Below are 72,089 nucleotides of genomic sequence, written 5' to 3' on the forward strand. Positions count from 1 at the left end.
TAAATTCATGGATGCCATTCTTGATGTTTAAGTGCCTCAAATCAATTAAATTCCTAGAGTTTACGGCCGTAAACTCTAAGGTGAACGACCTTAGGCCGTAAACTCCCTTATGGAGTGTTCTAGAGCCTTAAAACTACTTCAAGTATTATTCCAACAAAGCTAGGAGTGTTCTAGAAGCAAGATAGCACCACAAAACACCCAAAACCACCCTTTTAGGAGTTCATGGCCATAAACCTATGAGTTTACGGCCGTAAACTACAAGGTGTGGGGTTTGTTGGGTAGTGAACTCCTATACAAGGCCCTTTGATGTTTCAAATCCTTTTGCCTTGTCCCGTAGCAACTTAGATGCAACCATTTGGACTAAACACTCATAAAAGTGTTTAAATGTTTCCTATGTGTCTTAACTTATTTATTTAAGTTATTATTTGTCTAATTAGTTATATATATGCTTATTATATGATAACTAGGCTCGTGCATGTAAACCAGTCTCCGTTTGTCACCTAACACGGTAGCCGACACTGCAATTCAAACGACTCACCACAAGTGAGTTCATACCCCTTGAATCAACCTTTGAACTGATTTTAAATGTTTTATAACACTTTATGGGGGGGGAATACAAGTCAAATACTTATAAGTTATTGCTTCAATCACATGTGATTGCATTTAATCACATGTGATTAATAACTAGGAAAACAACGATTTTTACCACTGTTCAAACTGTTTTTCAAACTACTTCACTTTGAAATGTTTTAAAAACTGTTTTACTATCCAAACTTACTTATAGACTGTGATTTAAACAAATGCTTCTTATACTTGAACTGTTTTATTTTACTTATGCCTTTAAATTGTTTTATAGATCGACATCAAGTCGATCTCCTCTTGATACAATATTTATGCTTCAAATGTTTTATGAAAACTTACTTATGTTTTATATATTCAATTGCATGCCCATATATGTATAGATGTATAAATAATGTTTAAAGGACTTAGGAAGGCCATCCGCCGTATTTCCTTTTCGCGCCTTGAGATGTGGTCTGGTGGGATTTCGGGTGACCATCCGAAGGTCGTTTCAATATTACTTATACATCATATATACATATATAGACATAAAAGTACTTCCGTATTCATACTCATCAGTACCTCATTAGTTAGTTACCGTCTGGGTAACGCAAGACAATACATATACAGATATACTAGAAACAATACATATACAAATATACTAGAAACAATACATATATAGATATACTAGAAACAATACATATACAGATATACTAGAAACAATACATATACAGATATACGAGAAACAATACATATACAGATATACGAGAAACAATACATATACAGATATACGAGAAACAATACATATACATAAATACATAATAATTGTGATCCACTGTATCGGGCATGCCTTAAATGTCATGGCCCGAGTTGTAGCCAGAATTCTCTTGGAGGGAGAGCGTGAGTTTGCGTATAGATCTATACTGGATTGACTATCCTACACCTTGCTGCTAGCTACAGCCGGACCTGCAGGTCTGCGGGTGCCAAACGTCATTTCTTTTATTACGACCATTCATTATGTCGTTGTTACCAGTCGATAGCATGGTGCAATTTATCACATTATGCCTTAATATAAATCCGGTTTAAGGTAGTAGTATTTAGTACAGCAGTAGTCTTATTATACAAAGCTACAGTACTACAATGATTTACCCATTACATATTTTAGTGATAATCTCACTTAAGCGTTAGTGTACAACTATATTTTTAACAAATGATAGTGATACTTGGGTGATTACACACTTTTACAACAGACAAGTTTACAAAACAGTTTAGCCTTGGTAGAAGGTTACTTTTATAGAAAATATAGGATTTTCTGAGTGATTCAAACTTTTACAAACACTTTCAAACATTTACTTACATTTTTACAACTTATACATTGAGACAGGTTCAAACGTTTTTACAAGAAACATTGACACTAAAATACTTATGAACTCACCAGCTTAATGCTGATAAACTCTTTCAAAATAACTTGTATTCTCAGGTCATCAGTAGACAGGTACCGAGGCCAGCTTTTGAGAAGATGGAGTGCATTAAAGACTCATCTCATATTGTTTTGTTATACATTATTTTTGGTGTCTATAACTGTACAGAACACACTTGTATTAAAATTATATATTTAATGCAATGGATGATGTTGTTTGCTTATTTACATTTACTGTGTTGTGATACTATACATGACGTCCTCCGCCCCAGAACGTTTCCGCCGTTCTTGGTTTTGGGGTGTGACAATTGCATTCGTCAGTTAATTTTGACTATGAATTGCAGACATATTAGAAGTTTGGGCTGCGATTTTGTGTAGAAACTACTATAAATTGACCCTAAGTTACATGCAAAACGTTATTAAATTAACCAATATAGTTGTTCAAATATTGTTTTTTAGATTCTACCATCTTTGTTTCAATCCAAATGACTTCTATATCATGGAGCAATGAAGAGTTCTTGGTTCTTACACATGCTTATATTCATGTGTACGAGACAAGCAAGTTGAACGATCCAATGTTTTGGAGCCGTTTAACAAATATTTTCAATGCTGAAAACCGAATGGCTACAAGAAACGATCGTGACGAACTAGACATCTTAGCAAGATGGTATGAAATGAAAACCGAAGTTCTATTATTCAACGATCTTTATACCAAAATTGACGACACCTGTTTAAATGCTACTGAGGATGTCATCTTGGAAGCTGCTAAGGAGGAATACAAGTCATTAAGTAACGGGTTGGAATTCCAGTTTGAAGCCCCTTGGAATATTTTGAAATATATCCCGTTTGTTTAAAATCTATTTTAGTTTATTATTTGAGTACTAGGTTATTTTCATGTACTAGGTTATTTTCATGTATTTCTTATGTATTTCGTATGTATTTCGTTTGTTTAAAATCTATTTTAGTTTATTATGTGAGTACTAGGTTATTTTCATGTATTTCGTATGTAATTCGTATGTATTTCATATGTTTAAAATATATTTTAGTTTAGTATGTGAGAAACTCGTATGATTAAGTTGAGTTAATATATTTTAGTTTATTATGTGAGAAACTCGTATGATTAACTTGAGTTAATAAATGGCCATTGCATTAGTTATCAAAATATATTAGAATACATTAGTAACAAGATTCAATGAACCATTAAAACATCACAACAATTACATGAAAAAAACGACATAATACGAACAAAGCATTAACGTAAAACACAAGTCCATGGCTTATTCTTAACACAAATTAGAGCGGTCTACTTGAAATATTGTTTATCTCTAACAACCTTCCAAACTTCCTCATATTCGAAGTCTCTGCCTTCATGCTCAAAGATGTAAAACTCTGTAACAACTTCCAAGAACTCTTCTTCGTCACGACAACGAACATTGTTACGTTTCGCATAACTACATGCTCGATTGAACCATGTCACTTCCTCCTTTACATCCGTCCACTTAGTAACAACATCTGATTTTTCTCTTTATTGCCCTTCTCCCATCTCATGGTTAAACAAAGATGTGATGCGACTCCATTCATCACCAATTAGGCAATGCGGGGGAGCAAGTAACGGTTCACCATCCTTAACACTTAGCCAACACCGTGTTAGAACTAAAACCTCGTTTGTCGTCCATGGCCTTTCAGAATTGGAACCAGGTACTTCATTCGAAGAACTTGCTGCATTCGACGACATTTCTAATAATGGGAATTCGTTTCGTTTAGGTGATTTGGGTGTTTGGTTTATAGATCTTAAACATCTATTTATATAAATAAATAGACTATGAAATAATACTTTGACTACGAAATGGTTATATTTGGACTACGAATTTCAGCTTTATGCAGTGTTTTGTCATGTCAAACTGTCATTTATCTCTTGTCACTTAAGGGACCCACTAGGATGTGCAGGTTACTACAGTGACTTGTCATTACTGTCTAGTCATTTCAAAGTTGGACTTCTCATTACTGTCTAGTATGTATAAATACCACTTATTGCTCCAGTTTAATACAATATCGATTTTATTATGAGTTCCTCACACAAATTCGAAATTTGCTCATGCAACGAAGTAGATTGTTACTACTGTGATTCGGTAGACCCTTTTTTTACACCCTCTTCAGCCGGGTCATATATGTCACATGAAAATTTTGAAGAATTAAAGAAGGCTGAAGCACAACAAGAAGAGGACACAGAGTCATCCTGACTTCTCACTCAACTTGCTAATGATATAGGTTCGGAATGCAAACAAGCTGAAGAATGGATTGACCTCAATAAAAACAAAATCAAAGAGCATATAGATTGGATAAAAAAGAGTAAGAAGGCAATCAAAACGACTGAAAAACGGCTTGTTGAGAAGGATGAGCAGTTGATACACATTATGGTAAAAAAGGATCGTTTCGAAGACAAAATGAGAATTAGGGATGACTATATAACAATGGAGAAAGAGAAGTACCCGTTGCAGTTCCCTGAGTTTAAAAATTAGTTATAAAGTTGTTGTAATATTATCATGAAACAGATTAGGTTGCCAAAGGATCGTTTGTTGTTTTTTTTAAATAACATCTTGTAACTGTTAAAATAAATCTGCAAACTATATTTTATAATATAAAAGCTTCATTCATTGTTATAATCAACAAACTTAACTAAAATATGAAAGCATAGCAATGTCTTGTAAGAGTTAATAAAAATATTACAATACGTAATAAGCTAACAACTCGTCATTACTCTTAATTTCAAGGTTGTTTTATATCAAAATCAGCGTTATGGGTTTGTGAGCAACCCGCTGAACCACCAATATTATATGCCATTTCTGCAGTAGAAATTATGTGACCTGCTCTGCTACTAGACGCCCTTCCAGTACAATTATTTCTCGTGTGTCCTAGTTGACCACATGTAGAACACTCTTTTATAATTGGACCCTCGCCTTGGGATGGAATGCGGTCTGTGTTTCTTGGCCTGCCTGGCTGACGTTTATCCATTATAGGTGGCTTAACAATCATCAAATCATCGGGGATCTCCCATTCGGATGGCTTCGGCAGAGGGTTTATTGATTCCTCATATGTTTTCCTCAGTGTTTCGGTAAGGTAAGCATTTAATGCAAACCTCGAGCAGTCTTGGTAATTGTTCACTGTTAAACATCTTATGACATGACCACAAGGTATCCCATCAAGTTGCCAATGCTTACATGTACATGTCATATGTTGAAAATCAACAATCACATTTTGTGCCCCCTTTTTGACCTCGCATTTCGTCTTTGAGATCATGCGAACATCCCATTTGGTAAAAGTTTTCTTGTTTTCTTTTACAACTTCATCCGCCCAAGGGGTAAGTGTTGTTGTTGCTTCCGCTAAAAAAACAGCCAAAATGAAGAAGTTAAAATCAATAACATCGAAACTAATAAAACATTAATATTACAAATTTACGTAATACCTGCAAAGTTACGTCTTTGAAACCACCATTGTTGCATTGTAGCACGAAAAAAATCAATCAACATAAGTATTGGCACCTTACGTGCGTGTCTAGATAATGCATTTATAGACTCCGCACTGTTGGACGACATAAGATTGTATCGGTTCCCTTTAAAATGTGCCCTTGACCAGGTTTCTGGATTTATACTTTTTAAGTACTCCCATACTGGTTCTTTTGTCTTTTTCATAACATCCATGGCAGCATCAAAAGCATCAACTGTGTACGCCCTACACGCCTCCCAAAAAATTCCTTTAACCGTCTTACTCTTGCCGAATCTAGATACTATGTTGAAATACAAATGGACACCACATATTCCATGATGAGCGTGAGGAAAAATGTTGGCAACGGATGTTGCTATAGATGGAGACCTATCAGATATAATTGTAAGCTCCTGCATATTTCCTATGCAATCACGTAGTTTTTGAAAAAACCATGTCCAAGAATCAGTACACTCATTTTTGCATATACCATATGCAACCGGTAATATTTGATTTTGTCCGTCCTTAGTAACTGCAAGTAGCATGGTACCTTTGAACTCGCCCTTTAGGTGAGCTCCATCTACTACTAGGGTCGGCTTACAAAAATTGACAAAAGCTCGTACCTACAATACATTGTATATCTATTCAAATACACCAAAATAAATATTAAAAAAAATTAGGACATGATAATACTAACCGAGAAACCGAGTGCGACGTACAAAAACTCAAACCGATCATCAGCATCTGTTTTAATATGTGTGACAGTACCCGGATTATGTTTGGCCAAGTTGTGACAATACGCCGGAAGTTTGGTAAAAGAATCCTCTTTCGTACCCCTTAACGACAACAATGCATATTGTTTCGCACGCCATGCCTGATGGTATGAGATATTGATATTCAATTGAGCATTCATATCATTAACAATTTCTTTTCCCCGATAAACTCTACTATAGTCTTCAGCCAAAACATCGGCAACATATTCACCCAAAACATATTTGTTTGCTTGTCGATGATTAGGTTGCAACAATGTTGAAGAACATGTGTGTACATCAACAAATTTATTCACTTGGAAAAGTCCATCAGTATTTTTAATTGCTTTTGCTCTTAGTAACCAAGAACAATTTTTCGAAACACACACAACTTCATACCTTGATTTGGTGGATCTACTTGTCCTCGTCTGGAAACCTTCTCGAAGACATTTTTTTACCAATACACCGCTTTAAAAGTTCTTTGTTTCTAAATATACTCTCACATTGAATCTTTTGAAGATTAATGTCTACCATCTGTGTTGGGATATCTTCATTATTATCAACTGGCCATGCTGGTACAGGGGGCATACCGTGAAAAAGGTTATCGGGATACTTAGCTTTAACTTCATCACCCAACTCATCTCTATCGGAATTACTTTGTAGCTCGGTTATATCTAAACATACATCACCAACATCAACATAATGCCCGTAACATGATTTTTTTCATTTTTTTGAGTTGAATTTTTTTTTTCTTTTTAGTTTTATCTACCACACGCCTATTCATAAATTTAACTTCTTGTTCGGCAACATCATCACAACGACCACCCACATGATTAAGATATGTACCAACATCATCATCACCAACATACTTGTAATTCTCGGGATCCACATAGTGAATAGGTGAATAACTAACATTAACATTTTCAGCAACACTGTGAAACTGAGGTACACTAGGAGTATTGAAAGTACCTATCGGATCGTTGCTCCCTTTAAAACTGCATAAATTACCAACAACTTGGTTTCCAATTTCACCGCCCCCATTAACCTCCTCAACTTCATCAACCACCACAAACACTTTCACAGCCCTTCCTCCACTACATTTGATTACGTTTATCAACATTCTAACATCCACGTCTTCAACTATAGCTATATAATAATTTAATTCAGGATGGTGGAAACGAAGACTAATTCTATATTTGTCTAACAAACCAATTTTGCTTCTTACCAAAGATACAAAATCACTATAACTAATATACTCAGAAAATATCAAAGCAAGTTCAGAAATACCTCCCTGTGGACATATGTATTCCAGAATAGTTCCATTAACTTGCCATCTCCCACCGGTTACAAGACAAACCAAATATTCAATCATTTTTTGAGCAAATTGTAGAGAGTATTTCACAAACAAATAACAACCAAAATGATATTTTTTCTACAAAAGTTTTTATATAGCAAAGTCCATTTCGTAGTCAAACCAATTCATTTCATAGTCAAACTTAAAAAAAAAAAAAAAAAATTGCATCATTTCGCAGATAGGCTCAGAGGATTTCGCAGATGGACCTATTCCATCTGCGAAATTACCCCTATTTATACAGAAAAAATTAAAAAAAAAAAAAATTCTCATCTGCGAAAGTACAAGTACCTAAAGCACAACTGTGCTTTAGGTAGTTGTACTTTCGCAGATGAGAAGCCCATTTCGCAGATGGGACCTTCTCATCTGCGAAATGGGTGGCTATTTTTGTAATCTCGATTTTTTTTTGGCTATTTTTGTAATGCAATTAGTGTAATTGGCTATTTTTGTCATTTTCTCTTTAAAATATTATATTATACAAATATATATTAAGATAGCATCCTATATGAGTTATTTAAGGTTTAAGGTTTTTTTTTATATATGGTGGTGTATGTATGTGTTTGGTTGTTAACACACATGCATAAAACGATTGTAACATCCCGCGAATTATCTACCTATAGGGTATTGTTAGGGTATAGATTGACGCATAAAATTGAAAATTGCGAAGGAAAATAAAGTATTGTTGATAACATCATAATAATCTTATTATATATATATATATATATATATATATATATATATATATATATATATATATATATATATATATATATATCCTCCTTAATAAATGAAGGTTTTTTTTTGCCACATATCAATCTTTTATTAATTTTGATACTTGTCATTTTATGGTATTTTTCAAATAAATATTATTCACTTGTCAATTTTTGGTTTGTTTTAATTTTTAAAATTAAAGTCATATACTTATATATGTAAAGTATTAAATATGATATATATGAAATTAAATTGCAATAAATATGTATCTTCTTTATTTTAAAGTTATTCATTAAAAAAAAAATTTATGTTTACACTTTAATGTTTAATCTTTTTTTTTTTAAATCAACCTGTGTAATACACGGGTTTCACACCTAGTATATATATATATATATATATATATATATATATATATATATATATATATATATATATATTGATTTCATAGTTCGATTTACTATTATATTGAAATCCATAAATAGAATTTTTTTTGGGGGCTTAAAAATGAATATATTCTAGGCCTAAACAACTAAGGCTATCCGGTATGGAGGTAATGTCACGCGTAGGGATGGGATTTAGAACCGGAAAACCGGACCGGAACCGGAACCGTTAGAACCGAAATATATAGAATCGGGTCCGGTTCCGGGTTTAAAAATTGGCTTTATTCAGGTTCCGGGTAATCCGGGTTTGGTCCATCGGGTCCGGGTAAACCGGGTCTAAAAATCAGAACCGGAACCACTTTTAGGGCCGGAACCGGTTTTTATGAAACGTTTACAAGATGCATATCTTATTCGTTTCAACTCCAATTGACATACGGTTTTTTCCAACATGTAGTTTTGATATTGTACATGATTCTAGACTATAAATTTGTCGCTTTTAGTTTTATATTCATTGACTTATAGTCCTCAAAAATCGAGATATCAAAGCTGGAAGTTTTTAGTTTTTTAGTTTTTTTGTATTCGGTGAAAGATTTAAAACATGCATATCTAATTCGTTTGAAGTCGGATTGACATGTGTTTTTTTCCAACTTCTAGTTTATAGTTTATACATGAGTTTACACTATAATTTTGTCATTTTTGGTTTAACATTCAATGATTTACAGTCCTCCGAAGTTGGGATATCAAAACTGAAAATTTTCAACTTTTCAGCTATTTGTTTTTGTACTTTGTATTATGTGAAAATATTAACACAAGCATATCTCATTCGTTTGAAGTCGGATTGACATGCGGGTTTTTCCAGAGTGTATTTTAGAGTTTGTACATGATTTTATACTCTAATTTTGTTAATTGTGGTTTCGTATTCAATAAGTTACAGTCCCCCAAAGTCGGGATATCAATATGAAAATTTTCAAACTTTAACCCACTAAGTAGTAAGTAATTACCAAAAAATTCCGGTTTTTTCGGGTTTTCCGGTTCTAAACCCACTTTATCCGGTTCCAACCTACCCACTTTGATGTTTCCGGGTTTTCCGGTTCTAGACCCACTTTACCCGGAACCATACCCGAAACCGAATCGGAACCGGTTCCTATATACCGGTCCGGTTTCTGGTTCTATAAAATCTCGTTAACCGGTTCTGGGTTTTCCAGGTCCGGGTCCATCCGGTCCGGGTTTGGACCCACTTTCATCCCTAGTCACGCGTCTTGGGCTGAGGTTACATGCCTCCCCACACGTAAACACCTCCCCACGCCTAAACAGCTAAGGCTACCCAGTATGGGGGTAAACCTACAGGTCTTGAGGCAATCATACTCCATAGCCACATAGTTATTTGTTCAAAATTTCAATTAAAATTTGGACGGTATCAATTTACAATAACAATTGGTTATTATGAAAGAAACCAAGAATAAGTTAAGAAGGAGGGTGGTTACAATATTATGATATTCAAGAATTATGTGTTATTTTGAATAAAGTATCAAAATGACAAAATGCACAATCATTTATGTATTAATATTAAAAAAAAAAAAAACCTTATATTTTGTTTATATTTAGAAAAACTGTTGCATTTTTAATTACCATTTTACATTAACCCAAATATTTGGTTTTTCTAAGAAATTATTGGTTGTTTTGTGACATGACATTTATCTTTTTCTTTTTGAGTTTAATACATATAAAACAAAAATAAATGATGTTGCCTCTTTTTCTAAGGTAAAACGTGAAAATATACCATTTACTCGGGCAAAAAATAAGTGATTTCGTTTATTTTTTCAATGTCAACCTAAAAACAAACAAGATCAATGTCATGCCACAAAACAACCAGTGACTTCTTATAAAAATAAATATTTAGGTAAATCTGAAAGGTAAACGAAAATATAAGGGCACGTTGGTTGGCAGGAAATGAATGTAATTCGAAGGAAAATGATTAAAATTCCCTCGAATTCATGTGTTTTGTTGGATTTAGAGGGGGAAATGGATTCCTAAATGAAATAAACCTTCCACCATACAGAGGAAAGTGGACTCCTCCCAAAGTTGGATGGAAAACATTCATTTTCATCAAAAAAAGTGACAGATTACAAAAATACGTCTTGTACTTATCAGAAAATGTAACATCCGAATTTTGAGACACTTTGAAACTATTTTATTTTATGTTGAGGGCTACCACGACGTGGTGAAGGACCACAATGACGTGACAAGTCAAGATTAAACATGTGTTTCATTTTAGCCGCCATGGCGTGGCAACATGAGGACACGACGTGGCAGCAACCTTATGGTAAAAACCCTAATTTTCCGAGTTTGCTCCATATTTAAAGGAATGAGGAGGTTAGTGTTTGCCCATCCTCAGCCTCCATCAACATCCCCAAGCCTTGAAGAAACCCTAATCTTTTCCCTCCATTTTTGAAGATCTTTTTGGTGCTCTTGGAAGCTTTTGAAAGAAGAAGGAGAATTATTGAGCTAAGATCCAACAAACAAGTTTCCATTCTTTACCTTAGCACTCTTCTAGACCTCTGTGAGTGTCCTAAACTCGAATTTTACCATGTTAATGTCACACCCCCAAACCAGAACGGCGGAAACATCTGGGGGCAGATGACTTCATATACAATATCATAACAATTGAATAATAGAGATCAAAACCTCACAACCATTACATTGAATATTAAATAAGTTTACATTTTTGTTCACAAAAGCATTCTTTACATGGTATCAAAAGTATATGACAAAAATAAATAATAAGATGTGATTGCGTCCCATCCACCAAAAACTTCTGTGGTTACCTGTTTACTGGTTTCCTGAGAATACACGTGATTTTGAAAAATGTTAACAATTAAGTTGGTGAGTTCATAAGCATTTTGTATGAGAAGGTTTTGTAATTGTTTCTTGTAAATGATAATGTATACTTCCAGAAAATCCGATATTTTCTTTGTAACAACCCGACACCTAAGATGTTAGCTACAGTTAGACCGGCGGGTCTAGGGTGACAAATGTCCTAAACAGTTCCGATGTCCGAAGCGCGTCATTCAGGAAACTAGTCGCATTAGTATGGTTATAATAACTCACATAGAGTATCGAGAAACATTTGATTTACGGGTCAACATATCTCCAATAGTTTTATTTAAATAAAACTGCGTTACACAATTTTTCAGTACAATACAATTTATAGATATGGAAACATGCATTCAAATGGTTTTATATACGAATGAAGCTACTTATTACTACTTTCGAGTACAACAATACTTATACATTTTTGGTCTTAAGGTTTTAAGACTACAACAATCTAATATAGATCTATACACAAGTGTCACGCTCTTCCTACAAGAGACTCTGGTTATAATGCAGGTCTTAGTATGTGTACTCTAGTGGGTACGGTGAATCCTAATGTCTCACAACCATTATCAATCGATTTATGTGAACTGAAAATTCCATTTTTCTTGTAAATGAAATAATTATACCTTTAAATATTTATTTGTCCCTTTTGAAAAGATAGTGTAGTTTTGTGACTCCCAAACTATACCAATTATAGTTTATCATGTTTGGTTGTCTAGAACATTTATATAATCCTTTATATAAATACATAGTAATCATGTTGTTTAGTTTCATATGTAAGATCAAACCTTATAATTTTAGGTTAAAACCCACAAAATAGTGGAATAAATAGAATGCACTCCTTTTTGTTGGAAAAACTATATTTTTGTTAAAAAGCTTTCAAAATCCTATAGTTTTGTAAATCATAACTTTTCTCAAGATTTTTATAACATAGATATCGTTTTGTTTTTGTTAGTTTTACACTTGAAAACTAATACAACACAAATATTTGTACAAAACTAGTAGTAAACACATCTTATGCAAATAAAGGCTTATACTTTAACATAAAGATGAAACATGCAAGTATTTGTGCGATAAACAATTTTTGACTTGTATCCCCCCCCCTAAAACATGAAAATCTCGAAAATGTTGGGGGTATGAACTCACCTTGAGTGGATTTTGTGGGTTGTTTGAGAAGATGGTGTGAAGATTTCCAAGCCTAAATACTTGAATGGATTGATGAACTTCCTTGGAAATGTGATTATCCTAAGGGTTTTACTACATAATAATATGTGTAAATAGGATGAAACTTACATAAAAATGTATGAACACACTAGATTAATGAGAAAATCTTACCAAAATTCTAAGGACCAACTTGGAGATTTTTGAACTTGGAAGATCTTGGCTTTCTTTTTGAGAGAGTTTGGAGTGATCGCAAAGAGAAATAAAAAAATGGGGTTCTTGGATTGTTTACTACCATGAATAAAAAAAGAGGTTGAAGTGATATTTGCTTGGTAAACTGGTGGTTAATAGCTTGGGTATATGATGGATATTGAAATGCATGGGAAACTGATGGGGTATCTTATCACAAAGTCAATTATTCTTATCTGTTTCCTTCCCTAATCTGAATTCACTTTTGGAAGACTCAAACGGTGATTTCGGCCATGGCAAGACCGAAATCACTTTGTACTCTAGGTGATTTCGGCCTTAATCCCTCCACTATGTTGATTTCGGTCTTAGTGGCTTGGTCCTTAGGTGTTTTCGGCCTTAGTGGGGGTTCTATGGGGGGAGATTTCGACCTAGGGTGTTCTAGGTGGGAGATTTCAGCCTAGGCATGAGTTATTGGCCCACTATAACCGAAATCCTATGATCTTGGGTCCCTAAAACCGAAATCTCAAGGTCATGACATAATTCATGCATCAAATTCTATTATATTGACTTAATTGGCTTGACTTTTTGTTTCAACCCGAAATTTCCATTCTGAACAAACCATTTGAAGCCAATAGAAGTAGAACGGTTACAGTGAAAACTCAGATTTCGAGTATAAGGTTGGCAGTTTTCAGGATTTTACACTTAAGGAGATATTAGGAGAGTGGATGCACTAGGATTTTGTGCAACACTGTTATTCCAATACTCCAGGACATTAGAATTTGTTTCTGGAATAAAAATATTTCTGCCAAAATATCTCAGGACTATAAATAGAATTCTGAACCAAATTGGTTCATTAATTGAATTCCAATTAGAGAAAAGCCAAAATTCTCTCTCACGGATCTTCGGGTTTTTATCCCAAATTGTGAGTAACTCTTTCTAGTAGTGTTAGAAAGTTTTAAATGTGTTCATAACATAGATTACATAGCTAAATCATTCGATTTAGGAGTTTACTCCCCAAGGTGTTCTTGGGCGGTAAACTCCCGAAACCAAGCCTAGATTGTCCCCCGTGATTTGTAATGTAACATCCCCCTCTGGCACGTATCACAATATTGTCCGCTTTGGGCCACTCGGCACGAGGACTTCCCAAGGGGTCACCCATCCTGGTACTACTCCCGCCCAAGCACGCTTAACTGCAGAGTTCTTATGGGATCTGCTGCCCTCACGGCTTTAAAACGCGTTGTGTTAGGGAATGTATCCACACCCTTTATAAGGAATGCTTAATTCTCCTTCCCAGCCGATGTGGGATCAGATCTAACCCACTTTCACCCCCCATTATAGGGTTCGACGTCCCCGTCGAACACATCGACCCGTGCCCTAGCTCTGATACCATTTGTAACACCCCCCTCTGGCACGTATCACAATATTGTCCGCTTTGGGCCACTCGGCACGAGGACTTCCCAGGGGGTCACCCATCCTGGTACTACTCCCGCCCGAGCACGCTTAACTGCAGAGTTCTTATGGGATCTGCTACCCTCACGGCTTTAAAACGCGTTGTGATAGGGAAGGTATCCCCACCCCTTTATAAGGAAATGTTTCGTTCTCCTTCCAAGCCGATGTGGGATCAGATCTAACCCACTTTCACCCCCGATTATAGGGTTTGACGTCCCCGTCGAACACATCGACCTGTGCCCTGGCTCTGATACCATTTGTAACATCCCCCTCTGGCACGTATCACAATATTGTCCGCTTTGGGCCACTCGGCACGAGGACTTCCCAGGGGGTCACCCATCCTGGTACTACTCCCGCCCGAGCACGCTTAACTGCAGAGTTCTTATGGGATCTGCTACCCTCACGGCTTTAAAACGCGTTGTGTTAGGGAAGGTATCCACACCCTTTATAAGGAATGCTTAGTTCTCCTTCCCAGCAGATCCCATAAGAACTCTGCAGTTAAGCGTGCTCGGGCGGGAGTAGTACCAGGATGGGTGACCCCCTGGGCGAGTGGCCCAAAGCGGACAATATTGTGATATGTGCCAGAGGGGGATGTTACAAATGGTATCAGAGCCAGGGCACGGGTCGATGTGTTCGACGGGGACGTCGAACCCTATAATGGGGGGTGAAAGTGGGTTAGATCTGATCCCACATCGGCTTGGAAGGAGAACGAAACATTTCCTTATAGAGGGGTGTGGATACCTTCCCTATCACAACGCGTTTTAAAGCCGTGAGGGCAGCAGATCTCATAAGAACTCTGCAGTTAAGCGTGCTCGAGTGGGAGTAGTACCAGGATGGGTGACCCCCTGGGAAGTCCTCATGCCAAGTGGCCCAAAGCGGACAATATTGTGATACGTGCCAGAGGGGGATTGGCTACTCATTAGCCGTTTTACCAAACAGTTTCCTTCAAATGTTTTTCATAAACACTTTATGTGTTTAAAAACTCCTTATTACACTGTACATTTTATTCTGTATATTACATTTCAAACTTATTTACAATTGTGTTTCAAACAAATGTTCTTTATACTAAACTGTTTTATCAAACCCATGTCTTCGAAACCATTTTATAGATCGACATCAAGTCGATCTTTTCTTAGAAAATATTTATGTTCAAAGGTTTTACAAATCTTATTTTATGCTTTTATATTATAAATTGCATGCCTCTATATGTATAGTTATATAAGAAATGTTTAAAAGACTTAGGAAGGCTATCCACCCTATTTCCTTTTCGCGCTTGAGATGTGGTCTGGTGGGATATCGGGTACTCGTCCGAAGGTCGTTTAAATATTAGTTATATATCATGTGTACATATATAGTCATAAAAGGTCCTTCCAGTTCATCCCATGCCCTTGGGTAGCAAGGGTATACATCCATGTCCATACGTACCAGTTAGATTACTAGTAAACTACCATATGGGTAGTTTAGGAAGATACTAGAACTATTACTAGAACACAATATCATACTATGAGTCAGTTCATTCATGAGTCAATACTTACTACTATGAGAACATATACAACTATACTAGAGAAGAACATATACAACTATACTAAAGAAGAGCATATACAACTATACTAGGAAGAACGTATACAACGATACTAGAACGAGTACATTACTATACTTGCTAGGTAGAGAGCACGTACATTACAGCTAGAACAATTCATTACATTACATATATATATGAATACGTTAATTATTGTGATATGTATCGGAGCATGCCTTAAATTTCATGGCCCGAGTTGTAGCCAAAGTCTCTTGAAGGGAGGGCGTGAGTTTGCGTATAGATCTATACTGGATTGACTATCCTACACCTTGCTGCTAGCTATATAGCCGGACCTGCAGGTCTGCGGGTGCCAAACGTCATTCCGTTATTACGACCATTCTTATGTCGTTGTTACTAGTCAATAGTATGGTACAATTAATCACATGATACCTTAATATAAATCCGGGTTAAGGTAATTAGTACATCAGTAGTTCTTATAGCGCTACGTTTTAGTACTACATTAATTTGCCCTGTACACATATTTAGTGATCTTTTCACTTAAACTATAAATGTAAAAACTATATTTTATTAATAATAGTTACACTTGGGAAAATTACACACTTTTACATGACACAAACATTTAGAACAGTTAAGTCTAGGTAGAAGACTACATTGAGAACAGTTAGGTCTTGGTAGAAGACACCCTTATATAATAGTAGGAATCATGGGGATTTCTAGAGTTTTTCAAACGTTTACAGTTGTTTTACAAATATTTTCATACTTACAGTTCATATACATTTACAATACTTACAATTCATTTACTTACAAATTCTTACATACAAATTAAGACACTAAAATACTTATGATCTCACCAGCTTCAAAGCTGATACTCGCTTTCAAAATTACTTGTATCCTCAGATCATCTTAGACAGGTACCGGTGCAAGGATTAGGGAAGATGGAGCTCGTTGAAGACTCATCTTTCATTTTGATTTATGCTTTAGTGTTTATCAAAATTTGACAGAACACACTTGTATAATAATTATATTATTAATGCAATGGATGATGTTGTTGCTTGTTTACTACTTTTCATTGTTGTGATACTATACATGACGTCCTTCGCCCCATAACGTTTCCGCCGTTCTTGGTTTTGGGGTGTGACACTTTTAGATGTTTATCACAAACATGATCTTCAAAGTGTGCATATATACCTACATACATACATACTTATACAAATTAATGCTCTTTTGGCTTTCAAAATTTTATTGCATCAAGGTTACATTGTGGGTACACTTACACACAATACCTCTTAGACTTTGTTAAGCTCAAAATTTTCCAGATGTCACAATTAAGATGCTAGATCTTGAGCTTTGCCCCATAAACTTCTTATTCTACTTATTCAGAATGGTGGGGTTTCATCAAGTTTGCAACTTTATGAATCTTTAGGTCATTTGGTGTAGTTTGTGGCTTGGATATGAAGTTTGGTTGTATTTTGAAATCATGCATGAGATTTAGGTCATAAACTCTCATTTTGACCTAATATGGGTTCAAGACATGCATTGGACATGTATGTATATAAAGCGCCAACTTTCATGTTTGTTTTAGTGCTAGAAACACTTCTGGAGAAGATGGACTTCAGAATTAAATTAATAAGTGCTTAATGGTTAACTTTCAATTCCTTCTGATTCCAATGAATTCCAGCGAACCAAACAACACGTAAGGATTAATATAGACAAAATTGCAAGAATGGTCCCTATGGTATGTCAAAACTAGCATGTTTGGTCCAAAATAAATTTGGTTCGCAAGGATGGTCCAATAGTTTCGTTTTGTTGCGAGTTTAGTCCAAAAATTTTAAAACTTTTTATAACGACAGATTTGCCCTTAGTATTTTCCCTTTTTTAATTTTATTATTACAGACATCAAAAAAGAAAAAAGATAAAAAGAAAATCTCTCTCTCTCTCTCTCTCTCTCTCTCTCTCTCTCCCCAGTTTAGAGAATGCCACCACCCTCACTCCCTCCCCCAACATTCACTCCAAATGGGAGTCCCAAACACCATCGTCGAAAAAAGATAAACGACACCAGATCGAAGCTTTGGAAGTGAGACTCTAGCCCTAAAAGTTTCAGGCAGCAACATATAGATCGAAATTAAGGTTTCTAGCAGCGGCGGCCTCTGAAAACCCTAAGATTTCAGTAAACGAGAATGGTGGTAACATGTGAAAACTATAGGGTATCCTTCTTTCCTTCTTCAAACTCGATTGAAGCTTACCTGAGGGTCATTTGACGGAGCCAGGAGGTTCGAGAGACGGTGTGGACGGTTATAAATGGTGGTGAAGAGGGGTGGCAGTTGGTGTTTCCAGTGGCCTTTCCTCTGCTGTAGTGGCCTCGTTATGGTCTGTAATGGCGTCGAGAGGCTGTAACAGACCAATGCGATGAAAGTAGTTTCCGGTGGTTTGGTCGTCATCGTTGTGTTTTGGTCTGTAAAGACGAAGCTCGTTGATTCTCCGGAGGCGGCGGATCCGAAACCCCCATTTTCAAACCCTTGTTTCATAGCTGGAGCAACAATTAAGGTTCTCCACTCTTACACTTAGAAGCTCGTCTGAAAACCATTTGATCTTGTTGAGGTACAAATTAATGGGGGAGACAATGGAGATTACATTTACAGTTAGGGTTTCTTTTTTCTACATATCATTAAGAGGAAGAAGACAATGAAGATGTGGGGCGGCAATGAAGAGAGAGAGAGAGAGAGAGAGAGAGAGAGAGATTTTCTTTTTTCTTTTTCTTTTCTGATTTCTGTAGCAAAAAAACTAAAAAAGGAAAAATACCAAGGGCAAATCCGTCATTATAAAAGTTTTAAAAATTTTGGACTAAACTCGCAACAAAACGAAACTATTGGACCATCCTTGCAAGCCAAACCCATTTTGGACCAAACTTGCTAGTTTTGACATATCACAGGGACCATTCTTGTAATTTTGTCATTAATATATTTGTTGTCGTAACAAGACATATAATCTAGAATTGCAAGATACTCATAATGAAAATTACATGAAATCTTTAGGGCTTATGGGTTGTTTTCATGAGTGCGAAGAAAGTAGGCTCATTTTTAATAGAAAAGAAAAAAACAAACAAAATTGCAAAAATGGTCCCTATGGTATGTATCTTTTGGGGTTTTAGTCCAAACCCCGACTTTTTTGAATTCGTGGTTCTTTTGAGCTAGTTTCATTGCGTTTTTGGTCCCTATGAATCGTGAAATGACTGTAATACCCTTAAGGTATTTATTTTCCATTTTTCTTTCATTTCTTTTTAAATGTAATACTAATTTAGTTATTTTAACAATTAAAAAAATAACAAAGGGCCCACATTCTCTCTTTCTCTCTCTCTCTCTCTCTCTCTCTTGAAGAATTTCATCTTCTTCGTATTCTTCATACATCCTCAAATCAACACCATAACCCTTTTTCTTCTAGAATAAGTACTTATACACTCAATAGGTTGTTTAGATATAAATATTACAACATAAGGTAGCGGTGATTTTCGGGGGTAGTGTTCTTTATGTTTTTTTTTAAGGTGAAATAGGTTAATTAGGTTCAAATTGATAAATAAGATGATGGGTTGTTTGAAGTGTTCTTGTTGTGATATCGATTTGAGGGGAAAAACTTTTTAGATTCTTTTTACTTCGTTATTAATCCTTCTTGGGATTTTTTTGGGTTTTCCAAAACTTGAAGTGAGTTAGATTTTTCTTCCCTCTGCTACTGCAACAAGTCATGAATGGGGAGCAAAAAAATACAAATGCATATTTGATAGTATCATGTTCATCAAAACTCCATTCAGATCTTCATCTTGTTCATTAAAACCTAATACATCTCCCCCACCCTCCCCTCTTTGGTCACCCCTCTCTCCAATTTGTTGTAAAATATTAGATGATGATTCAAATTCACAGAAGAATCAAATATATCCCATATTTGTAATACCTTCAAGTCCTCCAATTAAACCAAAAATCGATTTCAAATTAAACCAAAAATCAATTTCATGGCTTCTCAGCTAAGCTTTCTGATGTAGAGGCTTCTAATCTTGAATATGCTTTTGGGCTTCTCTCGGTTATTCCTGAACAAGTTCGTCATCTTCATAACAAAACCAAATCAAACAAAACCAAAACATGAAACACAAATCATTGAAACCGGACCTATAACAAAAATTGTAGAAACAAAAATCGAAGAGCCCAAAACCTATAACCAGGTGATGAGTTTAAATCGACGCATTCTAGTTTACTCTTGATGAACTAAACGAGGCGATGAGTTTATCAGAAGGGAAGGGGCGATAATAGACTTCCATGTATGTATGTATGAATCTGAATGTGTCCGTGAATAAGAAATCTCTCATTCTTCCACCGGTTAATATGCCCCTTCCTCTTTCTTAATTTTTATATAATGGCTTAAATAGATTTGATTTCCTGCATCTTTTTTTTTTCCTAAATTGTGTTGAATCTATGTTTTATCGGGTTAGCTTGAGAGAGAGAGAGAGATATGTGAGCCCAAATATTTTTTTTCATTTAAATTAAATAGAAAAAATATAAAAAATATATCAGAAGAGCATTATAGTCATTTAAATTTACGAAAGACCAAATTTACGTACAAACATGACCAAAATAACCACAAATCCAAAAAAATCGGGGTTTGAACTAAAACCCCAAAAAAATGAATAGCAAAGCGACCCTCGTGGTATGTATTACAGATGGTCTAACAAAAACAATACACTTTTAAGGCTATACCATGTATTTTTATCGCATATGGTATTAAGTTGATGTGATCAACGCTGAAACGAATGAACACCATCCCCTTAATGTGTTATGTTGATGTCCGACAGAGGTGCGTGAAGCTGGTAGCGTGCCTTAACGACCAAATTCTCTAGTCTTTTTACTTTGTTATAACACGTGAACATTATCCTCTCTAAATTGTGGAGATAAGAAAAATGATTGGTGCTTTAGGTGGTTACATCACTCGTGATGACCAACTTTTAACTTTTAACTTTTTATATTAATCTTGAAACGAGTTCTAAATACAATTTAAATGAAAATACTCAAAATATTGAAGATTATATCCATATAACTTGTTTAAAGTCTATAATCTTTACTACAATTGAGAATGTTATCTCATTTTGCAAGTTGTTCAGGTTTTAATACATAAACCGGTTTCAAAGTTGTTTTTATTTAGTGACATTTGCTAAGGCACATAAAAATTTTAAAATTATCAATAATGGGTAAATGAACATAACCATATAATTGAAGTTTTGTAATGATGCATAAGAAGGAAACAGTCGGCTTATAAGGATTAATATATTTGTTGTCGTAACACGACATATAATCTAGAATTGCAAGATATTCATAATGAAAATTACATGAAATATTTAACGTTTATGAATTGTTTTCATGAGTGCGAATAAAATAGGCTCATTTTCAATAGAAAAGAAAAAAATATAACAAAAGCCAAAAATCACGCCGCATAGATGAAATGAAACAATAGATGAAGAAAATGGTAATGGAAAAACAATAATTAAAGCTTTTTGAAGTTCGAAAAAAAGCTGAAAAAAGTGTAAATTCTTACTCGATGGTATAATCTATAGAAATATAATTGTAACACTTGTTAGTTATTATTGTCAAATGATATTGTAGACATGCTCTCTGTTTATGATAAGATGCTAAGATAGTGTTTATTCTTTTAAAAATAATAACTTTCACCATTTTTTCACTATAAACCATTTTATAGGTGCCAACATATAAGCATGTAAAAAAATGTAAAATATGTTTCTAAAGTTAGTAAACCTATTACTCTTGGCTTTTAAAGTTTGTCTTTGTTCATTTTTTTTCTTTTGATTTGTTTTTTTGATTTTATTATTTTGTTGATTTTCTTAATTTGTGTATTTTAAGAATTTCTTTTTAATTACATGTTAACATTTGGATTTTACAGCACCTTCTGGCAATGAGACACTATTAAACTAAATAAAACTAGACAACATTGAATTGGATTAGACTAAACAGATTATTTTATAAAACATTTGGTAGGACAATAAAATAACAAAATGGTATAATTACTTGCCCTCAATATTATTAAAATATGTATAGACCTTTTTTAAGCATACTCTAACTATTATAAATCATATATTATAAACAAAATAACTTAACCATGACTTTCTTCGTATTCATGTGCATAAAAGAATTGTCAAATCTATCCTGAATTCTCGCTATTTTCTTCTTGAATAATGAAAATTAAACCCAAAGGAATAAAATAAAGGAAGCTTTACGGGGTGCACGTCATAAACCAACGAGGAACAAATCACGAAAAAAAACTTCGTATCAGGATACGAGGAAGCAACTGAGACGGAGAGTGAAAGGAAAGAAGATTGAGAGGAAGGAATATGAAGTTGACTGATAGACGAAAGGAAATATATCACAAGTTTTTTTTTTTTTTTTTTTTTTAATTTTTTTTATCATGCATTCACCAATAGAACGAGCAGAAAAGATGGAGAGATAAAGGTGGACGGTTGGTAGAGATGAAGGCGAGTCTTCATTTGAGAGGGGTGGGGGTCACTGGAGTATCGTCGAGGAAGGTGATTCTGGACAAGGGACAATGAAGAAAAAGTCTCATGTAGGGACGAAACAAAATCGGGACGAAATCAAAATTCGAATTCGTTTTCGTGTCGTGTTCGTGTCAACTTTAAAAAACACGATGTCGTGTCGTGTCGTGTTCGTGTTTACAAATCCACACGAAATTGACACGATTGAGCATGTATTTGTCGTGTTTTCGTGTTTGTCGTTTTTATCGTGTTATATATGATTAAATATTAATTAAATAAAATAATAGTTATGTAATATTATCTTTGTCGTGTCGTGTCGTGTTGTCGTTTTTTAATTGGTTCGTTTTCGTGTTAGTGAAAAAAAAACACGACATCGTGTCGTGTCGTGTTACAAAAAACCCTGTCGTGTCGTGTCGTGTCAGATAAAAACACGACACGACGGCCCGATTTGACAAACCTAGTCTTATGGGTATTTTTGTCATTTTATATTTTGTCGTAGTGTGTTCCATGTTTTTAGTAGGACCCAAATTTAGTGATTTAGTCCCAATAGACTTGGTCAAGGTTCTACCTTGTCAATGTTTTGTGTTTACCAAACAACATTTCCAAGAGGTTTGTTTTGTTCTGTTACGTTCAATCTCATCCACCAAACGTTACCGTCATGTCCAACTCATATTTACAAATTCTTTTGTTTGAATGTATTTTATTGCAATTTTTGGACCACAAGTGTCTAAATTTCTATTATTTGTCATTAGTTTGACATAATTTAAAAAATAAAATGTTTAATATCCATTTATAGTCGATTATTGTTGTTTGGAGTAATAAGTCTATATTCATGAGAATATTAATATTTTAATGTTGTATGATATATGCAACATAAAACTTTATCTTAAAAACCCTAAATTAGTGAAACACGCTGTCAAACACTCACCATTATTAGACCATTGGTGTTAGACATAAACCTTCACTACAAAAAAACCCACAGGTTTATATCTCTAAAGGAAAAGGAAAAAACATATGTTTGATATATACCTCTTTAGATCTCTACCGGAAAAAATGAACGAGTCTTATATCCCATTCTCTCTCTCACTCTCTCATCTTTTACATGCTAGAAAAAAATACAGATTTCAGATCTACGTTTTTAGGTTTTCGTATGTGTTTCATAGACTCTAATGTTGGTATTTCTTGATTTATAGATGGATCCAATTATAGGTTTTGGGACGACAAAAGACATTTGGCACACTCCGGATGGGGTTATATATGAGTTTATGGCAAATAGATGGAAAAGAAAGAGATATAAAGAGAGAAAGATTTTGTTGAAATTCATATATTGTCGGTGATGAAGTTCGAAAAAGCTAGAGAAGATGAAGTTAGGGGAAGGGTGAAGGGATGGGGTCTATTTTGTTTTTTAATTATAGATGATAAACAAATAAAATAGAAATATATAAGGTCATCATAGTCTTTTAAAGGCAGACAAATATGCAAATTTCAAACTAACTAATCCTAAATGAAACAAAATATAACGACAAAACATTATATTCGACCAAACATGGACAGGGCGATTCATGTAATCTACTATATCGTTTATTAAACTTTAATCAAATTACCAAACACTAAACACTTATAATATTATAACTAGTTGTGAGACCCGTATATTATACGAGTTGATTAAAACAAAATGTTAAGTACGAACGATTAAATATAAAATTTATTTGAATTTGAAATTGAAATAAGTGAAAATTATGTGAAAAAAACATGCGAAAAATAAATTAATTAAAATTATATGTTTAGTGTACTAAACGAGTTAATTATAACAAAATGTTAAACATAAAGGTTTAAACTGTAAATTTATTTGAAATTGAATTTAAAATTTAAAATTTAAAATTAATAGTAATTATGGTAGGTTTAATTTATAGAAACTAAATTAATGATAGATTGAAAATGAAAATTGAATCAATGACAATTGGAAAATAAATATATATCTCAAATTTATAACAAAATTACATGTGACTAATTTTATGAGAGAATGACATGTGGCAAAGTCATTTTCATTTATTAGGGTAGACTAGTTTATAACCCGTGGAAACCACGGTTATAAAATTAATTAAACGTTCATAATAAAAATATATAATTATTAATCAATTGTTTTAAATAAATGATTTTAAATAAATTATTAATTAAGAGATATATCAAATTTTTAATGTTATTATAACTTCAAATTTAACATATAATTAAAAAATATAAATTTGAATTTTGAAATGGTTGCCTAATATATTTATATGACACATGGCATAATATTAATGAGGACTTGTCACAATGAGATTAAAACTATTCATTTATTAAAATAGGGATTGTAATCCATATCAGGCCTACTTTTTGGACTTAAGAGACAATGATCTAATGAATCTAAGAGAGTGTTTGTTTTATCTTTTAAAACATCTTTTAGCTTTTAGGAAAAGATAAAACAGCAAAAAAATGTTTGGTAATCTTGTAAAAGCTACTTTTATATATAAGAAAAAATGAACTTTTTGAAAAAGTTAAAGAATCCTAAATTTTTACAACTTTTCTTAAAAAAACTTTTACCTTTGAAAAGCTTAGCCAAACACCCTAAGATTGGGCTTATCGATAAGCAAAACATGAGGCCCAAGATAAATAATTCGGAGCCTATTTAGGTCTAGGGTTTTACTTCCCTTCTGATCCTTTTAATAGTCTCTGCGCGTCTTCTTTCTCAAATTCGCCGCGTTGCCATCTCTGAAGACGAAGCACTCCGCCTCGCCTTTAACTCAGGTATGATTGAGCAGTTGCTTATCGAACATTTTCAATGGCTACGCTATGTAATTCGTGAAAGATTGTAATTCGAGTTGTGGTTATTTGTGAAATTGTATTCATCGATGAGTATACGCCTGTAGCTGTTGTGCTAAATCTGTGTGAACTTTAAAGGTTTAGATCTCATTTTTGGAAGATTTATTTATGAATGTGTATTATCATGTTACGCGGTTGTAGTTTTCTCGTATTGTGTGAACGTTCTTGTTTGTTATGTATTCGTTGGCCTGGATTTATCCTGCGAATGCTGTTGTGCTTTCTTAACTTCTATTGTTTCTTCACAATCAAATCAACAGGCGCTGTTTTCCTTACAAATTCTTTGTTTTTTCGGTGTATCTACAAAGGGCCGATTTGCTTTGGTTTCATTAACAAAATCAATTGCTATAACATTCAAAGTATTACTTTTTGGTATTTGAAACCATGAACCTCATTACTTAATCTCCTCCGAAGAGATAATGATCTATTTGTTTATTTTCATTCGTTACAATTAACAAGATGTGATGTCTTTTCCAGAGTAACCATGGTTAAGCATAACAATGTCATTCCAAATGGTCACTTCAAGAAGCATTGGCAGAACTATGTCAAGACATGGTTCAACCAACCTGCACGCAAAACAAGGAGAAGAAATGGTCAGTTGTTTGCTATTATGATTATCAACTTACATATATGTCAATAAGTTTTTAATTTTTTTTCGATGGATTACAGCTAGACAAGCAAAGGCTGTGAAAGATTTCCCAAGGCCAGCTGGAAAGCTTCGTCCCCAGGTTCATGGACAAACCCTGAAATACAACATGAAACTTAGGGAGGGAAGAGGATTTTCTCTGGAAGAGCTTAAGGTAAAGAAGACATGTTATCAACATAAGTTTGGGGTTCAGTTCAAAAGTGTAAATATGAGTTTTCCGAGGGGGTGAAGTGTAATTTACAATGTGTGTTGTAAACAGGCTGCTGGTATTCCTAAGAAGCTTGCTCCAACCATTGGCATTGCTGTGGACCATCGGCGCAGGAACCGTTCATTGGAGGGTCTTCAAGCTAATGTCCAGAGGCTCAAGACATTCAAGGCTAAATTGGTCATTTTCCCAAGACGTGCAAGGAAGATTAAGGTAAATCTTATTCTATTTCATTTTGTATTTTTTATAATAATGTTGAAATTTATTTTCAAGAGCTAGTTAAGAGATGAATATTTTGTTTCAGGCTGGTGACTCTACCCCAGAGGAGCTTGCAAGTGCTACACAGGTTCAAGGGTCAGTGCTGCCAATTGTTAGGGAGAAGGCAGCTGCTGAGTTTGTGAAGGTGACTGAGGAGATGAAGTCATTCAGTGCTTATTCCAAGCTGCGTGTTGAGAGGACAAACAAACGACATTTGGGTGCAAGGCTCAAGAGGGCAGCTGAAGCTGAGAAGGAAGAGAAGAAGTAGTGAGAGACTCACTGTTTTTGGGTATTTATCATGGAAACTTATGTTGAACCAATTTTGGATATTGTTTTGTTTGATATGTTGACGTTTGGTATTATGTGTTTGGAATTCTTATGTTTTAGTTTTTGTAGCTGTCACATGGCTTCAGTTCTGTTGGCTTTTTACCAAAGACAAATAGTATATGCTTCTAAACAAACTTTTTGAATCAGCATTTTTTTTTTAAACTGTATTTATAAGTTTAACTGCACCTGTTAACTTTCAACTTATTGGTCCAACTTAATTATGACAAGCTTTGCCTTTTTAATCAACTATTAAAAAAGATATATATGACGAATTTTCTGTGTGTTCAATGTGGTTTTACTTTTACCTCATCACCAAATCATATTGGTCATACTCAATTGATTGAAACCTGAGAGACCGATTTGTATGAACAAAAGGGAATTGGCACGTTCATTACTGGGGTAATACACATTCTTAGAGGTCTTATGTATAAGTTTAGAGAAAGATATGAGGACCTATTGACCTAGAAAAAAACCAAAACTTGTTCCAAGGGAGACAACCCAGAGGACTTTTGATAGTTAGAAGTTTCTCAATGTGTTTTGTTAAGGCTATTTGTGACATGTATCGTCGGTCTATGACTTCTGTCCATATTGCAGTTGGTGACACCTGATGGAATAGGGCTCCATTAGGGTTTGACACTAAACCCTTATATCTTCGCAATGATTATTGATGATATAACTTGCGGGTTACAAGGCAAGGTACCATGGTGTATATAGGGTCTGTGATTCATAAAAGAGGAGGGAGCCGTTCCCACCAACCTACTTGCCATATCATTTTTTTCTTTAATCTTTATTTCAAACATTCCAACCCATATCATATCATAACCCTATATTTCTCAACCCATTCAACCTTTTAATTTTTAATTTTAAAACAAATACACACTAATTAAAATTATTCAAAATTAATTAACAAAAACATACAAAAATTAATTCACAAACTATATATTTTCTTGCATTGTTCTATAAAAGAAAAAAAAAAGACTAAAGAAAGGAAAAAAAAAGAATAAAGAAAAGGACATAAAACAAAAAAAATGGCAACTTTAAACATCACATGTTAGATTGAAAATCAAATAATGTTGGGGAAATATTTTTGCGTACATTAATCACAATTCACAAAATGACGGGTTCGGACATGTCTATAGTAGACGAGACTCATGTGCTTAAGAGTGTCGAGATGATTATTGTGGATAGTTTGTGTATTTGTGATGTTAGACTTGAAGGAGTTGGGTCTTTTATGATGACATGATTTCATATAGGAGGATGCCGATACATAAGAGTGGCTCTTTGGTTCAACATTGTTTTGTACGTGTATTTCTTTTATGGGGCTGCTGTTTCGGTTTTGCTGTATATAAGTCTGACCTTTGTCTTGTCTTTACCGTATGCCTGTATCTGCTAGTATTTGATCCAATTTCATGGCGAACATTTGTTGCATGTATTGCTAGTATTTGATCCGATTTCAAGGCCTACGTTTGTTGCATGTATTATTGATAGTATTCGCCTATATTGTTTGTACTTGTGGCCCTTTTAGGGTGACCTATGTTCCTATGAGTTTGCTCTTTACTTCCTTTCTTAGACCGGAGGGTGTGGGAGGGACTCTTTCCTCACTTTTGGTGGGCCATACCCCTCTTTCCCTCACCAAAAAGACAAGGAATGGGTGGGAAGCCCTTCCCTCACTTTTTTTTTTTTTTTTTTTTTTTTTTTTTTTTTTTTTAATATATTTCATACATATATTATACTCATTTTGTAGGGAATTAAAAACCATGAATTTGGATATATTTTTTATATTTTTATAGTAGGTATATAATTTTATAAATATTAAAAAAGATAAAAAGAAAAAAATAATAAAAAAAATATATCTGGCCAATGAGAAGAGGAGAGAGAGTGCGGCACACCCCCCCCCCCCCCCCCCACCTCTTTTCCCACATTGCTTTCCCTCACCCACAGAGTGGTGTTCAAGAGGGGAGGGAAGCTTCCCTCACCTTTCCTTCACCCCACTCCGTCCGGTCTTATTGTTGCTATTTGCTAACTCAGTGTGGATTCCTTACAATGTGAATGTATTTAACATTAAACCTCTTTATTTATATTTGGGTTGTTTATACCTTCTTTTCCCCTTATCGCAAGCACAAAACAACATCAACATTACCCGAGTCATAATCACAAAGGACTTGTGTATAAAATTTATTTAAGTATTCAATTATTTTTCTATTCTTAATGGTGTTTAGTATGCATGTAATCATGTTTGATGAGAAGAAATTTTTGTTTTCTTTCATGTTACTCCATTCTTATGAGACCAGGCTGCTTCTTGGTTCTTGTTTTAATGATTGTGCTGACCACTCAACGTAATGTCAACTTGTAAATTTGAGAACAAAATGTTAAGATCTATATGGTAACAACTTTTGAAATTAGGTGTTTTTTTTGGATAAGATAACAGATTAGGATATAAGTTGTAATTTCATTACAAACTTCATATTTTAATATCAATGTTAGAATATGATCATGAAATCATATATATTTAATGATAAAACTATAAGTATAAAATCTCAAATCCGGTCACATAACCATTTACCGATGCCAAAAGTTTTAGGGCTAGACAATTTCATCTAATTGTAAAAGTTGTATTGTTATAAAATATATACGTTTGAGATCTTTCTTGGAAGTGCTTTTCGTGTCCTCTAGACACCCCGCATTATCACTACTAGTGTAAGCTATCACAACAATACTTGCCTTCGTATACATAATGCCAAAATCAAGTGCCTTTTACGTATCTTAACACCTTTTTTTTTTGCAGCCATAGGATAAAAGTTCTTTAGGTCGAGACATATGTAACTAAATAGTGAGAGTCGTTGCTTACAAAAGGCATCATGGTGCAAATAATCTTTCATGTGAAAAATCGAAAAACCATTCAAGTTGATTTAAAATTCCTCCAGGGGAATTGCACAATAACTAAAATTTATCTTTCTAGTCAATCCAATGTAGAAACTAGAAAGTACCAAAAATGGAAAGAAAAACATATGTGCAATAACCCTCATGCAATTCTTACAACCATCTTGTTCTTCTTTCCAGCAGACAACAACAGAACTTTCCCATCCACAATATCATCAACACTAATCTTCTTTCCTTCGTTATCAACTCTCCCGTTATTCAAATACAATCCACCTTGCTTCAACAGCCTCCTTGCAGCCGATTTACTCTCAATCAATCCAGTAGAAACTGATAAATCAACAACACCAAGATCCAAAACCTCATCATAACTCAAAGAACAACAAGGAACATCTTCAGCAATCCCCTCAATCGTCTTCCAATCCAATCGGGTCTCAGACCCTGGTTTCAAAGCCTCAGTAGCCTTAATCGCCTCCTGTAATCCATCTTCCCCATGAACAAATCTCGTCACCTCTTCAGCCAACCTTTTCTGTGCAGAATTCTGCAAATACCCGGTTGATTTCATCTCGATTTCAATCTCCTTGATCTCATCCAAGCTCAAAAACGTAAGAATCTTTAAGAATCTCACAACATCGGAATCAGGAATTGAGAAAAAATACTGGTAGAATTTGTAAGGTGATAGCATCGATGGTGAAAGCCAGATTGCCCCGTCTTCTGATTTCCCGAATTTTGTGCCGTCGGATTTTAGTAACAGAGGGAATGTGAGACCATAAGCAGAATCGGATTGATGAAGCTTTCGAATTAGTTCAGTTCCAGCAGTGATGTTTCCCCATTGATCTGATCCGCCGATTTGAACTGTGATGTTTTCGGTTTTGAACAAGTGAACGAAGTCGTAGCCTTGTAAGAGCTGGTAAGTGAATTCGGTGTAGCTTAGACCTTGATCGGAGGCTTCTAATCTTCTTTTCACACTTTCTTTAGCCATCATTGTGTTAACCCTAGCGAATCTCCCGACGTCTTTCAAGAAATCGAGCAATTTCACGTCTTTCCACCAATCGTAATTGTTCAAAACCTTGATTGAATTGTTATCGGTTGATATATGCCCGAGGACTTTCAGGATTATATCGGAGATACCCGCGATGTTTCGTTCTAGGGATGCGATATCGAGTTCAGGGCGTTCGAGGGACTTACCGGATGGATCACCGACCCGACCGGTGGCGCCTCCAACGAGGGCGACGGCGGAGTGGCCGCATCGGAGGAACCATGACAAGACGATGATTCCGATGAGGTTACCAAGGTGGAGGCTTTCGGCGGTAGGGTCGAAGCCGCAGTAGACCCGAAGAGATGAATCTGTGCAAATTGAACGGAGGTTATCGCCGGTGATGGCTTCAAGTAGGCCTCTTTCTTCAAGTATTTCGATGACGTTGGAGCGACTGGTGTGGGATTGCTCTTGGGTTAATTGTGAAGAGCAGAATTTGCGGGTCAATTGGTAATGCCGTCGGTTGTTGTAGTGTAGGGTTCGTTTGTTGGGTATCGATCGGATGAAAGGCGATTGAAACAGAGAGGAGGAGATTGGAATTTTGTATGTGGGTTTAAGGATGAAGAAGGTTGTTTTCAGCATGGAGGCAGCCGCCGCTGCCATTGATGTACGCTGTGCCGCTGTGTAGAGCAAAGAGTCGAACAAGGAGTGGCCGGAGGTCTAAATCCAGATAAGATAATACACTTGTATTTGGCCACCAAAGATTTCATTTTGATAAAATGGACACTAAACAAAATTATTTAAAACTATCCGCCACCTCTTCGAGAGCTCACTCATTCGCGCTCATCTCTATCTCCGCCTCCTCATCTTATTATCATTCCTCCTCTAATCTTCATGAGTTTATCCCAACAAAACCACCCAAGCTCAATTCCTCTCCCTCCGCTCTTCAGTGCCGCCGCATCAAATGCTCAATTGCTTCCTCTGCTCTTACCATAGGAATAGGAAGCTTAAAATTGGATTTCGAGCGAAAACTAAAAATCTCAGCTTCTTCGCCGGCGATGAGAGGCACTGAAACTGATGCGATGGGGATGTTGTTGAGGGAAAGGATTGTGTTCTTAGGCAGCAGTCAATCGATGATTTCGTAATTTCGTTGCTTATGCCATCATTAGTCAGTTGCTTTTGTTGGATGCTCAAGGATCCTACTAAAGATATCAGTTTTTTTTTTTTTTTTTTTTTTTTTTTTTTTTTTTTTTTTTTTTTTTTGTGTGAATTCCACCGGTGGTTCTCTTAGGTAAATTGCTTCATCAATATCTTATATGAGATTGATTATGATCGAACTTTCTCGCTGTTATTTCATCACAATTTGCTGTTTAGTTTCTCTGACGCAAAATTGCTGTTACTACATCACCAGCAATTCAATGGCAATCTAGGATGTTTTGAAGCTTGTTAGGGCTGACGTTTCAACAATTGCACTGGGCATATCGGCATCAACAGCAACTATAATCCTTGGTGGTGGAACTAAAGGTAAACGCTTCGCTATGCCTAATACAAGAATCATGATTCACCAACCACTCGGTGGTGCTAGTGGCCAAGCCATAGATGTTGAAATCCAGGCCAGAGAAATGATGCATAACAACTTAACAAGGAAAATATCACCAGATTTATAGCAGAATCCACTGGTCGATCTTTTGAACAAGTTCAAAAACATATTGACAGGGATCGATATCTGTCTCCAACTGAATCAGTGGAATATGGCATAATTGATGGTGTTATTGATGAAGATAGCATCATCCCCCTTATGCCTGTTCCAGATCGAGTAAACCTACCCTTAGTTATGATGCAATTAGCAAAAATCCTGACAGATTCTTGAATCCTGATATACCTGATGATGAAATTTACTAGGAAACAGTTTATGTTCTTTATTTAGCTCTGTATTCAGCGTTCATTATCCTCCTGGAGACTGTTTTATCTTTTAGTTAACTGAGATAAAGATGACACCGAGTGTGATAAATCTGACTTCATCTATTAAGTCGTTTTTTCTGCATTAAGTAAAAAGGAGACACACATTTCTTTCTGTTACCACAGGGTATTTTCATTTTTTTTCTCATTAAGACATTGTATTTTGAAATTGTACCCAACTATAGTATTATAGTTTCAGCTATTTTTCTTATTTTGGGCATATTATACTTTGAATAATCTACTAAATTATAGCATCGAATAATGAATTTTTATTTTTATTTATTATTTTTTTGTTGTATTTGGATTTTTGAAATATAATAGCAAGAAATACAAGCAGGATGCTAGAATAAACAAATAAATAGAAGTACGTTGCTATTTTTAGCATTTAACGCTTTACCTTTTTAAACAAAACTGTAATGCTGTAATAGGAAGAAATGGAAGTAGCATGACATTTGCTACAGTTGGATAAATTTTACAAAGTATGATGCTGTAATAGGAAGAAATAAAAGTGGAATGTTGTAATAAACAAATCAATGAAAGTATGTCTAGCATTCAACCCTTTATGCACTCTAACTTTGTGCGAGAGAACCCAATATCCGTTACCAAAACAAATTGTAACAAATTTGTTTTATAAATTACAAGATATCATATAGAAAAACAAGTCATCATCAACAAATTAGGTTGGTTTAAGGTTAGCCGAGAACGAGAAATCATCATCTGTCATGGCTCTCGAAGAATAAGCATCTCCATCACTTGTATAAGACGAATACTCTTCATCACTACCTCTCTCCTTCAACTCACTAATCTTCTCAACAGCCACCTTCAAATCCCACCTTTTATCAATACTCCATTCACAACAACACATTCCAATCTTTAAAAGCTTCAACATCTCCCCTTCACAGTTCTTCATCCCTTTCATTTCTTTATCAAACACTTCACCCGTCCACTCTTCTCGAACCACCGAATTTACCCATGTCTCCAAATCCGAACTCCCGCCTTTCCCTTGTTTCAAATAGTTCGCCGGAAACTTCCCTGTCAACATCTCTAGAATAAGGATTCCGAGGCACCAAACGTCTGTCTTGGTGGTGGTCCGGTCATGGTGGGTGAACTCTGGCGACTTGTAAGCCACCATGAACTCTTGACCGTGGTGCTTGTTGACTACCGGGGTTAGACCGTAATCTGCTAGAAGGGGATTGAAGGTTTTGTTGAGAAGCACATTGGATGATTTTAGGTGGCCATGAGGTAGTGATAAGTTAGGAAGCTCCTCGTAGAGATAGTCGAGCCCTTGAGCTACACCCTTGATTATGTTTAACCGTGTTGGCCAGTCTAACCCTGACTCATTTGGCTTTCGTTTACCTATAATTTTCAAAAACAAAGACAAATTTTAATATAAACCTACCAACAGTAAAAGACATTTCACGAGATATTGATGTCAATGGGACAAAAACTATAAAAAAGGTGAGACTGAGGTAAAATTAGCATTTAGGTCTTTGACACAAATGAAAGATCAAGCAGAGTCACTTTTTGGCAGTATAAAAGATTGCAATTTTTATCCCATCGATATTAGTTTTGGTCTCACTCTAATGCATAAAAGATGCAGCACAACATGTTATGTAATGTGATACGTAATAAATAAGGTAAGCAACATACCATGGAGATGACTAGCCAAACTACCATTTTCTGCAAAATCCGTGATCAAAAGCTTTTCATCTTTCTTGTAATAAAAGGCCACAAGGGGAAGCAAATTAGGGTGAGAGAGGTTTCCAAGCCTCCTCATATGATCATAAAATCCTTCTTTTTTCACATTGTTCATTTCCCTAAACCTCTTAACCACCACCGCCGGACCACCCAACAATGACGCCTTATACGACGATCCAAAGCTCCCACCGCCCAAAACCTCAGCTGAGGCCCGTAAAAGGTCTTGTAAGTCAAACCGCTCTCTATCACCCCTCACAAACTGAAGTTTTCCGCCGTTTTCGCTTCGTTTAGGGTTCTTTTCTTCATCTTCTTCATGGTGGTGCATTTGGATTTCATTTGTGTTGAATTTGTATGGATTGTTGTTGAGTTTTGTTGTTTGTTGGTATTTGTAATTGTTTTTTGGTTTTGTTTTGGATCGAATAATAAGTAAAGAGAGGACAATGATGGTTAGAACTATGATGATGGCGACAATCGCGACGATGAAGGTTTTTAGAGTGTGTTTGTGCTTTGAGATTTTACAAAGGTTGGTAAGTGGTTCACCACATAAATTGTTGCCTACATTCACCAAGTAAAATAGTTAAAAGTTGAAACTAACAAATAAAACATTAAATATGATTTTTCTATAACCTACAACTAAATTTTAAATCCACATATAAGATATTAAGAACATAGAAAGCACGTATAATAATATGATATTTCATTTAGTATAATATTAAATATTAAATCGACATATTATAATCATGCCATTTTAAAAATGATTGATAGAATCGAATTAGACGCGCACTAACTGAGAGCAACGTGCATGGCACTTTCCAAGCTTTTATTCATAGTTGGTGTTAAGTTTGAGATAAAAAAATCCTTCAACTTTTTATCACTTTGAATAAAGAAAACATAACATTTACTAGTGATTATTTGATAAAGAAACAAAGGTACATTTTAATTCGACCGTGACTTGATTATTTTATCCAAAAAATATTTGATAGTTACTAGTGATTCAGATTTGTCACTCGGTTTTGAATTTGACAAAGTAAGAGATATTTTAGAGGAGTCAAGAGCAAATCAGACTTCTAAATATGATCAAATAGTATGAATCAGACCCAATAAAAACAAATATATCAAACAACACTAACTTTGTTACGATACTATCATATTTATCAACCTATAATTTCCACAAATAACCATCACTTTCCAAGAAATTACTTTTAAGGTCATTTTTTTTAAAGATTTTACTCATTTCTATATACACTTTTTATCATATATCATTGTAAATTTGTAATTGCAGTTTCGTTAAAACAAAATTAAAAAAAAAAAAACATTTGATAACGAATAGAAGACATTTACCTGCAAACGAGGTTGCATTCTGGTTCATGAGCCCACGTGGTATCGGCCCATTAAGTCTATTGTTTGCAAAATTCACCTTCAACCTTTTCTGTTCAAAATTCGGTATCTCACCTTCAAATTCATTATCTTGCATCTGCAAATCAACAAGAATGCTCATCCCTGTAAGTGATTCAGGAATCCGACCACTAAATTTGTTACTCTGAACTTCAATTTTCCTCATCGAACTCATTCCAGCAAACAAATCGTTCCCAATCACCCCCGAAAAGTTGTTGTTCGATAAATAAATACTCCTCAACAGCCCAATTTTCCTCACATCAGGCATGGATCCTCCAAAACCGTTGTTTGCAAAACTTAGGGTTCGAATGCTTGGTATTTCAGACAAAATGTCCATGTTGATTGTCCCTGTTAACCCCATGTTCTCGAGCTGTAACCCTAATACACTCCCGTTTTTCCCGCAGATAATTCCGGTCCAGTTCTCTTTATCCAGGTTACACGGTTCAACATCCGGGTTCCAGTCGGACAGCGGTTTCGGGTTTCCGAGTGAGTTCTTGAACGCGATTAGGTTGGTGATGTCGGTGGTGTCAGATAACACAGTTGTGAAGAGGAAAAACGCGAGTAACAGCCATTTTTTTGAGGCCATGGTGGCCGGAGGTTGAGAGAGGAGGTGGAAGTGAAGAGGGATGGCTGAAATATTGAAGGATATGGAGATGAAGACATTTGAGATGGTGACATTGACGGAGTCGTTTGGATGATTAGCTGTTGACGAATGAAGGCCGGCTTTGAGATTTGAGATGATTTTGCCAGTTTGATGCAACTTACAAGTCCAAGTGTCAAGGAGTCAGGGTTTTTTTTAATAAAAAGAAAGAAAAAACAAATAAAATCAAGGTTTGACTATATGCAACGTGTAAATGATTCTTATTATTTGGAATGTTCTTTTCATCTTGTTGAGTTTCAAGGTTTGTGGTTAATGGTTAGGGGCCAAATTTGGTGTATACAAAAGGGAGATGAACCGTATTTAATAATTTTTTTTTCATATATAACAATTTTTTCATATATAACAATGCTGTTTTAAAATAGAGAAAATAACAAAAATAGTCATTTACACTAATTGCATTACAAAAATAGCCAAAAAAAATCGAAATTACAAAAATAGCCTCCCATTTCGCAGATGAGAAGGTCCCATCTGCAAAATGGGCTTCTCATCTGCGAAAGTACAAGTACCTAAAGCACAATTGTGCTTTAGGTAGTTGTACTTTCGCAGATGAGAAGCCCCATCTGCGAAATGAGCTTCTCATCTGCGAAATGCCCTCTATTTTGACTATAAAAACGTTTTTTTTTCTTCATTTTTCACCCTTCTCTACACAAAAACTCTCTCTAACTTTGGGCTTCTCTCGGAATTTTTGCTAGTTTTTGAAGAAAATGGAGGATTATGTCAACAATCCCGCAAATATGGTTAGATTTTAACTATTTTAATGTCAACAATCTCTTTATTTTATCATTTGTTGTATTATTTGTTGTGTTATTTTTGTTGTTTTTTTAGTTGTTATATAACCTGAAATCTTGTATATTCTTATAAATATAACATTTGTATATATTGTTAGAAATTGTTTGTATATATATTTGTCGTATAAATATAACATTTATATAAAGTCCAAAATAGTCGTTTGTATATATATTTGTCGTATAAATATAACATTTGTATTAGTTGAAAATTTGTCGTATATATATTGTTAGAAATTGTTTGTGTTTGTCGTATAAGTTGAAAATTTGTCGTATATATATTGTTAGAAATTGTTTGTATTTGTCGTGTAAGTTGAAAATTTGTTGTATTATTGTCGTATAACTTGCAAAATTGTTAGTTTGGTTGTCGTTTTATTTTTAAATTTTTTTGTTTATATGGTTATAAAATGTTAGTTTTAATTAGAAAGATAAATTTTTTTTTATATATTTGTCGTTTAAGTTGAAAATTTGTTTAAGTTTTAAATATGTTTAATAAAATATTTATATAATTATGTATGATATTGTTTTCTATCGTAAATATATTTGTTGTATAACTTGGAAAATTGTTTATATATTTGTCGTTTAAGTTGAAAATTTGTCGGTTATATATTTGTCGTTTAAGTTGAAAATATGTTTAATAAATTATTTATATAATTATGTATGATATTGTTTTCTATCGTAAATATATTTGTTGTATAACTTGGAAAATTGTTTATATATGTGTATGTTATTGTTTTTTATCGGAAATATATATATTAGTAATTAATAAATTGTATTTGCAGTTCGTAATCATATATTTAAAAAAAAAAATTTAGTTATCTAATTTGTTTTTGTGTTTTTTTTGCAGCATCATTTTAGTTTAATGAACACGAAAGCCTTTGCGAACCTAAAAGGCTCTGGCGGTAACATATGGGAAGTATTTGAAGTTTTAGATGATGCCCGACGTGCTATTTTCAGAGATACCTTCTTTGGCTATTTTATTGATATCCCTCGTTTACAAGGGGACGCTTTATTGTTTCATAAAATGTTCCTTCATCAGATCCGGCCGGACCCTGTTTTATCTCCAGATGGAATAAAACGTTTATATTTTCGAGTAGGCAATACCAAAATGGTTTATGGGCCGGAAGAGTTTTGTTTGATTACCGGCTTCAATTTTGGGGAGTATCCAAAAAACATTGGGAGAAAAGGGTCGGAAAAATTAATAAGCAGTAAAAAAAGATGTTTACTGCGTGAACGACTATTTCCGGACCATACTAATAGTTCGGTGAAAATCGGCGACCTGAAAAGTTAATTTTAAATCAAACATTCCTAGCACTTGACGACTTTGATGCAGTTAGAGTATGTTTGATATACATTTTGTGTGAAGGTTTTTTGGGCAAAGAAGTTAACGATCGGGTGCCACAAGATTGGTTTTATTTGGCTGAGAATTTGGATATTTGGAATAGGTATATTTTCTTTACGTTAAAAGTTCTATTTTATTAAAGTTATAATTTATATAATAATCAATTTTGTTTTTTTGTTTTGTTAGCTTCGCTTGAGGTAGCTATCTCTGGGATTTTACTTATGTTGACCTTGCAGATAAATGGAATAAGATACATAATTATTTATCACTTCCTGAGCGTGGTCAAACTTTGAAGTATTCCGTCTCAGGATTTACGGCTCCAATAAGGGTATAAAAATTTTCTTATAATTAAATTGTTTTATTTTTATGTTTTTTATTTTAATTTTAACTTTTATTACTGTAATTTTAAAAAATTGTAGATATGGATATATGAAATGATTCCGGCTGTTCGTGCATGTGGATTTGCATCGAGAAAAAATAAAGAATTGCCTCGGATGAAAAGATGGAGTGGAACAAAAAAAATGAAATGGGTTGACGTGAACAAGATTTGGTCAAAGATGGAGGTTTAAAAATATTTCATTTATTATTAATAAAGTTGATTATTATACTTTTATATGCATTTTTAATATGTTTATTTTTTAGGAGGGGCTACCACCAAGACAAAACATGTTACCGGGTGATGGTGAGATGACATCTTTTTATTATATGTCATTTCAAGAGTATGTATATGGTGAAGGGAAATCAGTTCCATCCCCAGTACGGGACCATTTTAGGAGACAAGACGAATCTTCGTCTAGTATGTCGTCCAGTGGTCGCTCTCATGGTAGAGGTCGGGGCAGTGGGAAACACAAGCTAGACGAGGTATTGAAACGGCTACATGCACTGGAGCAGCATGTGTTTATGAACCGACAACCTAAAGAGGTTTTTGTTGAAGAAGTGAATAATGACCAATTTTGGAACGACATTTTTTTTGATGATACAACAGTGTCACAAAGAAATTATGATGGACAGGTTAGTTACACGCTACATTATTTATTAAATTTTATTAACATATATGAATACCTGTGTTCATATTTTATATTTGAAAATATAGGTTGTGCAAGATGAAGTGATGAATAAAAACAATACAACTCAAAATGTTTTTGGTGATACTCAAGACGACAAGGTTGTTATAGATGTTACCTTTACGATTTTAATAATTACTTTTTAATAAAGTGTCTTTCGTTATTAAGTAAAAAGTTATATTTTTAATATAGGTGTTGGAGGAGAGTAATCAGTATGCGGGGAACAAATTTGATGATGATGTGTTTGATGTAAACGATTATAGTGAAGTTAAAGAGGTTATTATAGTTACATTAATATAAATATTTTGTTTATTTAGATATTATTGCTTATTAAATTATGTGTATTTCGTTATTAAGTATAAAGTATTATTTTTAATGTAGGAGTGGGAGGAGAAGAATGACAATGTAGGGAGCAAATTTGATGATGATGTGCCGGACGAAGACGAACTAATAATAACGGAAAATGTAGATTTTTTCCATGATGATGATGATGACAAAGAAGTTACACCCGATAAACCGAGGAGTCGAAAACCATCACAATATTTGTGCCCTCCTTACACCGAGGTATTCGTTTTATTTATAAACTGATGATTTTATGTTTATGTTAATTATCTAGAAAGATATAGATTTAAACATTTGAATATTGTTTTTAGTTGCACACGACACCGAAGCAAAAAAGAAGAACAAAAAAGAAGGTTGATATGAAATCAACAAGCCCCGTTCCTCCTCCAGTTTTTGGTGTTGCTCGTGACTTCTCCATGTTGCGCCTGCAACCTTACGTAGCAGGCGGTGAGGATGTCATCCAAAATTATGTATTGCATTCATATGATGTGCAGCATCGTTTGTTTAATTTCGTGTTAGATAGAGATTTTTGGAGCTCATTGTTTGGGCATACACACAACGGATGGTTGGAGTCAGCGGTAAATAAATCGTTAATTAATTCTTTTAAAAGTTAATTGTTTTTTAGTCAATAACAAAAGTATCATGTGTGCAGCATATAACCATTTGGTACCGACTTTTGATGGAGAGACGGTTTGAGAGCGACCGACATACAATAATGCCTCCAAATTTTTTTGTTTCTCATGCTTTGGAAGAAGGACAAGACTGGCGGGCGTTTATGGCTGGTATTGCTACGTACCCCAACTTCATGGTTGCTTGGTGGGATGTTGATACGGTAAACTTAATAGTTTATATTGAAAATAATATCGTTTTTTTGTTATGTTTTTGTATTGTGATGTTTTTGTATTGTGATGTAAATAAACATAATTTTATTTTCTGATCCTTATACAGGTCTTATTGCCGATTCATTCATCCCCTAATCATTGGCTATTTGGGGAACTACGATTAGCGTCAATGGAAGTGCATATTTATGACAGTCTTGGTAGAGGTGCTTATGAAAAATTCCAATCCGAAGGAATCTTTTCCAAATTTGAACGTCGGGTGGCAAATTATTTGGACAAGATTAAGTATTGGGCCCGGAGGAACATTCCAAGAATTCCATTGAATATGCAATTCATTTATGAAGAAAACGTTCCCCAACAAAGTAGTCATTTGGGAGATTGCGGTGTTTTTCTTTGTATGTTTATGGAGCAATTGGTTTCAGGTCAACTAATACGTGTTCTTATTGACCCAAAGAACGCAGCTTTAGAGTTCCGTCTCCGGATGGCAAAATTTTTTTGGGGGTCTAGTCTTGCTCCTATGTAGTTGGATTATATAAATGTATATACAAATTAATGTTGGATTTGATTATTAGTTTATTTTTAGAGTTTACTCAACGGATGACAAAAAATATAACGTTACGACAATTACAACAATTTAATGACCTACTAATTACTTATCAATACATACAACATAAGAACGACTACAACATTTGTTTTAACGTTACAAATACAACAATTTATTGACCTAACAACTTCAAAACCATAAAAACAATACTGAAAACCTTACAACTTGTAAACAAGAACTGCCAAAAACAACACCCAACTACAAACCAATGCTATCTTTAACTTCTTATTTTCTGATTGAAAGAGCTTATTAGAGTTAGCTACTTTAGCTATTACCATAGAAGATTGGTCCTTCTCTTCATCAACCCAACTGATAAACCCGCATTTTGGTCCCTGTTAAATTTAATATTCACAGTAAGAAAATAAATTTGTGAGATGTAAACACGAGGGTTTAAATTTGAATGACGGTAAGAACATGATACCAAATATGGGCAAGCGTAAAACAATCTTCCTGGGTTTTTAGCTGTACCAGAAATCCTAACGATACGTTCTCCTCCGCAATTGCAGTATGCCATTAGCCTTCTTGTTCTTTTAAATCGGAGTTACTTTCTCAGTTAAATTTTTTCATAATGAGTGACACCCATTTATAGAATAAATCATATTACCAACAATTCTTTTTGACTATGAAATGAACTGGTTTGACTATGAATTCAAAAGGTTCAACTATGAAATGCAGACAAGTACATTCTGTAGTATTGTCATGTCGGTTAGTGAAATTTGACTATGAAATGAACTGGTTTGACTATGAATTCAAAAAGTTCAACTATGAAATGCAGACAAGTACATTCTGTAGTATTGTCATGTCGGTCAGTAAAATTTGACTATGAAATGAACTGGTTTGACTATGAATTCAAAAAGTTCAACTATGAAATGCAGACAAGTACATTCTGTAGTATTGTCATGTCGGTCAGTGAAATTTGACTATGAAATGAACTAGTTTGACTATGAATTCAAAAAGTTCAACTATGAAATGCAGACAAGTACATTCTGTAGTATTGTCATGTCGGTCAGTGAAATTTGACTATGAAATGAACTGGTTTGACTATGAATTCAAAATGTTCAACTATGAATTTAAAAGGTTAAACTATGAATTTTGATCAGTAGAGATACAATATTTTCTATTTATAATTGCATTTGTGTGATCATTATAGAGCACAATCATCGGTACTGAAAATGAGTAGTTACAGCGAAAGAACCTTTTCTCAACTACCAATGTTCTTGCATAACCTTCAAAGAACAAATCCTAATACCTTCACAGCCATTAAGAAAACCGATAGCAACCGCTTTCAATTATGTTTTGTGGCTTTAGGTTGCGTGGTATAACATACTTCTTTTATTGAGTTATACAATATTTCATGGTAATGTATGTCGATTAGTTGTTACTTATCACTAATATGTGTTTGTTTTTATGTAGATTTGTACCTTCCTTAGGTGCATGATACCGCTGATATATGTGGGTTATTTACCCCTTTTTGGGAGCTTTCTGACAACAATGTACTTCGCAGTGGCTTTAGATGGAAATCATGAACCACTACTCTTAGCACTTGGTTTGGGAACCTTACAGTGTGAAGAATCATGGAGATGGTTCATGATGAGGTTAAGAGATTGTTTAGGTGAGGACATAGAGGTTGGTTTCATAAGCAACCTGTGTGATAACATAGAGTTTGGTGTTGAGAGTGCCTACCCGGATTCCTATCATGGATATTGTCCTAAAGATATAGCTCGAAAGATACGTGAGTCTGTCGGACATAACAATACGAAAGTCGAATCGTTGTTTTGGAAGTCATGCAATGCATATAGCGTTGATGATTTTTACTTGTGTTTGGAAAGGTTGCAAAGTACATGTAGGCAACCACCTTTCTGCACCTTGCTTATGAGTCCAATTTACTGGCTTGACGATATACCGATTTCAAAATGGACAAGAGCATTTTTCCCAAAAATACGTTACAATGTTAAATCGATTGACGTCCCTGAAATTTTGCAAATTATATCCTCACGTGAGTTTCCTATAACAACGATAATTGAGTTAACCACCACGTCGATAAAATCAAAGTATGTTGAACGGGCCGAACTGGCTGGTAAGGGAGATTGTTATATTTTGTTTTTTTATTGTGCTGCTATTTTTATTAAAATATCAAATTTTACAGGGAGGTTGTCTGGTGGGTTGACCCCTTACGTTGAGAGTAAGGTTCAAAAAAGTCTCAACAAGTCTTATAATTGTAATGCAAAACGTTTGTATGGGGATACATTTGAAGTCAATGACACTTTTGCCACCAGCACCGTACAACTTGAACGAAGGGTATGTAGTTGTGGTAAATGGCAAAAAAGCGGTATACCATGTGGCCACGCTATAGCATGTCTAAGAACCCGTACATCTGAGTCCATTCAGAGAATGGTTGATTACAAGTTCACTAATCATGTGTATCGAGTTGCATACGGATCTGAGTTGGTGAATGGTATACCATCATATGAGCATTGGGAAATACCAAATGAAACGGTGGTCCTGTTACCTCCCTCAATGCAGTAGTTATTCATGTAGCACATTTATGTTTTATGTAGTATTATGTATTAGTTTTTTATGTACTCCGTTTTTATTTTACTGTTGTGTTACGTATTAGTTATCCATGTACCCAGTTTATTTTTTATGTCGTATTATGTGTTAGTTATTTATGTACCCCAGTTTTATTTTATTGCTTTCTAAATATTGGCTATTGAGGAAACAACATACATTAAAAGAAATGGACGTTTATTAAATAGTAACGACTAGACACATACAACAACAAGCAACTTAAATAACGAAAAACAATTAACTTAACCAACATGCATATTAAAAATAAGGGACATTCTTTAAAACATTCCATGCATCTAAGTGGGTAAACTCGCTACCATCGTATTGAAAGCGGTATAGTTCCAAAGCCACCTGCCGTAGAATGTCTTCATCCGTATTTGCATGTTCGTTATCCAACTCGTTATAAATACGTTGAAATTGTTTCACCTTCATTTTCATATCCAGAAACTTTGCTTTGACATCTCTTCTTCTTCGATATTGAGTGCGGTTCATTAAATGGTGAAACAAATGACAGACACGAGACCAAAATGATCTGGCACGAACTTGTGGGGGACCCGGTGGAAAATCCACCTCTACAGTTGTAATCCAAGCTTGAACCAAAGCGACCTCCTCTGCGTTCCTCCATATACGTGGTGAGTCCATAATTGCAAGGAGGGAAGTAATAGAATACAATTACAACGGATATTGAAATCTATTTATAACGACTCCTTACTTTCCTGGTGCAATGACTTGTCAACTCAAACAACAATGTATTGTGTTGTCATTCAACCGGGGATGAATTGTCAACTCGAACAGTGATCTGTTGTGTTATAAGTATAGTACACTGCTGTGACAACCCGAAATTTCCATTGTATGAACCTCATCTATTCAATAGAAGCAAGTTCAGTTTCTGTGATTTTCAAGCTTTTCCGAACAAATTTGTGTACATTAGGGTTCATGTTTTAGATGATATCAGGAGAGTGGATACTCCTGGTTTTGTGAAACTTGGGCATTTCAAGTTTCATCATGTTACAGTCCAACACCAGGAATAAAAATATTTTCTGCCAAAATATTCCAGGACTATAAATAGTTTCTGAATGAAATTAATTCATTATTTACAATTCCAAATAGAGAAAAGCCATATTCTCTCTGACGGATCTTCGGGTTTTCATCCCAGATTGTGAGTCTACTTTTCTATATGTGTTTCAATACTTGTTTAATGCTTATTAACAACAATAAACATGTTTAGATTACAAGATCCGGGAGTTTACCGCCCAAGAACGTTCTTGGGGAGTAAACTCCAAAATGGAACATAAATGCTTCCTAGTCCCGATTCCTTGTTAGACAACTTGTTTAGGGGTTAGAGTATGATCTTTGTAGCCTAGAAATCATCTAAGAAACATAAGTTCTAGGAGTTTACGGCCAAGGAACTCCCTTGGGCCGTAAACCCCTTTTCAAGGGCTTAAAGTGCCCCAAATCTTCCCCAAATGCTTAAGGACTTTAACTACTAGTACTTGTGCTTGTTTAGAACACCAAAAGCTCATCAAAATCACAAGTTAGTAGGAGTTTACAGCCAAGAACCCTTCTTGGGCCGTAAACCCCTTTTTGTGGGACAAAAATCATTCCATGCACACCTAAGGCCTTTAGACAATTTACCTTGCACCTTTGGGACTAGAATGGAGAGTAGAACACATAGAAATCACTCCTTGAAAGGAGTTTACGGCCAAGGAACATGACTTGGGCCGTAAACTCCAATTGAAGGCACTAAAGTGTGCCTCTTGTCCCCATTAGCCTTAGATAAATTCATGGATGCCATTCTTGATGTTTAAGTGCCTCAAATCAATTAAATTCCTAGAGTTTACGGCCGTAAACTCTAAGGTGAAGGACCTTAGGCCGTAAACTCCCTTATGGAGTGTTCTAGAGCCTTAAAACTACTTCAAGTATTATTCCAACAAAGCTAGGAGTGTTCTAGAAGCAAGATAGCACCACAAAACACCCAAAACCACCCTTTTAGGAGTTCACGGCCATAAACCTATGAGTTTACGGCCGTAAACTCCAAGGTGTGGGGTTTGTTGGGTAGTGAACTCCTATACAAGGCCCTTTGATGTTTCAAATCCTTTTGCCTTGTCCCGTAGCAACTTAGATGCAACCATTTGGACTAAACACTCATAAAAGTGTTTAAATGTTTCCTATGTGTCTTAACTTATTTATTTAAGTTATTATTTGTCTAATTAGTTATATATATGCTTATTATATGATAACTAGGCTCGTGCATGTAAACCAGTCTCCGTTTGTCACCTAGCACGGTCGCCGACACTGCAATTCAAACGACTCACCACAAGTGAGTTCATACCCCTTGAATCAACCTTTGAACTGATTTTAAATGTTTTATAACACTTTATGGGGGGGAATACAAGTCAAATACTTATAAGTTATTGCTTCAATCACATGTGATTGCATTTAATCACATGTGATTAATAACTAGGAAAACAACGATTTTTACCACTGTTCAAACTGTTTTTCAAACTACTTCACTTTGAAATGTTTTACAAACTGTTTTACTATCCAAACTTACTTATAGACTGTGATTTAAACAAATGCTTCTTATACTTGAACTGTTTTATTTTACTTATGCCTTTAAATTGTTTTATAGATCGACATCAAGTCGATCTCCTCTTGATACAATATTTATGCTTCAAATGTTTTATGAAAACTTACTTATGTTTTATATATTCAATTGCATGCCCATATATGTATAGATGTATAAATAATGTTTAAAGGACTTAGGAAGGCCATCCGCCGTATTTCCTTTTCGCGCCTTGAGATGTGGTCTGGTGGGATTTCGGGTGACCATCCGAAGGTCGTTTCAATATTACTTATACATCATATATACATATATAGACATAAAAGTACTTCCGTATTCATACTCATCAGTACCTCATTAGTTAGTTACCGTCTGGGTAACGCAAGACAATACATATACAGATATACTAGAAACAATACATATACAGATATACTAGAAACAATACATATATAGATATACTAGAAACAATACATATACAGATATACTAGAAACAATACATATACAGATATACGAGAAACAATACATATACAGATATACGAGAAACAATACATATACAGATATACGAGAAACAATACATATACATAAATACATAATAATTGTGATCCACTGTATCGGGCATGCCTTAAATGTCATGGCCCGAGTTGTAGCCAGAATTCTCTTGGAGGGAGAGCGTGAGTTTGCGTATAGATCTATACTGGATTGACTATCCTACACCTTGCTGCTAGCTACAGCCGGACCTGCAGGTCTGCGGGTGCCAAACGTCATTTCTTTTATTACGACCATTCATTATGTCGTTGTTACCAGTCGATAGCATGGTGCAATTTATCACATTATGCCTTAATATAAATCCGGTTTAAGGTAGTAGTATTTAGTACAGCAGTAGTCTTATTATACAAAGCTACAGTACTACAATGATTTACCCATTACATATTTTAGTGATAATCTCACTTAAGCGTTAGTGTACAACTATATTTTTAACAAATGATAGTGATACTTGGGTGATTACACACTTTTACAACAGACAAGTTTACAAAACAGTTTAGCCTTGGTAGAAGGTTACTTTTATAGAAAATATAGGATTTTCTGAGTGATTCAAACTTTTACAAACACTTTCAAACATTTACTTACATTTTTACAACTTATACATTGAGACAGGTTCAAACGTTTTTACAAGAAACATTGACACTAAAATACTTATGAACTCACCAGCTTAATGCTGATAAACTCTTTCAAAATAACTTGTATTCTCAGGTCATCAGTAGACAGGTACCGAGGCCAGCTTTTGAGAAGATGGAGTGCATTCAAGACTCATCTCATATTGTTTTGTTATACATTATTTTTGGTGTCTATAACTGTACAGAACACACTTGTATTAAAATTATATATTTAATGCAATGGATGATGTTGTTTGCTTATTTACATTTACTGTGTTGTGATACTATACATGACGTCCTCCGCCCCAGAACGTTTCCGCCGTTCTTGGTTTTGGGGTGTGACAGATTGGTATCAGAGCATTGTTTATAGTGAATCAAGTATATCAACCCATAAAAGATATACTAATCTATAAACCCAAAAGGGACTAAAACACTCTGACCAAGAGTCTATACTTTAAATAATAAAATATTTAATTAAGTATACTAGTCTGCATTCATACTAAAATCAGTGTCACAATGACAAGAACAAAAGTATTACGATTGTTGAATATCACAAGTGAGCTCGGGGATGTATGGTCAGTCCTGGGAATGGCATAGCCTGATCAACTATGCTGGTCCTAGGAGTGATTAGCATATGCCCTAGAATGGTTGTGATATGTTAACAAGTCTAAAAACTTACCAACAATACCACAAGAAGATCAGTAGAACTTAACCTTAAAATACTATAGGAGTATTTTGTGCTATTAGTTACACGTATACTATATTCTTATACCTCTCTTCTCGCGTAGATCTAAATGGCTGGATTTCATCATGGCGACCCGTACTTTCCCAATGAAGGCAATGCCGGGTGGATCGATGAAGAGCCCGAAGATGATCATCCAATCCCTTTGGATGATCACCTCGCAGAAGGTTTTTCAGATGGATCTGACTCCGAGCCTGAAGTCAACAACCTACCGCTAGTAGGTCAAGCCCCGAACAACAACCCTCGACCAGCGTTTCCAGGTCCTACACCCATGTGGGCAAACAATCTGAATCGCTGGAGTGATGAGCAGGGTCAGCCCTTACCATACTTTGGGGACCGAACCTTCTACAATGTTAGCGATGGTGGATCTGCTGATAGAGCTCTGCCGGTAATCATCCGCAGAATAGCTCGTAATGTCGAGCAGGGTCGAGCAGCCATCGACCGGGTCATGGAGATTGATGCCAATTCAGGTGTCAATACAGTCCGCATTCACCGCCTCGAAGAGGACATGGAACGGACCCGGAGAACCAACGAAACTCTATAACAACAGTTGGCTGCCTCCCGAGCTGAGGTCATGGAACTTAGAGCTCGTCAGAGAGCTCAGGACCGACACCTTCAAGAGGTGTTTCGCCAAGTGTCCGACCTCAGGGATCGCCCGAGGAATTCCCATCGCCATTAGATGATGTCTAGTACATCTCTGTCTTTTGAATTAGGGATAGCCTTGAACTTATATGCTCTAAGTAGCACTTGTCTGTAAAATATTCCTAACTTTCAGTACTCTAATTAGGAATCTAGGACTGTCAGTATTGTCCTTATGGTATGATGTAAGACCTACTGTTAGGTCGATTTTCCTTGAACTTACTACATCAGTAATACCCGTTCTATTGAAATCTACCTAATCTGTGGGAAAAATTTGTACACTTGTGTATTCCTATTGATATTTCTTATTGTGATTTCTAACACTCATTCAACTGTTGGGCTATGGGTAATTAGTCCATGAGTTACTCTCACATTGCTTACAAATTGATTCTTATCATCCTTCTTGTTTTTATAAACTTATAGCTGAAGGATGCCTCCTCGCAAGTCTCCCAGAAATAGGAATAATCCTGTACCTCCACCGCCTCCACCACCTGCAGTCATCGATACTGCAGCCCTGAATGCTGCCGTAGTTGCAGTAGTGGCAACTGCCATGGCTCAGTATCACTCATCGGATGCTAGCAGAGGTGGAACCCCTGTTGAATCTATCCCAGTTGAAATCCCTGTGCGCTCGAGAGAGTGCTCTTACAAGGATTTTACAAACTGCAAGCCGAAGCCTTTCTATGGCACCGGCGGAGTCATTGCTCTCTTGCAATGGTTCGAGAAGACTGAATCAGTCTTCGAAATCTGTTCGTGCCCTGCAGCATTCAAGGTGAAATATGCCGCATGCACCTTCGAGGATAAAGCCCTAACGTGGTGGAACGGCCATGTCAAAGCCCTAACTCTCGTCGTGGCTAACGACATGGGCTGGGCAACGATGAAGGACCTCATGACTGAGGAGTACTGCCCTAGGGGCGAAGTCCAGAAGTTAGAACATGAACTCTGGAATTTGACAATGAAGGGCACCAACGTGATCGCTTACACTGCCCGCTTTAGCGAACTGGTGGCCCTATGCCCCAACATGGTTCCCACTGAAGGGAAAAAGATTGAACGGTATGTATGGGGGCTAGTACCTCCGTACCAGGGGAATGTCTTAGCATCCAACCCTGCTACCTTCGACAGTGCCAAGCGATTGGCACAAAGACTTATTGACCATGGAGTCAAGACCCCTGCAACAACAACCACCTTAGCCATCCCGGAACCCTCTAAACCCGCTGGTAACAAGCGGAAGTTCTGGGACGAGAAGAAGAAGCAGCGTGCTTCAAAGAAACAGCAAATCGTAGCAGTACATGCTGCGGTAGCCCCTACTGCTGTTACTGCTCCGGGGAAGCAGTATTCTGGAAGTTTGCCGAAGTGTAACAAATGCAACTTCCACCACAACGGCGCCTGCCGTGAAATGCAGTGTACTAACTGCCACAGGAAAGGACACACCGTCCGATTCTGTAGGTTCCCGGCACAACCGATCTCCCAAGTTCCTGGCTCTGGCGTGAGCCCAACTTGCTATGGATGTGGCGAAGCAGGCCACTTTAAAAGGGACTGCCCAAAGGCGAGGAATGCTGGAGGAGCAGGGAGGGTACTAGCAATAGGCCACGGGGAAGCAGTTGCTGACCCGACAGTGGTGACTGGTACGTTCCTCCTTGATAACTCCTATGCATGCATTCTGTTCGATAGTGGAGCGGAGCGAAGCTTCGTAAACCACAAATTTGCTCGCATGCTTAAGCAACAACCACACACACTTAATGAACAATTCACAGTAGAAATGGCCAATGGGAAAACTGAAAGTACTAATAGCATATACTTAGGTTGTCTTCTAACCTTAGATAACCATTCATTCCCAATTGACCTTATGCCGATCTCGATAAAAAGTTTCGACGTTATTATCAGCATGGATTGGTTAAGTCTTCATCGCGCCGACATCATGTGCTACGAGAAAGCAGTCCGACTAAACCTCCCGTCTAACGAAACTCTTATAGTCTACGGCGACAAACCGGGTGCGAGTCTTCGCATTATATCTAGTATTCAAGCACAGAAATATCTGCGCAAAGAATACCACGCATTTCTTGCTCACGTCGTCGACACGAACCTAGAAACGAAAGAACTAAAGAACCACCCAGTAGTGAACGACTTCCCCGACATTTTCCCAGAAGAACTACCCGGGTTACCTCCGCAACGACAAGTCGAGTTCAGAATAGACTTAGTCCCAGGAGCTACCCCAGTAGCCAAGTCGCCCTACCGTTTAGCACCAGCCGAGATGCAAGAACTCTCTGGTCAACTTAACGAACTGCTCAGCAAGGGCTTTATAAGACCAAGTTTCTCACCTTGGGGAGCACCGGTCTTGTTCGTTAAGAAGAAAGACGGATCATTCCGTATGTGTATTGACTACAGAGAACTCAACAAGTTGACGATCAAAAATCGTTACCCTCTGCCACGCATAGATGATCTATTCGACCAACTGCAAGGGGCGAACTATTTTTCCAAGATTGATCTGAGATCCAGATATCATCAGTTACGAGTGCTCGAGGAGGACGTGCCGAAGACAGCCTTCCGAACTCGTTACGGACATTACGAGTTCGTGGTGATGCCATTCGGATTGACCAATGCGCCCGCAGTCTTCATGGATCTAATGAATAGAGTATGCCGACCTTACTTAGATCAGTTCGTCATCGTTTTCATTGATGACATCCTGATCTACTCCCGAAGTAAGAAGGAGCATGGTGATCATCTACGACAAGTTCTAGAGACACTACGAAAGGAGAAACTTTATGCGAAGTTCTCGAAATGTGAATTTTGGATCCGAAGGGTCGAATTCTTAGGACACGTGGTTAGTGAAGAAGGAATCCACGTGGACCCTTCCAAAATAAAAGCCATTGAGAACTGGCCAACACCAAAGACACCTACAGAAATTCGCCAATTTCTAGGTCTCGCTGGCTACTACCGCAGGTTCATTCAGAAATTCTCCCGAATAGCAAAGCCTCTTACGACCCTGACCCAGAAAGGTGTGGCCTTTGACTGGGAAGAGAAGCAAGAAATAGCGTTCCAAACTCTCAAACGAGCCTTGTGCACCGCACCAATACTATCCCTTCCCGAAGGAATAGAAGACTTCGTTGTCTATTGCGATGCATCCAATCAAGGACTCGGATGTGTTCTGATGCAGCGAGGTAAGGTCATCGCCTACGCCTCGAGACAGTTGAAGACACATGAGGTTAACTACACGACCCACGATCTTGAGCTAGGAGCAGTAGTGTTTGCTCTGAAGATCTGGAGACATTACTTGTATGGAACGAAGAGCACTATCTTTACCGACCACAAGAGCTTACAACACATTTTCGACCAGAAGGAGCTCAACATGAGACAACGACGGTGGGTCGAGCTACTCAGTGACTACGAATGCGATATTCGTTATCATCCAGGTAAAGCCAACGTAGTAGCAGACGCCCTAAGTCGAAAAGAATATTCTGGTCGCAAAGTCAAGTCATTATCAATAACCATCCATTCACACTTGACTAAGCAAATTCAGGCGGCTCAACTAGAGGCCATGAAACCTAAAAATGTGTCGAGTGAATCCCTTAGGGGAATGGACAAGAACTTCGAAGCCAAGGGTGACGGAGCTTTATACTTCATGAACCGGATCTGGACACCGAAGCACGGTGGTTTTCGAGACTTGGTCATGACCGAGGCGCACAACACTCGGTATTCCGTCCACCCAGGTTCAGATAAGATGTATCTGGATCTGAAAAAGCTATACTGGTGGCCTAATATGAAAGCAGAGATTGCTACCTTTGTGAGTAAATGCCTTACTTGCGCGAAGGTTAAGGTCGAGTACCAGAAGCCCTCTGGTTTACTGCAACAACCAGAGATCCCAGAGTGGAAGTGGGAGCGGATCACTATGGATTTCATAACCAAGTTACCCAAGACGACGGGTGGACTTGACACCATATGGGTCGTCGTTGATAGATTGACCAAGTCTGCACACTTCCTACCTATCAAAGAAACCGACAAGATGGAGAAACTTACAAGAACATACATTAGGGAAATTGTACGGTTGCATGGTGTACCTATTTCCATTATCTCCGATAGAGATAGTAGGTTCACTTCAAGATTTTGGCAATCCCTACAACGTTCCCTGGGAACAAGGCTGGATATGAGCACAGCCTACCATCCACAGACCGACGGACAGAGTGAGAGGACCATCCAAACATTGGAAGACATGTTGCGAGCCTATGTGATTGATTTTGGGAAGGCATGGGATACTCATTTACCCCTTGTCGAATTTTCCTATAATAACAGTTATCACACGAGCGTCAAGGCTGCTCCATTCGAAGCTCTCTACGGCCGCAAGTGCAGATCCCCTCTGTGCTGGGCTGAGGTTGGTGATACCCAACTAGCGAAAGGGCAAGCTTCCGACAGTACTCTCACTGGTCCAGAAATCATTCGGGAAACGACAGAGAAAATCGTTCAAATCCGTGAACGATTGAAAGCCTCTAGAGACCGACAGAAGAGCTACGCCGACAAACGAAGAAAACCTTTGGAGTTTCAGGTGGGAGACCGAGTCCTTCTCAAAGTCTCACCCTGGAAAGGCTTGATACGCTTCGGCAAGCGTGGGAAGCTAAATCCGAGGTACATAGGGCCTTTCGAGATTCTTGCCAGAGTCGGCCCCGTAGCTTACAAACTTGATCTACCCGACACACTGCGTAACGTACATTCTACATTCCACGTATCTAACTTGAAAAAGTGTCTGTCTGATGAGACTCTCGTAATCCCACTCGACGAGATCAAGATCAACGAGAGCCTCAACTTCGTGGAAGAACCTGTAGAGATCATGGACCGTGAGGTCAAGCAGACGAAACAAAGTCGTATCCCTATCGTGAAGGTTCGCTGGAACGCCAAGCGAGGACCGGAATTCACTTGGGAACGCGAGGACCAGATGAAGTTGAAATACCCTCATCTTTTCGCTTAATTGTTTGTAACTTTTATTTGCTTAAATTTTAATTTCGGGACGAAATTCCCTCTAACAGGGGGATGATGTGACAACCCGAAATTTCCATTGTATGAACCTCATCTATTCAATAGAAGCAAGTTCAGTTTCTGTGATTTTCAAGCTTTTCCGAACAAATTTGTGTACATTAGGGTTCATGTTTTAGATGATATCAGGAGAGTGGATACTCCTGGTTTTGTGAAACTTGGGCATTTCAAGTTTCATCATGTTACATTCCAACACCAGGAATAAAAACATTTTCTGCCAAAATATTACAGGACTATAAATAGTTTCTGAATGAAATTAATTCATTATTTACAATTCCAAATAGAGAAAAGCCATATTCTCTCTGACGGATCTTCGGGTTTTCATCCCAGATTGTGAGTCTACTTTTCTATATGTGTTTCAATACTTGTTTAATGCTTATTAACAACAATAAACATGTTTAGATTACAAGATCCGGGAGTTTACCGCCCAAGAACGTTCTTGGGGAGTAAACTCCAAAATGGAACATAAATGCTTCCTAGTCCCGATTCCTTGTTAGACAACTTGTTTAGGGGTTAGAGTATGATCTTTGTAGCCTAGAAATCATCCAAGAAACATAAGTTCTAGGAGTTTACGGCCAAGGAACTCCCTTGGGCCGTAAACCCCTTTTCAAGGGCTTAAAGTGCCCCAAATCTTCCCCAAATGCTTAAGGACTTTAACTACTAGTACTTGTGCTTGTTTAGAACACCAAAAGCTCATCAAAATCACAAGTTAGTAGGAGTTTACGGCCAAGAACCCTTCTTGGGCCGTAAACCCCTTTTTGTGGGACAAAAATCATTCCAAGCACACCTAAGGCCTTTAGACAATTTACCTTGCACCTTTGGGACTAGAATGGAGAGTAGAACACATAGAAATCACTCCTTGAAAGGATTTTACGGCCAAGGAACATGACTTGGGCCGTAAACTCCAAGTGAAGGCACCAAAGTGTGCCTCTTGTCCCCATTAGCCTTAGATAAATTCATGGATGCCATTCTTGATGTTTAAGTGCCTCAAATCAATTAAATTCCTAGAGTTTACGGCCGTAAACTCTAAGGTGAACGACCTTAGGCCGTAAACTCCCTTATGGAGTGTTCTAGAGCCTTAAAACTACTTCAAGTATTATTCCAACAAAGCTAGGAGTGTTCTAGAAGCAAGATAGCACCACAAAACACCCAAAACCACCCTTTTAGGAGTTCATGGCCATAAACCTATGAGTTTACGGCCGTAAACTACAAGGTGTGGGGTTTGTTGGGTAGTGAACTCCTATACAAGGCCCTTTGATGTTTCAAATCCTTTTGCCTTGTCCCGTAGCAACTTAGATGCAACCATTTGGACTAAACACTCATAAAAGTGTTTAAATGTTTCCTATGTGTCTTAACTTATTTATTTAAGTTATTATTTGTCTAATTAGTTATATATATGCTTATTATATGATAACTAGGCTCGTGCATGTAAACCAGTCTCCGTTTGTCACCTAACACGGTAGCCGACACTGCAATTCAAACGACTCACCACAAGTGAGTTCATACCCCTTGAATCAACCTTTGAACTGATTTTAAATGTTTTATAACACTTTATGGGGGGGGAATACAAGTCAAATACTTATAAGTTATTGCTTCAATCACATGTGATTGCATTTAATCACATGTGATTAATAACTAGGAAAACAACGATTTTTACCACTGTTCAAACTGTTTTTCAAACTACTTCACTTTGAAATGTTTTAAAAACTGTTTTACTATCCAAACTTACTTATAGACTGTGATTTAAACAAATGCTTCTTATACTTGAACTGTTTTATTTTACTTATGCCTTTAAATTGTTTTATAGATCGACATCAAGTCGATCTCCTCTTGATACAATATTTATGCTTCAAATGTTTTATGAAAACTTACTTATGTTTTATATATTCAATTGCATGCCCATATATGTATAGATGTATAAATAATGTTTAAAGGACTTAGGAAGGCCATCCGCCGTATTTCCTTTTCGCGCCTTGAGATGTGGTCTGGTGGGATTTCGGGTGACCATCCGAAGGTCGTTTCAATATTACTTATACATCATATATACATATATAGACATAAAAGTACTTCCGTATTCATACTCATCAGTACCTCATTAGTTAGTTACCGTCTGGGTAACGCAAGACAATACATATACAGATATACTAGAAACAATACATATACAAATATACTAGAAACAATACATATATAGATATACTAGAAACAATACATATACAGATATACTAGAAACAATACATATACAGATATACGAGAAACAATACATATACAGATATACGAGAAACAATACATATACAGATATACGAGAAACAATACATATACATAAATACATAATAATTGTGATCCACTGTATCGGGCATGCCTTAAATGTCATGGCCCGAGTTGTAGCCAGAATTCTCTTGGAGGGAGAGCGTGAGTTTGCGTATAGATCTATACTGGATTGACTATCCTACACCTTGCTGCTAGCTACAGCCGGACCTGCAGGTCTGCGGGTGCCAAACGTCATTTCTTTTATTACGACCATTCATTATGTCGTTGTTACCAGTCGATAGCATGGTGCAATTTATCACATTATGCCTTAATATAAATCCGGTTTAAGGTAGTAGTATTTAGTACAGCAGTAGTCTTATTATACAAAGCTACAGTACTACAATGATTTACCCATTACATATTTTAGTGATAATCTCACTTAAGCGTTAGTGTACAACTATATTTTTAACAAATGATAGTGATACTTGGGTGATTACACACTTTTACAACAGACAAGTTTACAAAACAGTTTAGCCTTGGTAGAAGGTTACTTTTATAGAAAATATAGGATTTTCTGAGTGATTCAAACTTTTACAAACACTTTCAAACATTTACTTACATTTTTACAACTTATACATTGAGACAGGTTCAAACGTTTTTACAAGAAACATTGACACTAAAATACTTATGAACTCACCAGCTTAATGCTGATAAACTCTTTCAAAATAACTTGTATTCTCAGGTCATCAGTAGACAGGTACCGAGGCCAGCTTTTGAGAAGATGGAGTGCATTAAAGACTCATCTCATATTGTTTTGTTATACATTATTTTTGGTGTCTATAACTGTACAGAACACACTTGTATTAAAATTATATATTTAATGCAATGGATGATGTTGTTTGCTTATTTACATTTACTGTGTTGTGATACTATACATGACGTCCTCCGCCCCAGAACGTTTCCGCCGTTCTTGGTTTTGGGGTGTGACAATTGCATTCGTCAGTTAATTTTGACTATGAATTGCAGACATATTAGAAGTTTGGGCTGCGATTTTGTGTAGAAACTACTATAAATTGACCCTAAGTTACATGCAAAACGTTATTAAATTAACCAATATAGTTGTTCAAATATTGTTTTTTAGATTCTACCATCTTTGTTTCAATCCAAATGACTTCTATATCATGGAGCAATGAAGAGTTCTTGGTTCTTACACATGCTTATATTCATGTGTACGAGACAAGCAAGTTGAACGATCCAATGTTTTGGAGCCGTTTAACAAATATTTTCAATGCTGAAAACCGAATGGCTACAAGAAACGATCGTGACGAACTAGACATCTTAGCAAGATGGTATGAAATGAAAACCGAAGTTCTATTATTCAACGATCTTTATACCAAAATTGACGACACCTGTTTAAATGCTACTGAGGATGTCATCTTGGAAGCTGCTAAGGAGGAATACAAGTCATTAAGTAACGGGTTGGAATTCCAGTTTGAAGCCCCTTGGAATATTTTGAAATATATCCCGTTTGTTTAAAATCTATTTTAGTTTATTATTTGAGTACTAGGTTATTTTCATGTACTAGGTTATTTTCATGTATTTCTTATGTATTTCGTATGTATTTCGTTTGTTTAAAATCTATTTTAGTTTATTATGTGAGTACTAGGTTATTTTCATGTATTTCGTATGTAATTCGTATGTATTTCATATGTTTAAAATATATTTTAGTTTAGTATGTGAGAAACTCGTATGATTAAGTTGAGTTAATATATTTTAGTTTATTATGTGAGAAACTCGTATGATTAACTTGAGTTAATAAATGGCCATTGCATTAGTTATCAAAATATATTAGAATACATTAGTAACAAGATTCAATGAACCATTAAAACATCACAACAATTACATGAAAAAAACGACATAATACGAACAAAGCATTAACGTAAAACACAAGTCCATGGCTTATTCTTAACACAAATTAGAGCGGTCTACTTGAAATATTGTTTATCTCTAACAACCTTCCAAACTTCCTCATATTCGAAGTCTCTGCCTTCATGCTCAAAGATGTAAAACTCTGTAACAACTTCCAAGAACTCTTCTTCGTCACGACAACGAACATTGTTACGTTTCGCATAACTACATGCTCGATTGAACCATGTCACTTCCTCCTTTACATCCGTCCACTTAGTAACAACATCTGATTTTTCTCTTTATTGCCCTTCTCCCATCTCATGGTTAAACAAAGATGTGATGCGACTCCATTCATCACCAATTAGGCAATGCGGGGGAGCAAGTAACGGTTCACCATCCTTAACACTTAGCCAACACCGTGTTAGAACTAAAACCTCGTTTGTCGTCCATGGCCTTTCAGAATTGGAACCAGGTACTTCATTCGAAGAACTTGCTGCATTCGACGACATTTCTAATAATGGGAATTCGTTTCGTTTAGGTGATTTGGGTGTTTGGTTTATAGATCTTAAACATCTATTTATATAAATAAATAGACTATGAAATAATACTTTGACTACGAAATGGTTATATTTGGACTACGAATTTCAGCTTTATGCAGTGTTTTGTCATGTCAAACTGTCATTTATCTCTTGTCACTTAAGGGACCCACTAGGATGTGCAGGTTACTACAGTGACTTGTCATTACTGTCTAGTCATTTCAAAGTTGGACTTCTCATTACTGTCTAGTATGTATAAATACCACTTATTGCTCCAGTTTAATACAATATCGATTTTATTATGAGTTCCTCACACAAATTCGAAATTTGCTCATGCAACGAAGTAGATTGTTACTACTGTGATTCGGTAGACCCTTTTTTTACACCCTCTTCAGCCGGGTCATATATGTCACATGAAAATTTTGAAGAATTAAAGAAGGCTGAAGCACAACAAGAAGAGGACACAGAGTCATCCTGACTTCTCACTCAACTTGCTAATGATATAGGTTCGGAATGCAAACAAGCTGAAGAATGGATTGACCTCAATAAAAACAAAATCAAAGAGCATATAGATTGGATAAAAAAGAGTAAGAAGGCAATCAAAACGACTGAAAAACGGCTTGTTGAGAAGGATGAGCAGTTGATACACATTATGGTAAAAAAGGATCGTTTCGAAGACAAAATGAGAATTAGGGATGACTATATAACAATGGAGAAAGAGAAGTACCCGTTGCAGTTCCCTGAGTTTAAAAATTAGTTATAAAGTTGTTGTAATATTATCATGAAACAGATTAGGTTGCCAAAGGATCGTTTGTTGTTTTTTTTAAATAACATCTTGTAACTGTTAAAATAAATCTGCAAACTATATTTTATAATATAAAAGCTTCATTCATTGTTATAATCAACAAACTTAACTAAAATATGAAAGCATAGCAATGTCTTGTAAGAGTTAATAAAAATATTACAATACGTAATAAGCTAACAACTCGTCATTACTCTTAATTTCAAGGTTGTTTTATATCAAAATCAGCGTTATGGGTTTGTGAGCAACCCGCTGAACCACCAATATTATATGCCATTTCTGCAGTAGAAATTATGTGACCTGCTCTGCTACTAGACGCCCTTCCAGTACAATTATTTCTCGTGTGTCCTAGTTGACCACATGTAGAACACTCTTTTATAATTGGACCCTCGCCTTGGGATGGAATGCGGTCTGTGTTTCTTGGCCTGCCTGGCTGACGTTTATCCATTATAGGTGGCTTAACAATCATCAAATCATCGGGGATCTCCCATTCGGATGGCTTCGGCAGAGGGTTTATTGATTCCTCATATGTTTTCCTCAGTGTTTCGGTAAGGTAAGCATTTAATGCAAACCTCGAGCAGTCTTGGTAATTGTTCACTGTTAAACATCTTATGACATGACCACAAGGTATCCCATCAAGTTGCCAATGCTTACATGTACATGTCATATGTTGAAAATCAACAATCACATTTTGTGCCCCCTTTTTGACCTCGCATTTCGTCTTTGAGATCATGCGAACATCCCATTTGGTAAAAGTTTTCTTGTTTTCTTTTACAACTTCATCCGCCCAAGGGGTAAGTGTTGTTGTTGCTTCCGCTAAAAAAACAGCCAAAATGAAGAAGTTAAAATCAATAACATCGAAACTAATAAAACATTAATATTACAAATTTACGTAATACCTGCAAAGTTACGTCTTTGAAACCACCATTGTTGCATTGTAGCACGAAAAAAATCAATCAACATAAGTATTGGCACCTTACGTGCGTGTCTAGATAATGCATTTATAGACTCCGCACTGTTGGACGACATAAGATTGTATCGGTTCCCTTTAAAATGTGCCCTTGACCAGGTTTCTGGATTTATACTTTTTAAGTACTCCCATACTGGTTCTTTTGTCTTTTTCATAACATCCATGGCAGCATCAAAAGCATCAACTGTGTACGCCCTACACGCCTCCCAAAAAATTCCTTTAACCGTCTTACTCTTGCCGAATCTAGATACTATGTTGAAATACAAATGGACACCACATATTCCATGATGAGCGTGAGGAAAAATGTTGGCAACGGATGTTGCTATAGATGGAGACCTATCAGATATAATTGTAAGCTCCTGCATATTTCCTATGCAATCACGTAGTTTTTGAAAAAACCATGTCCAAGAATCAGTACACTCATTTTTGCATATACCATATGCAACCGGTAATATTTGATTTTGTCCGTCCTTAGTAACTGCAAGTAGCATGGTACCTTTGAACTCGCCCTTTAGGTGAGCTCCATCTACTACTAGGGTCGGCTTACAAAAATTGACAAAAGCTCGTACCTACAATACATTGTATATCTATTCAAATACACCAAAATAAATATTAAAAAAAATTAGGACATGATAATACTAACCGAGAAACCGAGTGCGACGTACAAAAACTCAAACCGATCATCAGCATCTGTTTTAATATGTGTGACAGTACCCGGATTATGTTTGGCCAAGTTGTGACAATACGCCGGAAGTTTGGTAAAAGAATCCTCTTTCGTACCCCTTAACGACAACAATGCATATTGTTTCGCACGCCATGCCTGATGGTATGAGATATTGATATTCAATTGAGCATTCATATCATTAACAATTTCTTTTCCCCGATAAACTCTACTATAGTCTTCAGCCAAAACATCGGCAACATATTCACCCAAAACATATTTGTTTGCTTGTCGATGATTAGGTTGCAACAATGTTGAAGAACATGTGTGTACATCAACAAATTTATTCACTTGGAAAAGTCCATCAGTATTTTTAATTGCTTTTGCTCTTAGTAACCAAGAACAATTTTTCGAAACACACACAACTTCATACCTTGATTTGGTGGATCTACTTGTCCTCGTCTGGAAACCTTCTCGAAGACATTTTTTTACCAATACACCGCTTTAAAAGTTCTTTGTTTCTAAATATACTCTCACATTGAATCTTTTGAAGATTAATGTCTACCATCTGTGTTGGGATATCTTCATTATTATCAACTGGCCATGCTGGTACAGGGGGCATACCGTGAAAAAGGTTATCGGGATACTTAGCTTTAACTTCATCACCCAACTCATCTCTATCGGAATTACTTTGTAGCTCGGTTATATCTAAACATACATCACCAACATCAACATAATGCCCGTAACATGATTTTTTTCATTTTTTTGAGTTGAATTTTTTTTTTCTTTTTAGTTTTATCTACCACACGCCTATTCATAAATTTAACTTCTTGTTCGGCAACATCATCACAACGACCACCCACATGATTAAGATATGTACCAACATCATCATCACCAACATACTTGTAATTCTCGGGATCCACATAGTGAATAGGTGAATAACTAACATTAACATTTTCAGCAACACTGTGAAACTGAGGTACACTAGGAGTATTGAAAGTACCTATCGGATCGTTGCTCCCTTTAAAACTGCATAAATTACCAACAACTTGGTTTCCAATTTCACCGCCCCCATTAACCTCCTCAACTTCATCAACCACCACAAACACTTTCACAGCCCTTCCTCCACTACATTTGATTACGTTTATCAACATTCTAACATCCACGTCTTCAACTATAGCTATATAATAATTTAATTCAGGATGGTGGAAACGAAGACTAATTCTATATTTGTCTAACAAACCAATTTTGCTTCTTACCAAAGATACAAAATCACTATAACTAATATACTCAGAAAATATCAAAGCAAGTTCAGAAATACCTCCCTGTGGACATATGTATTCCAGAATAGTTCCATTAACTTGCCATCTCCCACCGGTTACAAGACAAACCAAATATTCAATCATTTTTTGAGCAAATTGTAGAGAGTATTTCACAAACAAATAACAACCAAAATGATATTTTTTCTACAAAAGTTTTTATATAGCAAAGTCCATTTCGTAGTCAAACCAATTCATTTCATAGTCAAACTTAAAAAAAAAAAAAAAAAATTGCATCATTTCGCAGATAGGCTCAGAGGATTTCGCAGATGGACCTATTCCATCTGCGAAATTACCCCTATTTATACAGAAAAAATTAAAAAAAAAAAAAATTCTCATCTGCGAAAGTACAAGTACCTAAAGCACAACTGTGCTTTAGGTAGTTGTACTTTCGCAGATGAGAAGCCCATTTCGCAGATGGGACCTTCTCATCTGCGAAATGGGTGGCTATTTTTGTAATCTCGATTTTTTTTTGGCTATTTTTGTAATGCAATTAGTGTAATTGGCTATTTTTGTCATTTTCTCTTTAAAATATTATATTATACAAATATATATTAAGATAGCATCCTATATGAGTTATTTAAGGTTTAAGGTTTTTTTTTATATATGGTGGTGTATGTATGTGTTTGGTTGTTAACACACATGCATAAAACGATTGTAACATCCCGCGAATTATCTACCTATAGGGTATTGTTAGGGTATAGATTGACGCATAAAATTGAAAATTGCGAAGGAAAATAAAGTATTGTTGATAACATCATAATAATCTTATTATATATATATATATATATATATATATATATATATATATATATATATATATATATATATATATATATATCCTCCTTAATAAATGAAGGTTTTTTTTTGCCACATATCAATCTTTTATTAATTTTGATACTTGTCATTTTATGGTATTTTTCAAATAAATATTATTCACTTGTCAATTTTTGGTTTGTTTTAATTTTTAAAATTAAAGTCATATACTTATATATGTAAAGTATTAAATATGATATATATGAAATTAAATTGCAATAAATATGTATCTTCTTTATTTTAAAGTTATTCATTAAAAAAAAAATTTATGTTTACACTTTAATGTTTAATCTTTTTTTTTTTAAATCAACCTGTGTAATACACGGGTTTCACACCTAGTATATATATATATATATATATATATATATATATATATATATATATATATATATATATATTGATTTCATAGTTCGATTTACTATTATATTGAAATCCATAAATAGAATTTTTTTTGGGGGCTTAAAAATGAATATATTCTAGGCCTAAACAACTAAGGCTATCCGGTATGGAGGTAATGTCACGCGTAGGGATGGGATTTAGAACCGGAAAACCGGACCGGAACCGGAACCGTTAGAACCGAAATATATAGAATCGGGTCCGGTTCCGGGTTTAAAAATTGGCTTTATTCAGGTTCCGGGTAATCCGGGTTTGGTCCATCGGGTCCGGGTAAACCGGGTCTAAAAATCAGAACCGGAACCACTTTTAGGGCCGGAACCGGTTTTTATGAAACGTTTACAAGATGCATATCTTATTCGTTTCAACTCCAATTGACATACGGTTTTTTCCAACATGTAGTTTTGATATTGTACATGATTCTAGACTATAAATTTGTCGCTTTTAGTTTTATATTCATTGACTTATAGTCCTCAAAAATCGAGATATCAAAGCTGGAAGTTTTTAGTTTTTTAGTTTTTTTGTATTCGGTGAAAGATTTAAAACATGCATATCTAATTCGTTTGAAGTCGGATTGACATGTGTTTTTTTCCAACTTCTAGTTTATAGTTTATACATGAGTTTACACTATAATTTTGTCATTTTTGGTTTAACATTCAATGATTTACAGTCCTCCGAAGTTGGGATATCAAAACTGAAAATTTTCAACTTTTCAGCTATTTGTTTTTGTACTTTGTATTATGTGAAAATATTAACACAAGCATATCTCATTCGTTTGAAGTCGGATTGACATGCGGGTTTTTCCAGAGTGTATTTTAGAGTTTGTACATGATTTTATACTCTAATTTTGTTAATTGTGGTTTCGTATTCAATAAGTTACAGTCCCCCAAAGTCGGGATATCAATATGAAAATTTTCAAACTTTAACCCACTAAGTAGTAAGTAATTACCAAAAAATTCCGGTTTTTTCGGGTTTTCCGGTTCTAAACCCACTTTATCCGGTTCCAACCTACCCACTTTGATGTTTCCGGGTTTTCCGGTTCTAGACCCACTTTACCCGGAACCATACCCGAAACCGAATCGGAACCGGTTCCTATATACCGGTCCGGTTTCTGGTTCTATAAAATCTCGTTAACCGGTTCTGGGTTTTCCAGGTCCGGGTCCATCCGGTCCGGGTTTGGACCCACTTTCATCCCTAGTCACGCGTCTTGGGCTGAGGTTACATGCCTCCCCACACGTAAACACCTCCCCACGCCTAAACAGCTAAGGCTACCCAGTATGGGGGTAAACCTACAGGTCTTGAGGCAATCATACTCCATAGCCACATAGTTATTTGTTCAAAATTTCAATTAAAATTTGGACGGTATCAATTTACAATAACAATTGGTTATTATGAAAGAAACCAAGAATAAGTTAAGAAGGAGGGTGGTTACAATATTATGATATTCAAGAATTATGTGTTATTTTGAATAAAGTATCAAAATGACAAAATGCACAATCATTTATGTATTAATATTAAAAAAAAAAAAAACCTTATATTTTGTTTATATTTAGAAAAACTGTTGCATTTTTAATTACCATTTTACATTAACCCAAATATTTGGTTTTTCTAAGAAATTATTGGTTGTTTTGTGACATGACATTTATCTTTTTCTTTTTGAGTTTAATACATATAAAACAAAAATAAATGATGTTGCCTCTTTTTCTAAGGTAAAACGTGAAAATATACCATTTACTCGGGCAAAAAATAAGTGATTTCGTTTATTTTTTCAATGTCAACCTAAAAACAAACAAGATCAATGTCATGCCACAAAACAACCAGTGACTTCTTATAAAAATAAATATTTAGGTAAATCTGAAAGGTAAACGAAAATATAAGGGCACGTTGGTTGGCAGGAAATGAATGTAATTCGAAGGAAAATGATTAAAATTCCCTCGAATTCATGTGTTTTGTTGGATTTAGAGGGGGAAATGGATTCCTAAATGAAATAAACCTTCCACCATACAGAGGAAAGTGGACTCCTCCCAAAGTTGGATGGAAAACATTCATTTTCATCAAAAAAAGTGACAGATTACAAAAATACGTCTTGTACTTATCAGAAAATGTAACATCCGAATTTTGAGACACTTTGAAACTATTTTATTTTATGTTGAGGGCTACCACGACGTGGTGAAGGACCACAATGACGTGACAAGTCAAGATTAAACATGTGTTTCATTTTAGCCGCCATGGCGTGGCAACATGAGGACACGACGTGGCAGCAACCTTATGGTAAAAACCCTAATTTTCCGAGTTTGCTCCATATTTAAAGGAATGAGGAGGTTAGTGTTTGCCCATCCTCAGCCTCCATCAACATCCCCAAGCCTTGAAGAAACCCTAATCTTTTCCCTCCATTTTTGAAGATCTTTTTGGTGCTCTTGGAAGCTTTTGAAAGAAGAAGGAGAATTATTGAGCTAAGATCCAACAAACAAGTTTCCATTCTTTACCTTAGCACTCTTCTAGACCTCTGTGAGTGTCCTAAACTCGAATTTTACCATGTTAATGTCACACCCCCAAACCAGAACGGCGGAAACATCTGGGGGCAGATGACTTCATATACAATATCATAACAATTGAATAATAGAGATCAAAACCTCACAACCATTACATTGAATATTAAATAAGTTTACATTTTTGTTCACAAAAGCATTCTTTACATGGTATCAAAAGTATATGACAAAAATAAATAATAAGATGTGATTGCGTCCCATCCACCAAAAACTTCTGTGGTTACCTGTTTACTGGTTTCCTGAGAATACACGTGATTTTGAAAAATGTTAACAATTAAGTTGGTGAGTTCATAAGCATTTTGTATGAGAAGGTTTTGTAATTGTTTCTTGTAAATGATAATGTATACTTCCAGAAAATCCGATATTTTCTTTGTAACAACCCGACACCTAAGATGTTAGCTACAGTTAGACCGGCGGGTCTAGGGTGACAAATGTCCTAAACAGTTCCGATGTCCGAAGCGCGTCATTCAGGAAACTAGTCGCATTAGTATGGTTATAATAACTCACATAGAGTATCGAGAAACATTTGATTTACGGGTCAACATATCTCCAATAGTTTTATTTAAATAAAACTGCGTTACACAATTTTTCAGTACAATACAATTTATAGATATGGAAACATGCATTCAAATGGTTTTATATACGAATGAAGCTACTTATTACTACTTTCGAGTACAACAATACTTATACATTTTTGGTCTTAAGGTTTTAAGACTACAACAATCTAATATAGATCTATACACAAGTGTCACGCTCTTCCTACAAGAGACTCTGGTTATAATGCAGGTCTTAGTATGTGTACTCTAGTGGGTACGGTGAATCCTAATGTCTCACAACCATTATCAATCGATTTATGTGAACTGAAAATTCCATTTTTCTTGTAAATGAAATAATTATACCTTTAAATATTTATTTGTCCCTTTTGAAAAGATAGTGTAGTTTTGTGACTCCCAAACTATACCAATTATAGTTTATCATGTTTGGTTGTCTAGAACATTTATATAATCCTTTATATAAATACATAGTAATCATGTTGTTTAGTTTCATATGTAAGATCAAACCTTATAATTTTAGGTTAAAACCCACAAAATAGTGGAATAAATAGAATGCACTCCTTTTTGTTGGAAAAACTATATTTTTGTTAAAAAGCTTTCAAAATCCTATAGTTTTGTAAATCATAACTTTTCTCAAGATTTTTATAACATAGATATCGTTTTGTTTTTGTTAGTTTTACACTTGAAAACTAATACAACACAAATATTTGTACAAAACTAGTAGTAAACACATCTTATGCAAATAAAGGCTTATACTTTAACATAAAGATGAAACATGCAAGTATTTGTGCGATAAACAATTTTTGACTTGTATCCCCCCCCCTAAAACATGAAAATCTCGAAAATGTTGGGGGTATGAACTCACCTTGAGTGGATTTTGTGGGTTGTTTGAGAAGATGGTGTGAAGATTTCCAAGCCTAAATACTTGAATGGATTGATGAACTTCCTTGGAAATGTGATTATCCTAAGGGTTTTACTACATAATAATATGTGTAAATAGGATGAAACTTACATAAAAATGTATGAACACACTAGATTAATGAGAAAATCTTACCAAAATTCTAAGGACCAACTTGGAGATTTTTGAACTTGGAAGATCTTGGCTTTCTTTTTGAGAGAGTTTGGAGTGATCGCAAAGAGAAATAAAAAAATGGGGTTCTTGGATTGTTTACTACCATGAATAAAAAAAGAGGTTGAAGTGATATTTGCTTGGTAAACTGGTGGTTAATAGCTTGGGTATATGATGGATATTGAAATGCATGGGAAACTGATGGGGTATCTTATCACAAAGTCAATTATTCTTATCTGTTTCCTTCCCTAATCTGAATTCACTTTTGGAAGACTCAAACGGTGATTTCGGCCATGGCAAGACCGAAATCACTTTGTACTCTAGGTGATTTCGGCCTTAATCCCTCCACTATGTTGATTTCGGTCTTAGTGGCTTGGTCCTTAGGTGTTTTCGGCCTTAGTGGGGGTTCTATGGGGGGAGATTTCGACCTAGGGTGTTCTAGGTGGGAGATTTCAGCCTAGGCATGAGTTATTGGCCCACTATAACCGAAATCCTATGATCTTGGGTCCCTAAAACCGAAATCTCAAGGTCATGACATAATTCATGCATCAAATTCTATTATATTGACTTAATTGGCTTGACTTTTTGTTTCAACCCGAAATTTCCATTCTGAACAAACCATTTGAAGCCAATAGAAGTAGAACGGTTACAGTGAAAACTCAGATTTCGAGTATAAGGTTGGCAGTTTTCAGGATTTTACACTTAAGGAGATATTAGGAGAGTGGATGCACTAGGATTTTGTGCAACACTGTTATTCCAATACTCCAGGACATTAGAATTTGTTTCTGGAATAAAAATATTTCTGCCAAAATATCTCAGGACTATAAATAGAATTCTGAACCAAATTGGTTCATTAATTGAATTCCAATTAGAGAAAAGCCAAAATTCTCTCTCACGGATCTTCGGGTTTTTATCCCAAATTGTGAGTAACTCTTTCTAGTAGTGTTAGAAAGTTTTAAATGTGTTCATAACATAGATTACATAGCTAAATCATTCGATTTAGGAGTTTACTCCCCAAGGTGTTCTTGGGCGGTAAACTCCCGAAACCAAGCCTAGATTGTCCCCCGTGATTTGTAATGTAACATCCCCCTCTGGCACGTATCACAATATTGTCCGCTTTGGGCCACTCGGCACGAGGACTTCCCAAGGGGTCACCCATCCTGGTACTACTCCCGCCCAAGCACGCTTAACTGCAGAGTTCTTATGGGATCTGCTGCCCTCACGGCTTTAAAACGCGTTGTGTTAGGGAATGTATCCACACCCTTTATAAGGAATGCTTAATTCTCCTTCCCAGCCGATGTGGGATCAGATCTAACCCACTTTCACCCCCCATTATAGGGTTCGACGTCCCCGTCGAACACATCGACCCGTGCCCTAGCTCTGATACCATTTGTAACACCCCCCTCTGGCACGTATCACAATATTGTCCGCTTTGGGCCACTCGGCACGAGGACTTCCCAGGGGGTCACCCATCCTGGTACTACTCCCGCCCGAGCACGCTTAACTGCAGAGTTCTTATGGGATCTGCTACCCTCACGGCTTTAAAACGCGTTGTGATAGGGAAGGTATCCCCACCCCTTTATAAGGAAATGTTTCGTTCTCCTTCCAAGCCGATGTGGGATCAGATCTAACCCACTTTCACCCCCGATTATAGGGTTTGACGTCCCCGTCGAACACATCGACCTGTGCCCTGGCTCTGATACCATTTGTAACATCCCCCTCTGGCACGTATCACAATATTGTCCGCTTTGGGCCACTCGGCACGAGGACTTCCCAGGGGGTCACCCATCCTGGTACTACTCCCGCCCGAGCACGCTTAACTGCAGAGTTCTTATGGGATCTGCTACCCTCACGGCTTTAAAACGCGTTGTGTTAGGGAAGGTATCCACACCCTTTATAAGGAATGCTTAGTTCTCCTTCCCAGCAGATCCCATAAGAACTCTGCAGTTAAGCGTGCTCGGGCGGGAGTAGTACCAGGATGGGTGACCCCCTGGGCGAGTGGCCCAAAGCGGACAATATTGTGATATGTGCCAGAGGGGGATGTTACAAATGGTATCAGAGCCAGGGCACGGGTCGATGTGTTCGACGGGGACGTCGAACCCTATAATGGGGGGTGAAAGTGGGTTAGATCTGATCCCACATCGGCTTGGAAGGAGAACGAAACATTTCCTTATAGAGGGGTGTGGATACCTTCCCTATCACAACGCGTTTTAAAGCCGTGAGGGCAGCAGATCTCATAAGAACTCTGCAGTTAAGCGTGCTCGAGTGGGAGTAGTACCAGGATGGGTGACCCCCTGGGAAGTCCTCATGCCAAGTGGCCCAAAGCGGACAATATTGTGATACGTGCCAGAGGGGGATTGGCTACTCATTAGCCGTTTTACCAAACAGTTTCCTTCAAATGTTTTTCATAAACACTTTATGTGTTTAAAAACTCCTTATTACACTGTACATTTTATTCTGTATATTACATTTCAAACTTATTTACAATTGTGTTTCAAACAAATGTTCTTTATACTAAACTGTTTTATCAAACCCATGTCTTCGAAACCATTTTATAGATCGACATCAAGTCGATCTTTTCTTAGAAAATATTTATGTTCAAAGGTTTTACAAATCTTATTTTATGCTTTTATATTATAAATTGCATGCCTCTATATGTATAGTTATATAAGAAATGTTTAAAAGACTTAGGAAGGCTATCCACCCTATTTCCTTTTCGCGCTTGAGATGTGGTCTGGTGGGATATCGGGTACTCGTCCGAAGGTCGTTTAAATATTAGTTATATATCATGTGTACATATATAGTCATAAAAGGTCCTTCCAGTTCATCCCATGCCCTTGGGTAGCAAGGGTATACATCCATGTCCATACGTACCAGTTAGATTACTAGTAAACTACCATATGGGTAGTTTAGGAAGATACTAGAACTATTACTAGAACACAATATCATACTATGAGTCAGTTCATTCATGAGTCAATACTTACTACTATGAGAACATATACAACTATACTAGAGAAGAACATATACAACTATACTAAAGAAGAGCATATACAACTATACTAGGAAGAACGTATACAACGATACTAGAACGAGTACATTACTATACTTGCTAGGTAGAGAGCACGTACATTACAGCTAGAACAATTCATTACATTACATATATATATGAATACGTTAATTATTGTGATATGTATCGGAGCATGCCTTAAATTTCATGGCCCGAGTTGTAGCCAAAGTCTCTTGAAGGGAGGGCGTGAGTTTGCGTATAGATCTATACTGGATTGACTATCCTACACCTTGCTGCTAGCTATATAGCCGGACCTGCAGGTCTGCGGGTGCCAAACGTCATTCCGTTATTACGACCATTCTTATGTCGTTGTTACTAGTCAATAGTATGGTACAATTAATCACATGATACCTTAATATAAATCCGGGTTAAGGTAATTAGTACATCAGTAGTTCTTATAGCGCTACGTTTTAGTACTACATTAATTTGCCCTGTACACATATTTAGTGATCTTTTCACTTAAACTATAAATGTAAAAACTATATTTTATTAATAATAGTTACACTTGGGAAAATTACACACTTTTACATGACACAAACATTTAGAACAGTTAAGTCTAGGTAGAAGACTACATTGAGAACAGTTAGGTCTTGGTAGAAGACACCCTTATATAATAGTAGGAATCATGGGGATTTCTAGAGTTTTTCAAACGTTTACAGTTGTTTTACAAATATTTTCATACTTACAGTTCATATACATTTACAATACTTACAATTCATTTACTTACAAATTCTTACATACAAATTAAGACACTAAAATACTTATGATCTCACCAGCTTCAAAGCTGATACTCGCTTTCAAAATTACTTGTATCCTCAGATCATCTTAGACAGGTACCGGTGCAAGGATTAGGGAAGATGGAGCTCGTTGAAGACTCATCTTTCATTTTGATTTATGCTTTAGTGTTTATCAAAATTTGACAGAACACACTTGTATAATAATTATATTATTAATGCAATGGATGATGTTGTTGCTTGTTTACTACTTTTCATTGTTGTGATACTATACATGACGTCCTTCGCCCCATAACGTTTCCGCCGTTCTTGGTTTTGGGGTGTGACACTTTTAGATGTTTATCACAAACATGATCTTCAAAGTGTGCATATATACCTACATACATACATACTTATACAAATTAATGCTCTTTTGGCTTTCAAAATTTTATTGCATCAAGGTTACATTGTGGGTACACTTACACACAATACCTCTTAGACTTTGTTAAGCTCAAAATTTTCCAGATGTCACAATTAAGATGCTAGATCTTGAGCTTTGCCCC

General features: G+C 35.9%; 3 protein-coding genes and 1 pseudogene across 3 annotated transcripts; 2 read left to right on the top strand and 2 right to left on the bottom strand.

The window, feature by feature from the left end:
• The first annotated feature begins 25,057 nt into the window (after nt 1-25,057).
• Nucleotides 25,058-26,841, top strand: LOC111899440 (60S ribosomal protein L13-1). Its single transcript, XM_023895298.2, has 5 exons — nt 25,058-25,187; nt 25,737-25,852; nt 25,929-26,059; nt 26,165-26,323; nt 26,415-26,841. Exons 2-5 carry the CDS (start codon nt 25,744-25,746, stop codon nt 26,634-26,636), a joined length of 621 nt encoding a protein of 206 aa, XP_023751066.1. The 5' UTR covers nt 25,058-25,187; nt 25,737-25,743; the 3' UTR covers nt 26,637-26,841.
• Nucleotides 26,842-29,539: 2,698 nt separating this feature from the next.
• Nucleotides 29,540-31,747, bottom strand: LOC111900022 (tyrosine--tRNA ligase, chloroplastic/mitochondrial). Its single transcript, XM_023895905.2, has one exon. The coding sequence runs from the start codon at nt 31,209-31,211 to the stop codon at nt 29,718-29,720; it is 1,494 nt and encodes a 497-aa protein (XP_023751673.1). The 5' UTR covers nt 31,212-31,747; the 3' UTR covers nt 29,540-29,717.
• LOC128126755 (ATP-dependent Clp protease proteolytic subunit 4, chloroplastic-like) lies at nt 31,328-32,718 on the top strand (annotated as a pseudogene).
• Nucleotides 32,719-32,905: 187 nt separating this feature from the next.
• Nucleotides 32,906-36,423, bottom strand: LOC111900024 (pollen receptor-like kinase 4). Its single transcript, XM_023895906.3, has 3 exons — nt 35,547-36,423; nt 34,158-34,760; nt 32,906-33,863 (listed from the first exon to the last, which is right to left on the bottom strand). Exons 1-3 carry the CDS (start codon nt 36,184-36,186, stop codon nt 33,184-33,186), a joined length of 1,923 nt encoding a protein of 640 aa, XP_023751674.1. The 5' UTR covers nt 36,187-36,423; the 3' UTR covers nt 32,906-33,183.
• Nucleotides 36,424-72,089: the final 35,666 nt, after the last annotated feature.

Source organism: Lactuca sativa, chromosome 6, assembly GCF_002870075.4.
Source record: "Lactuca sativa cultivar Salinas chromosome 6, Lsat_Salinas_v11, whole genome shotgun sequence".
Classification (NCBI taxonomy): Eukaryota; Viridiplantae; Streptophyta; class Magnoliopsida; order Asterales; family Asteraceae; genus Lactuca; species Lactuca sativa.

Bases quoted from the DNA above. Each gene is read 5' to 3' on its own strand.
- LOC111899440 (XM_023895298.2), top strand. From the start codon at position 25,744: ATGGTTAAGCATAACAATGTCATTCCAAATGGTCACTTCAAGAAGCAT. The intron at 25,853-25,928 runs GTCAGTTGTTTG...GATGGATTACAG, and splicing joins CAAAACAAGGAGAAGAAATG to CTAGACAAGCAAAGGCTGTG. The intron at 26,060-26,164 runs GTAAAGAAGACA...TGTTGTAAACAG, and splicing joins TTTCTCTGGAAGAGCTTAAG to GCTGCTGGTATTCCTAAGAA.
- LOC111900022 (XM_023895905.2), bottom strand. From the start codon at position 31,211: ATGGCAGCGGCGGCTGCCTCCATGCTGAAAACAACCTTCTTCATCCTT.
- LOC111900024 (XM_023895906.3), bottom strand. From the start codon at position 36,186: ATGGCCTCAAAAAAATGGCTGTTACTCGCGTTTTTCCTCTTCACAACT. The intron at 34,761-35,546 runs GTAAATGTCTTC...TGGTGAATGTAG, and splicing joins GAATGCAACCTCGTTTGCAG to GCAACAATTTATGTGGTGAA. The intron at 33,864-34,157 runs GTATGTTGCTTA...TGAAAATTATAG, and splicing joins TTTGGCTAGTCATCTCCATG to GTAAACGAAAGCCAAATGAG.